The 63315-nt window shown below is 44.4% G+C and overlaps 2 protein-coding genes across 2 annotated transcripts; both read left to right on the top strand.

Moving 5' to 3' along the window:
- Positions 1 to 50559: 50559 nt before the first annotated feature.
- LOC310860894 (chitobiosyldiphosphodolichol beta-mannosyltransferase-like) lies at positions 50560 to 51891 on the top strand (the record flags this gene model as incomplete). The annotated part of the gene is made up of 1 exon (XM_083768082.1): positions 50560 to 51891. One exon carries the CDS (start codon positions 50560 to 50562, stop codon positions 51889 to 51891), a length of 1332 nt encoding a protein of 443 aa, XP_083624208.1.
- A 569-nt stretch (positions 51892 to 52460) lies between these two features.
- LOC310860893 (serine palmitoyltransferase 1-like) lies at positions 52461 to 53843 on the top strand (the record flags this gene model as incomplete). Its single annotated transcript, XM_083768081.1, has 1 exon — positions 52461 to 53843. One exon carries the CDS (start codon positions 52461 to 52463, stop codon positions 53841 to 53843), a length of 1383 nt encoding a protein of 460 aa, XP_083624207.1.
- Positions 53844 to 63315: the final 9472 nt, after the last annotated feature.

Genomic DNA, 63315 nt, shown 5'->3' with positions numbered 1-63315 from the left:
TGTTTTCATTGTATGGTCATAGGTTTTTAGAACCTTGCAGGTTCCTTTCTTCCTGTTTTGATTCAATTTCCCATAGTAGCGTCATTTGACTGGCAGATTTTAACTAAAAGCATTGGATCTACAAACGCACAGCACACAAGGCATCGCAAGTTTGTAGATCGGCGGGGAAAACTCCACACAGAAAGGCCCTTTCGCTAACCCCACCTACAGTATGGGTATATGGGCGCTGATGACACGGAGGAAAGAACACGCCCCCAGTGCCCACAGCATTTCCGGTGGGAATCGAACCTGGGACCTTCTTTAGCTGTGTGAGGCGACAGCGCTATGGACTGCTCCACCGTGCGGTCCGTGCCCACGTTCATGTGAATTCTTGAGTGTATCTGCCTGAACTAAAATGTATTCGCAAGTTGCACACCATTGGGACCATTGGGACACACACACACACACACACACACACACACACACACACACACACACACACACACACTCTCTCTCTCTCTCTCTCTCTCTCTACTGGTTCACTGCAAAGTGCAGACGTAGCCTCCCCATAAAACAGATGTCTTAAATCCTCTGTCAGTTTGTTTGGCAGAATTATGTCATCACATCTTGGAGTGTGAAATTGTCTGAGATAATTGACGACCTTGTTGTGTTCATTTGCAGCTCATTCTTATGCTACACACACCATGTACTGTATCTGGAATTATGGATCTATTTAGAGTTAACCCCTTAACCCACTCTAGACGTTTTAAGCATTTTGTTATACTTTAGCTTTTGAAAAATAGCTACGAGCTTGTAGATCTCCAATTTTTGACAAATCATGAAAGTGTGGCGCAAATCTTTGAATATATATTCTTTCAGAGCGAACGTTTTAAACTCAAATATTTGCTTCTGGGGGGTCCCTCCCTGGAACAACATATTTTCAGATGGGGGTCCGCAGCCAAATACAGATTCTGGGGGTCTTTGTCATCAAAAATGTTGAGCACCACTGACATAGAAAAACAGGTTTTTCAGAAAACGGTTAGAATTTAGAAGACATTTTATAGAATCGAGCTCAGGTAAAAATGGGTTAAAAACCTCAATACTTAATTGTAAACGTGGCCTTTGGCTCTGTACTTCTCAGAGGAGATTTTTATACTTTTACTCCACTTCAGTTACTAGATTCCGATTGATATTACAAGACACACAGTAACTATAGTTCAGCCCTGTATGTACATGTTGGCCATTTGGAAAGCTACATTCTCACTTTTCAAACTGCAGCAATGCGTCACATTGTGAGCTTGTAAATCTGCTATTTTCAAACCCATTTTATACACATTCATTTTAAAACTTGTGAAATGGGACATTCTGCATAATGAGTACTTTCTACTTTTGTACTTTTGCTCAAGTACATTTTTAATTCCGGACTTTTTCATTTAACAGAGTATTTCTACATTGCAGTATTCACACTTTTACTTAAGTAAAACATGTGCATACATTTTCCACCACTGGGGTTCATGTGGTTAAATTATACTATGGATTTAACAGATTGCAGGTGAAAACCAGTGGAAGTCCCCTGTGGAAGATGACAAAATATTTGATTACTCAAGTTAAAGTTAAATTATAGTTTTTCTACACTCGATCAAAGTGCGTAGGATTTTACAACGATGAAAATGATGACAAAGCGGTATAGAAATAAATATATATGAACAGCAGATTATAGGGAAAAGGTTGGTATGGTGAATTAAATCCAAGGAAGATATAGTATTGATGTGTGATATAGGTGAAATAGATCTTTAATATGAAGTGGGGCTTCATAGACTAATGTTTAGTCATAGCTCTCAATGGTCAGGAGCTGTAATATCCTGATCCATCATCAGAGTGTACTACCAACACACTGCTATGGATGCCTCGTTCAAAACCCATCAGTCAGAAAAACCAAGCTTTGCTGTTTCGCTGCATATATCTAAATGCATTATACATCCACATTTAGTCATTTACTGTACTGTCAAACAAATGACCTCGCACTCGCACTCACACACAGGTTATGGACAAGCTAACACACAATACATGCATGCATAAAACACCTCATAATGTCATATGACCAAAACTGTTACTTTTCATGATACAAATAAAAGAAAAATAGCAAAAGTAGCAGATGTACAAGGTCAAAACGGGTAGAATTTGAGTATTCAGAACTTCAACATTTGATACTTTGATGTGGCACGTATCAAGTAGGGCATTCATTTACAAAACAAAATATCAATATAGAGATTAGAGGTTTCTGCCCGACAACTAAATAACTAAATACTATACACAGTACACACACACATACAACAGTATCCATTCTCACACTAACTAGGTCAATGCACCTTCTATTCTGCTGGGGGGGGGGGGGTGAGGAAGCGTGCCGTGCAGGGCTAGAAATGATGCCAAAATTAAAAGTAGAGACAGTATGGAAAGAATGAAGGAAGCGTGAAGCAGGGAAGGGACAAATGACAAACCAGAACAAAAGATGATTTGAATTGAATGAAACAAGGCCAAAGTGCCATTTAAAGGACCTATAACATAAAATTCAACTTTTTCAATTTAGTTTTTTCCCCGTGTATTTTCTATCCCCACAAATATGCCATTTTGAACAATCAGGATGTCTCATCATATAGGAGCTTTTATGGAAATTGCTCTCAGGAACAGCTCAACTGATTTAGTCGTATTTGTGATGTCATCAATGTCACCCTAATTTGTATAATTCCTCCCTCTCTTCAGTCTTCAGTTCCAAATTAGCATTTCCACTTTGTTTACAATGTCCACCATTGTTAATTTTCTAAGCTGACATGGAATGGAAACAAGCCTGGGTTTATCTAGCAACAGTATTATAATGACTCAAATATTAAATAAATATAATAATAATAAATAAATAATAAATAATAAAATAAATATTAAATAAGTTGCAGATCAGCACCCCCACCACCTCAGGACAATGTGGTACTGCAGCTAAAACTGCTTCAGAAGCAAAAAAGGAAATGCCATGGACTGGTTATATCAGGTGATTGTGGCTCAATCCATTAGAAATAAGTTTGAGGGACATGGACAATATGATATTAAATATAAAAAACCCAAAATTCTGTTTTGCTTAAAAGAAGAGAAGAGAAGGGAAGAGAAGAGAAGGTAAGGGTTGTGAGGGGACAGTGGTTTCATTAGTCAGATTGATTGATTAGATGAATGGCGAGGCTAACGACCTCTCTGCTCTTTAGCTAAATGCCATCTCTGGGCCTATCAGCACAAGACCCAAGAACAACACACTCATAAATTACACAGAGAGAGAGAGAGGAGAGAGGAGAGAGGAGAGAGGAGAGAGGAGAGAGAGAGAGAGAGAGAGAGAGAGAGAGAGAGAGAGAGAGAGAGAGAGAGGAATAGAATACAGTCTGCCTGGGGAGAGAGCTGTGGAACACAATAGAAATGTCTGATCACCTCGTCTGGTCGCAAAATATGTAAGCAATGCAACGGTGAGTCTGTTCTCCTATACGGCAGTGAGTGCTGGACCCTGAAGACAACCCTACAGAAGTCTATAGCAGCCAGGAGAATGAGACTAGCCTTTTGAGCTTGTAGGCTACTATTTTTACAATATATGTATCTGAGTGCTGTGGAACACAATATAAATGTCTGATCACCTCGTCTGGTCGCAAAATATGTAAGCAATTGTATGGTGATGTATTCTGATTGTCTCTCTCTCTCTGTGTGTGTGTGTGTGTGTGTGTGTGTGTGTAGGGATGTTGTGAAACTAGGCCCCTGAGCACATTAAACCTGTTCCTGATTTAATGCTGTCAATCTATGAATAATTCCCCCAGATCCTCAGCCCTTGAGCATGTGCATGTGCATGTGCATGTGCATGTGCATGTGCACGCACACGCACACGCACACACACACACACACACACACACACACACACACACACACACACACACACACACACACACACACACACACACACACACACACCTAATGTCATTCATGCATCTTGAGGGCTACATGGAAACTTAAAGGAGAATTCCATACTAAAAGGCTTTCTTACCTTTCTTTGTAGTTGTTACGTCCCCACCAAAGAGGTCCAGGTGTTATTTTGTGCAAAAGCTCCTTATTGGCTATTTCCCCTACCATAAGCCCTAAATGAATTGCATTGAATTGAATGGGAATTGAATGGGGCTATGGGGTGTTGTGCTAATTCGCTTATTTCCATTGCTCAAAATTATAATTTCTTTGTATATATCCTCTCTTCATAATGTAAATAATATCCCAAGCGGCACACTTTACTACTTATTTCGATGGAAATAAGCGAACTAGCATAACACCCCATAGCCCCATTCAATTCCCATTCAATGCAATGCAATTCATTGAGGGCTTATGGTAGGGAAAATACCTGGACCTCTTTGGTGGAGACGTAACAACTACAAAGAAAGGTAATTCTAGCATGTAGTTGTGAAATTAGAAAGGTTACCTAATTATTCCACCAAAACACACACACACACACACACACACACATCACTCCTTAATAGTGCACATGTGTTGGGGAAAAAAACGGAACTGGGAAGGGGAGGTTTCCTCACGTTGTGATGATGTGTTCCTGAGGAGAGGCAGCATGCCACCAGGAAGGAACGCTGGGGTTTGCTACACATCAAATGATGGGAATGTACATCATATAATAATTCAGAAACGGGTCCCCTGGTCGCAGCGAACGTATTTCCTGTAGGCGGGAGACGACATCTGTGGTGTAAACTTGCAGTTCTTCATTGAATGGTAGAGTGACTGATGTTAGTCTGCTCAAACGTTACTCTTTTACCTGCTTTTTACTAACATTAACTTTACAAAGATGCCCAGAACATCGGGATGAACCTGTGAATGTTGTATGAAGACAAAGTTTGGGTATTGGGTAAGACTGACTCTCAACCATTACTCACTGTATTTTTTGACATTCTGTTTTTCTCCAAAGTTGAATGTTGCCTCTACTGTTGGAGCAGCCATAAACTACACAGGTTCATCCCGATGTTCTGGGCATCACTAACGTTCTTTAACGTTTGATCAGACTAACATCATTAACGTTCTTTAAGGTTTGAGCAGACTAACATCATTAACGTTCTTTAAGGTTTGAGCAGACTAACATCAGTCACTCTACCGTTCAATGTAATAGAAGACCTGCGAGTTTACACCGCAGATATGTCGTCTCCGCCTACAGTTAATACGTTCCCGACCAGGGGACCCGTTTCTGAATTCCTATCTGGGAATTTAAACATTTCGATATTTCTTTTCTGTTTTTTTAATTAACGCCCTATACAGTATACTACAGCATCATACAAAAGCATCAAAAGCAGATCTGCGTACATTATGTGTGCCCTGTGCTGTGTACGTGTGCCCTGTGCCGCGTACATGTGTGTGCCCTGTGCTGTGTACAGCAGGGGTAGACAACCTTTGGCACTGGTGCCAACCTTGGCACATCATTCTACATTCCTGCACATCATTCTACATTCATTAAAACTCTGAACTCTGACTGGGGGAGGGAGATGGGAGGCCTATGCTCTGAGTCTAATGATCATTATAACAATGTGAAAGAATATTTAACAAGGGAAACGGTTATATTCGTGGACAATCAAAACATGTTGGAATTGTGGTGTGGCGTCATTAAAGTGACACACTGACTATCCAGAAACTAAAAACATGGCACTTTCTGTGCCATGCATGGGCCGTTTTAAAAGGCTGTTCTTGGCCATGCGGTTGTGAACACAAAGTGTGAGCAGCCTCTCTCAATTGTATTATAGGATTACGTAAGAAAGAGGCAGACATTGTGAAAATAGCCAATCTACAGGCTGAATGCCATGAGAAAACTGAAGTTATCACCTATAACATCCCATCAGAGCATCCACCTCTGACAACAACAGGAGGCACTGCTTTGAAGGAAGTCAAGGACTTCAAGTACCTGGGCTCATGGGTCAACTCAACCGAACAAGACCTGAAAGTGAGGAGGGCACTTGCATGGAGGGCCCTAAACGGCATGGAACTCCAACCTCCCCCGTCAAACCAAACTCAGCTTCTTCTATGCAACGGTGAGTCTGTTCTCCTATACGGCAGTGAGTGCTGGACCCTGAAGCCAACCCTGCAGAAGTCTCTCGATGGGTGCTACACCAGAATGCTGCGCGCAGCACTCAACATCAGTAAGAGCACACATGTTACCAACACAACTCTATATGACGGAATGCCAAGGGTGAGCTAGAAAATAGCAGCCAGGAGAATGAGACTAGCCTTTTGAGCTTGTAGGCTACTATTTTTACAATAATATGTACCTGTGGAACAGAGTCTAACGAAATGTAATGTCTACAATTCCAAGCTCAAGTTTATAAAGTATTGAAGGTTTAAGTCTTTAAATGTCTGACACATTTAACATGAATGCAGTGTGTACTGGTGGGTCTTCATCTGCTTCATCTCTCTCAGCTAAGGGGTCATTGGCCTGAAAAACATCCACTGATTTAGACATTTAGCAGATGGTCTTATCTGGTATGACAGACAATTTTCAAGGTCAGAGTTGTAAGTGCCATTATGACGTTAGTCTGCTCAAACGTTACTCTTTTACCTGCTTTTTACTAACATTAACTTTACAAAGATGCCCAGAACATCGGGATGAACCTGTGAATGTTGTATGAAGACAAAGTTTGGGTATTGGGTAAGACTGACTCTCAACCATTACTCACTGTATTTTTTGACATTCTGTTTTTCTCCAAAGTTGAATGTTGCCTCTACTGTTGGAGCAGCCATAAACTACACAGGTTCATCCCGATGTTCTGGGCATCACTAACGTTCTTTAACGTTTGATCAGACTAACATCATTAACGTTCTTTAAGGTTTGAGCAGACTAACATCAGTCACTCTACCGTTCAATGTAATAGAAGACCTGCGAGTTTACACCGCAGATATGTCGTCTCCGCCTACAGTTAATACGTTCCCGACCAGGGGACCCGTTTCTGAATTCCTATCTGGGAATTTAAACATTTCGATATTTCGTTTCTGTTTTTTTAATTAACGCCCTATACAGTATACTACAGCATCATACAAAAGCATCAAAAGCAGATCTGCGTACATTATGTGTGCCCTGTGCTGTGTACGTGTGCCCTGTGCCGCGTACATGTGTGTGCCCTGTGCTGTGTACAGCAGGGGTAGACAACCTTTGGCACTGGTGCCAACCTTGGCACATCATTCTACATTCCTGCACATCATTCTACATTCATTAAAACTCTGAACTCTGACTGGGGGAGGGAGATGGGAGGCCTATGCTCTGAGTCTAATGATCATTATAACAATGTGAAAGAATATTTAACAAGGGAAACGGTTATATTCGTGGACAATCAAAACATGTTGGAATTGTGGTGTGGCGTCATTAAAGTGACACACTGACTATCCAGAAACTAAAAACATGGCACTTTCTGTGCCATGCATGGGCCGTTTTAAAAGGCTGTTCTTGGCCATGCGGTTGTGAACACAAAGTGTGAGCAGCCTCTCTCAATTGTATTATAGGATTACGTAAGAAAGAGGCAGACATTGTGAAAATAGCCAATCTACAGGCTGAATGCCATGAGAAAACTGAAGTTATCACCTATAACATCCCATCAGAGCATCCACCTCTGACAACAACAGGAGGCACTGCTTTGAAGGAAGTCAAGGACTTCAAGTACCTGGGCTCATGGGTCAACTCAACCGAACAAGACCTGAAAGTGAGGAGGGCACTTGCATGGAGGGCCCTAAACGGCATGGAACTCCAACCTCCCCCGTCAAACCAAACTCAGCTTCTTCTATGCAACGGTGAGTCTGTTCTCCTATACGGCAGTGAGTGCTGGACCCTGAAGCCAACCCTGCAGAAGTCTCTCGATGGGTGCTACACCAGAATGCTGCGCGCAGCACTCAACATCAGTAAGAGCACACATGTTACCAACACAACTCTATATGACGGAATGCCAAGGGTGAGCTAGAAAATAGCAGCCAGGAGAATGAGACTAGCCTTTTGAGCTTGTAGGCTACTATTTTTACAATAATATGTACCTGTGGAACAGAGTCTAACGAAATGTAATGTCTACAATTCCAAGCTCAAGTTTATAAAGTATTGAAGGTTTAAGTCTTTAAATGTCTGACACATTTAACATGAATGCAGTGTGTACTGGTGGGTCTTCATCTGCTTCATCTCTCTCAGCTAAGGGGTCATTGGCCTGAAAAACATCCACTGATTTAGACATTTAGCAGATGGTCTTATCTGGTATGACAGACAATTTTCAAGGTCAGAGTTGTAAGTGCCATTATGAGATTGGGTACTGTATGTTTTAAAATCAACTAACAGGACAGCCAGTGAAAGATGAAAGGATAGTGTGCACTCATTTTCTGGTGCAGGCATCGGTCTTTTGGAATGAAAGAGAGGAGAGCGACTTTTTGCTGCATACGGATAGAACGCAATAATCTAGTCACGATGAAATTAAAGCAAGATAGTCTAGTCAATCAAAGTAAAAATAGGACCCAACCCAGGAGAAATTGCAATAGTAATGTTTCATAGTTTTTTTTATTGGTCCTAATTCCCTCCTGCATCATTAAATAGTACATATTTTTGGATTAAGTGGAACATACTTTTTTCCAAGGTAAAAAACAAAGGTGATATATTTTTAGAATGGTGCTGTCTGGTCTGCATGGGTAACATTCTGTTAATATTGATGGGTCTGGCCCAGGCCGTAGCGTAACGGTCTGGGCACCGGACTGGTAATCCAGTCGCAGTGTGCCGCGGGTTCGACTCCCGGACCCGACACGGCCTTTACTGCATGTCATCCCCCATCTCTCTCCCGTTTCCTGTCAGCCTACTGTCTGTCCCTTCAAAAATCAATAAAAGGCGTAAGCCGCAAAAACATATCTTAATAATAATAATAATAATATATATTGATGGGTCTATATCTCCCCACCCAACATATTTTAGGGTCAGTTACTTCTACAGAGGATATTTTAATGTCTTCTATTGTATTCAGACTCTTTGGAGTATAACATACAATTTTTTGTGCCAACTTTTCACGTACACATCTGTTGATGCACTGCTTCTATCGGTGTATCAACATCTATCGTCTATTGGGTGAAAACCTCATATGTCCAAAACAGTTACTTTTTAGGATTCAAAATTTAGAAAATATATCAAGAGTATCAGATCGACAACTTCAAAAGGTGTTGATTCGCGCTGCATTTTGTGACGCTGTAGTATTATCAAATAGGGAATTAATTTACAGGAGAAAGAAAACACAAAAAAGGTTCAAATATAAAACTATAATGCCTACTGTATATATACTGTACACGCGGGTATACATCGTTCCTTATAGACATATGCAAAATAAATTAGTTTAAAAGTATAAAAGTGTGCCTTGTTTAATGCTGATGTGATTCCACCCTTGTGGGTGGGAATGAGTATGCGGCAGGAATAGACGAGATGAAGCCGTTAAAGATCACTCCGAGACATTAATGGCCAACGACAGACCGACAGCTGAGAATCAACTGATGAGGGTGAGACGAGACATGACTATGGTGTACTGCCAGAATTAATTCCATGCTCCATTTCTGTCAGGGCCACTTTCGTCAAAATCGAATAGTGTCATTGCATATTAAAACAGTCATTCAACATCCAAGCATGCATTGCGTTGCGGTGGCATGGTTCTGTTGCATGCACCTGCGTGTAATGCCTTAGGTACAGTAGGTAGCAGTCCCTTCCCTCAGACAAGAACAAATTGTTTGTTGAAAAAGCCCTCGGCTATTATGAGTTATAACGATATCCACACATGGCTCTCTGATAACAAACTGTCGTTACACCTGGGAAAATGGAATCCATTCTTTCTGGGTCTAAAGTCAACCGCAGGAAGTAGAATGCTTCATGTGTCATGATTATCGTTATAGAACATTATGAGTATTTAGTTCAGATTCAGATACCTTTGTTTGCCATCGTGTATACACACATAGGAATTTGTCCTGACATTAACGTGTGTCGTGTGCGTTCAATTCTTTTTTCACATAAAAACCAAGACACAAGACAACACTGTGCAGGGAAAAACATAAATATAAAGTGCAGTTATGGTACATAGTGCATATTCATTTGCCCGTGTCAAAAGTGGCAGTTTCACTGTCACTGGGGGGCGGGGAAGGGGGGGAAGGGAGGGAATCCAGAGTCATTGAGCAGCTTGGCAGCTCAGGGGAAAAAACGTTGTCTATGGCGGGCTTTCGTAGCCTTCAGCAGTCGCAGGCTCCCGGAAGGGAGAAGGGTGAGGAGGCCGTGGCCAGGTTGGGAGGGGTCGGCCAGGATTCTTTTTGCCCTCCTCAGTGCCCTGTAGTCATGCAGGGACTTGAGGGAGGGCAGGGGACGGCCAATCTCCGCAGAGCGAATCACCCGCTGCAGCTTGGCGAGATCTTAATTGGCCATTGCAGCGGGGAGGGAACCAGGTGATGATGGAATGATTCCATCCTCATCAGTTCCTATAATTGTACAGTCTTATAAACAGATTATAATGCATTATAAGTAGACGGTATGCATTATGCATCAAGGCATCTGTTTTGGGTTCAAAGGAACAACATATAGACAATTACTGTGAGTAAATGTCTATAATGTTTAAACTCTTTAAAATGATTTAGACAGTGCATGACATGAAGCAGTTAGCGGATGCTCTTTCGGCTAAGGAGATTCTGTGTCAGAATGAGGTTGTTACTCTCCTGACCCTTGTCTCCCACTGCACCGACAAGCATTTACCATAAAGTGCCTCTCTGACTGACTGCTGAGGTAGCAGTTTTGCTGTGTGTGCATCGCGGGGAGCATAAATTCACTTTGAAACACTTATAGAATATAGGTTAGCTGCATGTGCTCAACTGCAATGAGCATCTCTCACAGCTTCACTCTCCTTATGTCAAGAAATTGGCCGACAAATATTCAGGACAAGTTGCTAATAAATTTAGCAGAGGAGATTGTCACTATACCACAAGGCCAGCTCAGTGGCCTTGTGGTTAGAGTGTCCGCCCTGAGACTGGGAGGTCGGGGTTCGATCCCCGGACGGGTCATACCAAAGACTCTAAATAATGGGACCCAGTGCCTCCCTGCTTGACACTCAGCATCAAGGGTTGGATTGGGGGAGGGAAGTGAGGACGCTGGCGTCGACTGTTCGCCACTTGCAATGGAAATTAATGGTCTCACTATTAGTAAGTAGACAACATCAGGAAGAAGCAGGATTCGAACTCCATTATTTTATTGTATATGTCGTCACACCAGAGAGAGACTAGTGTCTCTCTCCAGAGCTTCCCTCCGAACTCCCCACACACATCCCCAACACATCTTTTATACTCTCAGCAGTGTACAGAGTTTCAGGAGTAACAAGAGATGGTCATTCCTTAAATGGACTCTATTCTATAGTTAACTCACACAGTTTGAAATAGGTTCACATGAGTCGGCAGTCTCTAATGAGTTTGTCAGTGAGGAACAGGTGGTAATTAGAGTGTATCATCTACTAGTAGGCTACATTCAATGAATCAATACTATAGTGTTTATATGCATTTTTTCCACCACAGCTTCACCTCCCAATGTATGAATGAATGAACCAGCGTAAGCGTTTTGAGTAGGCACGTAGTGCATAGAAAAGCGCCATAAAAATGCTATTCATTATTATATTACTACTTCTATATTACTACTTCTATTACTACTTCTATAAAAAAAGAATCCTGAGATTTGTTATAAATATGCTGAATCCACCTCAACACTATGCCTACAGTACTGTAGTTTTACTGTTCTTACGTATCACTTAACACTAAAGACTTTAGTTAGCTGGAAAGATGAGCTATATTCTTGACCACATGGCCATCATTTCAAGGTAATAATATAGTCTCTAGATCTGTTGGGTGGAAACATCATATCTGCATGGGTTCAAATTCTAAAAGAGCAAAAGCAGCACATCAACAAGCTCAAAACGAGGCCCTGTGGATATCGCTGCTGTTGGGAAGAAACCATCTAACTCCAAAATGTTCATTTTGCAGGAAATTAAAATATAAATGTTTCAGGAAATTAAAATATAAATGTTTCAGGAAATTAAACAATCCTTCAAAAGTTGGTCTTGTGACTATATATTGTCAATTACTTCCATGAGAGGGTCCAATGGAGTTAAGAGGTTTTGTCCAAAGCGGTTTTTTACTACTTTTTTACTACAATTTTAACCATTGGTTCAATATTTTCGAAACAACACAGGTGTTCAATAGCACTGATTTATGCAACAAACAAAAAACCTCAAAACTGGAGTTAGGAGGTTTCCTCCTGACAGCAACGATATGCTACTTTTGAGCGACGCTGTAGTACGATCAAGTAGGGAGTATTTACGAACCAACACAAAAAAAGAATATGGAGACAAGAGGATTCTGCTTGACGGCAACAATAGATGTTTGGCAAGTTGGAAAAACATGATGGATTTGATGTGGCTGTTCAAAGTGAGGTTGCTGTCAATTAAAACACCAAGGTTTGCACGCTACGAAAGAAATACGATGAGAGCATGAACCAAGTTAGAAATCTGAGTGCTGAGTGAGGAGATGAGTGAGGAGATAGTGCCAATTAGAAGTATCTCAGCCGACTTTGGAGTGAGAGAGAGAGAGAGAGAGAGAGAGAGAGAGAGAGAGAGAGAGAGAGAGAGAGAGAGAGAGAGGACAGTGGATGCATGCTTGTTGTGAAAATTATGGATAGGGGAGAAGTGAAGTAATACAACTAATAGTATAATACATTTTCCAGTGTCTTGGTACTACTTCAACATTCATATTATTACTACTGTAATTGACCAGCCCTGACCCCGTTCCTTCCATCCAGACCATAGTGAAGGCATAGCCTTGCTTTATTTAACCAAACAACAGGACTTCTCTCTGGGGTGGCATTGCTGCACTTCAACTTCTCCCAGTGTGAAGTAATTGGTAGCTTGCCAAGCGTGCTGGGGAAGATACTTTGAAAGAATAGTTTTGCAAGCTACCACCAATTACCTCACCACTGGAATATGTTGTGTGTAAATGTATGTATAGCTGTGCGAGTGTGCATGTGTGTAGAGAGAGAGAGAGAGAGAGAGAGAGAGAGAGAGAGAGAGAGAGAGAGAGAGAGAGAGAGAGAGAGAGAGAGCGAGAGCGCATTGATTGCAGCTGCAGAAAATTTTTTCTGATTTATCTTGGACACAGGAGCAGAATGGGACCTTCGGTATCAACACAGTGCAGGAATACTCACTGCAAGAAAAATAATACCCTCTGCGGTGCACACAGATAGAGAGACAGAGACAGAGAGAGAGAGATAGAAAGAGAGAGACAAAGGAAGAGATGGAAATGGAAGATGAGAAAAAGGGCAAATGGGGTAAAGATGTGTGTGTGTGTGTGTGTGTGTGTGTGTGTGTGTGTGAGGGTGTGTGTGTGTGTGTGTGTGTGTGTGTGTGTGTGTGTGTGTGTGTGTGTGTGTGTGTGTGTGTGTGTGTGTGCGCGCGCGCGTGCGTGTGCGCGTGCACGTGTTGCGTGCGTGTGAAAGGCTGGAAAATGTAAGGACAATTTGGAAGGAGAGGGAGAAATGAGGAGGAGGAAGGAGGGAGAGTCCACACTCCTGCAGCCACGGTTGTAGACAAGATGAAAAATGCGCCTTTATTTAAGGGAGGAACACAGCTTCACCTATTTCACTGCTACATGCAACCTGTCTGACCCCGACAGAGAGAGAGAGAGAGAGAGAGAGAGAGAGAGAGAGAGGGAGATACAGAGAAAGAGAAAGAGATACAGAGAAAGCAACAGAGAGAAAGAGAGAGAGATAAGCAGGGAGAGAACGAGTGAAAATCTGAGGTGAAATTACAGAGCTTGTTTCTCTTAGTATATGACAACATCCTTTGCGGCTACACGTTGACCTTTCTATCCACTAATAGATAGAGAACAGCTTCTGCAGGAAGGTATAGGCCTATATTATTTATCTTTTCATGAGGAAAAAAACACTCTCAAAGTTTTCTTTCTCACAGTACAGCAAGAAGTATGATACAGTGAACACACAGCCTGGCCTCTCTGGGTAGCCAGTTAGTGGTCTCTGTCAGGTGGAAACCTCGGCAGTGGCTCATGCAGGGGGAGAGTATAGCCGATGGGAACCGTGAGGTTCTGCCTTGCATGTTTCCTCTGCCACCAGTGTGTGAATGGGTGAATTTAATGCACAATGTAAAGCGATTTGGATAAAAGCGCTATATATATAAATCCACCATTTATCATTATGGCCAAAACTTGTATAAAAAGTATCAAATTAAGTATAGCAGATCTACAAGCCTTGTGGATCTGCTACTTTTGATGCTTTTGTGTGATGCTGTAGTAGTTATAGGGCTGTTTATTTTATGGTGAGGCAGTGTGTCCACTCTCAGTTTGTATCATTTGTCTTGTCTTGGTGTCAGGGTGGTCAGGTGTTCTGCCATTGTGTACTCTCCATTTAGGTTCACATTGAATTACATTTTACTTTGTAAGTTAGTGGTTTTGTTCCAGTACGTATATATTTTTCTTTTTGTCTCAGGTAATGTACAGTGTATAGTTGGGCCACATCATAAGGCGTGATTTCAGAAATAACTAGGGGGTGCAAAAAAGGGCTCACTCAAGCCCCATTTAGAAAGTCAGACCAGTCAGAAGTGAGTGGTGCAACAGCACCCCCTATTGGTAGTTGGTACTCTAAACATAGTCACATTTGGTACTGTAAACATAGTCCCATAGGGACAAAGCTGTTCCTTCGAGTGGTTGCACCACTCAAAAACAAAAACATCCGATCATCCGTTTGCTTGTACAGTACAGTAGATCAGCTATTTTTACTATTTATTTTTTTGGTCACATGTCACAAGTAGAAGTTAGCAAAAACAAAATAGAAATATTGTAGGTTAAAATCAAGTGCTAGGCATTGCTCTAAATGACACGCCTGAGCCAGATGTGTGTGCACGTGCGTGCGTGCAGAGCTTCAGTATAGCAGCTGGAGGAGTTCTCTTATCTTTGTTCCACTCTGACACTGAAATGCTTTGTAGTGGTGGGAGAAGAGAGAGGGTGGGGGGGGGGGGGTCACTCGATTGGTGTGATGTTTGTAGAATTTGATGGCTCGCTTTAGAATTTTTATTATTAAAGTGTATATTGGCTAAGTTCTCTCTCTCCCTTTCATTCTCGGCTCAGCTGCGGTGTAGAGATGAATGAAGCTCGAACTGGACACCTACTGAAATGCCTGTCGGTGACTCTCTCTCTCTCTCTCGGCATGGAGATGGAGTGCCCAAACTGTGACAATTGTGTGAAAATTGAAAAAGGCACTCAAACTCTCCATTAGCACCTGTCCATCAACAACACGCCTACACATGTCTCTCACAACAAATCATAACAGGTCCACCTGCTAGTCATTAACAGTACAGGTGCAATCAACATCCCTGGAGGGTTCCTCATCCAGCTGTGAAATGGAGAAATGCTCACATCGGGGGGGAAACAAATAAGACTTCTAGAGTTTGCCTTTAACGCAGGCTTTGACATGCGGTAGACATGCAGGCAGGTCTACTATATACCCAGGGGTCCTTGGGAATAATTTTGCATTTTTTTGTAGCACAAATCTTCTCTTCTGGGGGTCCCCTGGCACAAAATAATTTTCAGATGGGGGTCCGTGGCCAAATTCCTATCAATTTGGGGGTCCTTGACACTATCCACGGTCTACTGTGGTGGTTCTCAACCTGTGGACCGGGGACCACTGACCAAGGACCTATTTGACTGTGGACCCACATTTGGAAAGGCTTTGTGCCAGGTACCCCCAGAAGAGTAGATTTACCATTTACCATTAAAATTATCCAAAATTATTAAAAATCTTGCAAACATTTTTTATGTTTTTTTCCAAAATGTGCGCGGCACGAAGTGGCACACTTTGAGCTTGTATGTCTGCTATTTTTGAATAGGCAAGTAAGACAACACACATAAATGCGTAAGGCAACATATTCAGTACATGCATAAAGATGTTAAAATCATTGTGATGCTACATTAACTATGCTTTGGACCCCCTGGATCGCCCTCAAGGACACCGGACCTTACTTTGAGAACCAATAGACTACATTAGCTACAACCCTAACCTTGCAATTTATTTTCTATAAGTACATAAACTCATTAGCTTTATAGTATACTGTACCTCAGGGGAATGTAACGCCCAAGCATACCGGTACACATGTGTCATTATATCTGACCTCAGGTCAGAACTAAGCAGTGTGTACAACTAAGCTAAATACCTCGAGACTGTCAAAACAAGACCAGCCGAGGTCAACATACCCAAGCCATAATTAGCATTCCGGGGCTGCTGTGTGCTTAATTTATAAGACGCTTACTTATTCATACACAAACTCACTGTCCAAAATGGAAATGGCTAACCTTGTGCTGGGGAGATCAGTCCAATCCCAGCAGTGGTTCAAGGTTGGGAGTCACGTCTTGCTTCCCTGCAGTTCATGGCGTTAGATCCAGATATATGCCTCTCCATCACCATCACTACAGCTTGCCACAGCACTATATCAAAGGACTACAGCAGCAGGCCTGCTAAACTGTCAACTCAGCCTCTCTCTCTTTCTCTCTCTCTCTCTCTCTCTCTCTCTCTCTCGCATTTATGAAACCGTGGCTCGATCCTCACTCTAACCGTCTAACGTGAACAAATGCACCTAATGTAGCCTATATCTCTCTCTTATTTCCATAATATAGATTTTTCTGTGAATTAATACACTATTTCGTAATACTACAGCGTCACACAGAAGTAGCAAAAACAGCAAACATACAAGCTCAAAACGCATTATTTTTGGACATAATTATGAGGGTTCCACCCGTGCGCACGCACGCATGCACACACGCACACACACACATTTATAACTGTTTTTGGTTTGTTTTTTACATTACAGCATGCAATCAGAAGGTATCAGAAAACAATAAGTTACAACAATTTACATAATATTGTGTGTTGTGTTTCTGTGTGTAATTTACAATTCAGGCGTTTTGCAGATCTATCACTTTGTATTGTCAAGAGACGGTGGGCTGTCAGATATCTCCGTCAGGGAATGTTGCCGTCAGACATGACAAGACGACAGCAGACACAGAATACAAATATATCGTTGCTGGCGGGCAGAAACCTCTTATGTCCTACTTGATCATAGTACAGCGTCACACTAAGGCATCGAAAGTAGCAGATCTGCTTGTAGATCTGCTGCTCGATATATTGTGCCTCTGCAAATGCACACAGACCTAAACTCATATCATAAATGTTGGATGTTGGATCATCTTGCTGACTCACTTATTATTATCCACCAGGCCGAAGGCATGGGGAGAGAGTATCTTTTGCACTCCATCCGTCCGTCCGTCCGTCCGTCCGTCCGTCCGTCCGTGTGTACGTGCGTCTGTGTACAGCTAATCTCCGACGATGCCAAACTTTACACACACACACTCCCTGGATGCCAACGATGAACCTCTGCCCCTATTTTTGCACACTGGCCTGTTATAGCGCCACCATGAGGCTGACTTTAGCAAAACACATTTCTTTATACTACTTGTACACATTTTATCCATATACGCAACTATATACACTATCTCTATAGTCATGTGATCAACACGGACCTGTCCGCTTCCCCATATTCCATCCCCATTTCCAAAACTCTGCAGATTTGTCTGTTTTGAACAAAATGCCTCAAATACTGAAGCGTGCGATTTCCCTGAAATTATGCCACTAGGCAGACTAGTGTCTATAACAGGCAAATTCATGTTCTTACCTATAATTGCACCGATCTGTGTACAACTTTCCAAGATAAAACCTTTTTCCACATCTGCCTGTTGTTGCGCCACCATGAGGCCAATTTCTGCAGAATTTAAACGCTTACTGTAAATCACTCAGGATTAAGAGGATTAAAATGCCTAAATTGCAAATTGTCAATTGCTATTATCCTGGTGGAGACCTGTGCCCCGAAGGTCACTTTTTCTAGTTTAATCTGCCATCGCTTTCACTGTGTGAATTCAAATAGCAGCAAATGATGTCACGGTACAGTATTTAGCCATTCTGGTGAATATGCATCTCAAGCAATTCTTAATTATGTACAGTACTTTGAGTCTCATACTAGTCTATATTAGTTCTAAAGTTTAGGCATTTGCATTGTGTATTACATATAGTAAATATGACTGCATCGCTAATCTCTCAAGACAGATTCTGCAAACAGCAGATTCTGTGTTGTTGTTAATAGGAATGAACACTGAAGCACCCGGAAGGATGTTGAAAAAGAAAGGGCCAAGGGGAGAGCCTAACCCAGTTCCTGTTTCTACAAAAGAAGGATGTTGAAAAAGAAAGGGCCAAGGGGAGAGCCTAACCGAGTTCCTGTTTCTACAAAAGAAGGATGTTGAAAAAGAAAGGGCCAAGGGGAGAGCCTAACCCAGTTCCTGTTTCTACAAAAGAAGGATGTTGAAAAAGAAAGGGCCAAGGGGAGAGCCTAACCGAGTTCCTGTTTCTACAAAAGAAGGATGTTGAAAAAGAAAGGGCCAAGGGGAGAGCCTAACCCAGTTCCTGTTTCTACAAAAGAAGGATGTTGAAAAAGAAAGGGCCAAGGGGAGAGCCTAACCGAGTTCCTGTTTCTACAAAAGAAGGATGTTGAAAAAGAAAGGGCCAAGGGGAGAGCCCAACCGAGTTCCGGTTTCTACAAAATAAAAGGTGGTGGTGCGCCCACTGCCGCCCAGATGCAAAAACAAATGGGGATTTATTTTTGTATATTTTTTAACAGCTTGGCAAAGCTGTCAATAAACTGACTGCTGCAACTATTCGTCACTTTCTCGTTACTTTCTCCCTATTGGCAAAAGGCCAGCCAATGAGGGCTAGCCAATGGTTTTCCCATTATGTTGGCATCACATTTATTGATTTATTTAATTTGTTATGCCTCTGTATCCCCTCTGTCCTGCTTCCATTGCCTAGCCGACATGAAAAGGCATTAAATGGCTGAAAGGAGCTGCAGTATAGTGAGTGCAGGGCCCTGATGGGGCCAGGCAGCATTCTCCAGTACAGTGACGTAGAGTCCGTGGGGGCCAGGAGGCCAGGAGGCCATGAGTCCTCGGCCCCCATGAGGATTTTCGGGGAATTTCTAAAATTCTAACACCTCTTGGACCGGGGGGAATTAAAAAACTTCAGTGCACTGTGCCTACACATGTTGCGACTGCAAGTCGCAACATGTGTAGGCACACCGCAACATGTGTAGGCACAATGCAAGGAATAAATGCATTCGCCATGTATCCGAAGGAAGTCTGATCCAATCATTTTTAGATTTCTCTTAATTCTCTTAATTCTGAGTTTAAGTTTTGTTGTGTTCAAGATCTGATTTTAGGCATTTTTAAGCCTCCAGGAAAATCCGTGTTGAGGTTCTTAATCCACTGTTTTTCATTAAAACGTCTTTGTCCTACTGTCCATTTGGGATTGTGTTGAAGTCCAGCGCATTTTAGAGCTTCAATGCCGTGAGCCATGAAATGTTGCACAAACCTTGTGGTTGTCTTTTTTCCATTGTTAATATTGTATCACTGTTGTCCCAGCCTTGTACCTATTGTTTTACCCGTTTCTCCGACATATTGTAAACCACATTTTTCACATGTGATTTAATAAGTAAATGCAGTTGCTGGTTCTGGCAGTTATTTGTTGTTTAATCTCTAAGTTCTATTTTTGACTAATTGTTTGGGTTTGAAGTATTCTGGTCCCTGGCGTGCTGGTGTGTTGATTTCTTGTGGTGTGCGTATAGCTTCTTTGTACACACTTCACAATGAAACCACCACCAGCTAAGAAGAGGTTCGTCCAGAGGAAGCTAGCGCCAGCGATGCCAGCCAGCCGCCACAGCTGAAACCTGCCGCCGACCCAGCGACAGAACTTGCCGCTACTACAACGGCTCGTTTAAGAGCCAACAATTCCTCTAAAAGTGCCAGCAGTAGCCAGCAGCCAGCAGCAGCCAGCATCGCCTGTGATGACTCTGAAGACACTGTCCTACACCGCCCTCCCCCATGCAGCTCAGAAAGATCCTTTTCAGGGCTGAAGAGACTATAAAAAGGATGCAGTAAAGAAATCGGACTTGTGTGTCATAGCCAACGACTTCGTCAACCGGTCAGCTGTAAGGAGAAACACTTTCCTCATGTACTGAATGGTATGTGAATAATTGATCATGCTGAAATGCTGAAACATCAGTGCGTCATGGGGGAGCGGGCACCCGTGACAATTATAAAAACATTCCGTCTCCACTCCAGTGCAGTATATAGTGAGAGTGCATGGCGCTGATTGGGCCCAGCCAGGCAGCATGCTCCAGTGGCCATGCAGCACTCAGACACCTGCTGCTCATTAACCAGAGCAGGGAGAGGTGACCACTTCAATCAGGATGTTAAGAGAGAGAAATTAAATGGACAGAGAGAGGATGTCAAGGAGGGGGAGAGACAGAGAGAGAGAGAGAGAGAGAGAGAGAGAGAGAGAGAGGACGAGTAGACAAGAAACGACTGGAGGAAGGAGAGGAGAAGGATAGAGGAGAAGAGGAGACTAGGCTTTTCTTTGCTCTATGTGAAAATCACTCACGTGTGTGTGTGTGTGTGTGTGTGTGTGTGTGTGTGTGTGTGTGTGTGTGCACAGTAACAGTAATAATGTATTCTCACCTATTAATATGTTTTGGATCACAGAGTTCATTGACATACCATAAATCCTCAAATAGTGACCTCTATTCAATAAAAAACTGTCCCTCTATTAATGACCGTTGAAAAAAGCAGTTACTGTATAAGCCGGTCTGCAAATACAAGTCTCCTTTTTTAAGTAACAAGGGTGTGGTTTATGACACCCCGTGACTCACCACTGTCTTTATACTGTACTTCTGTATATGGAACACATGGCGTCCCCCACGGACTCCCACACGGACTAGTGCGTGCGGACTACAAGGCTTGTAGATCTGCACTTTTCAGCTAAAAACTGGCATTGCTCCGGAACCGGAACGATGCTTTGTGTCGGTGCGTCACCGACACAAAGAAGCAATCCAACAGAAAGACAAACTTGATAATATCTTTCTAAAGAACCATGGTTTGTTGCAGTACGTGCATGTTCATTCGATCAAGGAAGTGGGAAGAAAATGAGACAACTGCATAAAGAAGATTATAAGAAAATTGACAGCCATTTAAATCAAATCACAGAGCCCTGATGTTGCCTCTCAGAAGAATTCAACATTGCGATGAAACACAGTTAAGGTAATGTTTCCTTGAACAACTTTATCAAGTGAAGTGGATTCATGAAGTTGTTCCGGGAAAAAGTACAGTATGTGTTCATATCATCAATGATGAATTGTGCTGAGCAACATTGGCTAAATGGACCATACTTTTACAGTATGTAAGATAAAAAAAAAAAAAAATCTGAGAGCAGGGAGTAATAGAAAAACAAACCTCCCGCCAGGGGAAATCTAGAAACAGAGGCAGAGCCTACAGGTGGATGCTGGGGTGGTGGAGGAGGGGTGTTGAAATGCAAGAATGGAGAGCAGCAGCACTGCTTTTAATCTTAGCAGAGGAGGAATGATTGAATTAAAAGTGGCATTTGCTTAGCCTGGGCACCATTTCATTTCGGTATATGATCCGGGCTGGAGCCGGATGATATGCTTACGTCATGTTGTAGGCAATGGTTTGCCTACAACAAACTGTTTGTTGCTTCCTGTTTGAATAAAAGCAATAAAAGCTCTCGTAAGCGAGAGCTTTTATCGAGAGGGAAAAGGAAGTTGTCGCCGCCTGTTCGTCCTGTCTGGCGACTACAAAACAATACTACAACATGACGTAACCACATCATCCGGCCCCAGCCCGGATCATACGGACTTTTGAAACAGAGACCAGGCTTTCCTCCGAGGCGGTGGAAAGCCTGGTGAGGCGAGGTTAGCATTTGCTACCCATTATTATGTTGCAATTACCTCTCACCATCAGGGGAGGGAGACAACGGACATAAAACATAATTTATAAGGACTGTAGCTTTAACATTTATTTTTTGTTTTGTTTAATCGTTTTTTCATTCCTCTGATATATAGTACACACACATACACTGTAACGTTGCGCATACTAACACTGACAATCACAAGAAGAAATGAAAAAGGCTTGTGAGACAGTGATTGTGCTGAGTATGTGATTACACAGCAGCCTCTCTCTGAAGGCACAAACGGCATCGACTTATTAGATTCATATTATTCTCAAACTAATATCATGGCCTGTCATTCATTCACAATGCATTTACTTAACCGCACTCTGACAAGCACGCACACACACAGACACACACACAGACAGAGAGAGAGAGAGAGAGAGAGAGAGAGAGAGATGGATAAACACACAGGTTCATATTTGGATATACAAACACAGATTTAATAATAGTACACGAGCAGAATGAGAGCCAGGCACACACACACACATGCACGAGCGAGCGAGCGTTCGCTCGCTCTCTTCCCCAGCCCGGCTGCGAGCCAACAGACACTCACATACACACAGACACAGACACACTAGGTGAATCGTCCTCTTCATCTGAAGTGGAAAGGAAGCCCATTGGCCAAATTAGATTCCACAATTTCCTGCCGGAGTTAAGCATCAATCTATGGCACCGTGCCGTGATTCGCCGTGACCTTGGCCTATCGCAGCGCAGTGTCTGGGCGCGCTCAGAGAGGCTCTTAATCAGACCTGGAGGACAAGGGGGCCTGTGATGTCATTACTCAGCCTTTATCTTTCTATGCACATCCCTCCCTCCCTACCTCTCTCTCTCTCTACTCTTCCTCTCTCTCCCTCTCTCCCTCTCTCCCTCTCTCCCTCTCTCCCTCTCTCTCTCTCTCTCTCTCTCTCTCTCTCTCTCTCTCTCTCTCTCTCTCTCTCTCTCTCTCTCTCTCTCTCTCTCTCTCTCTCTCTACTCTCCCTCCCTCATCTCCCTCCCTCTCTCCCTCCCTCCCTCCCTCCCTCCCTTCCTCCCTCTCTCCTCTCCCTCCCTCCCTCTCTCTCTCTACTCTCCCTCTCTCTCTCTCTACTCTCCCTCCCTCATCTCCCTCCCTCTCTCTCTGTCCTCGTCTTTTCCCAGAGTCCCTCTGAGCTTCACGGGCAACGAGGGGGACTCCGGCGGTTCAAATGGATGCTTATTTAACCTGACCTCTGTGTCTGATCTATGCTCATTGATCCAATTCTCTGTAGTCTGTGCGCCCCCATAATGCTGAGCAAACATAACCACAAGGGGTTGACCCACCAAAAAGTGACCCATTTCCCAGAGTATTTATTCTAATGCAGGTCAACAGGTGAACTCAGCAGTCGAGTCTAGATCCATGGCTTGCATTCAAACACTTGTTCCTCCCCGCGGTGCAGGGGGGCTCAAGTGGAAAGCTCATGGGGGTCACTAATATTCACTAGAACGGTAACGGTTCGCACTCCGGGGAGCACGAATGCACTCGGCATGCTTCATCGTCATGGCGATCTACCCTTTATATTATTATTATTTGTTTATTTTTAAGTATCTTTTTTGGCCTTTGGCCTAGAGCAGCGGTTCTCAAACCTTTTAGCTCGAGAACCAAAAGATAAATGTAATGTTTTCCCAGGACCCAACTGGTGAAGATAGCAGATCTACAAGCTCACAATGAGTCACTTCATGCCGCATTGAGAGCTTGAAGACCTACTATTTTCACTATTTATAAAAAATGATTAATTATATTTTATTCAAATATTTTTGAAATATATTGGAATTCATTTAATTGATGAAAAGTTTCTTTACTTTTTTAAATATTTTTAAATAATTAATAATAATAACACAAAAATGGCAATAGAAATCCCATGGCAATCTAGTAAGTCGTGTAGTTGTAGGCCATCTATTGTTTGGAACCAAAGTGTTGGATGGACCAGCATTGCCATCCTAATGCAATCCCACTGAGGCTGATGGGATTGCATTGGAATGGAGATAAATGAAAATGCATTAAAGCCCTGGCCTGATGGCAGCCAGCAGCACCCCAGACGGGGAGGAGAGAAGGTAATGGTCCTCCCCCTTTTCTACCTCTCTCACCTCACCTCACCCTGGCTACTAATCTCCCTGTGTACTTCATCTTAGCCTGTAGGAGCTGACCTGTTCTGACCATATTCCATGTTGATCTATAACCTCATCAAACCCTGTACACGCTCCATACTGTATAATATGGCCAGTACAGAATTCATTCCATATGTTGATCTGACCTAGCCTGCAGGCTTTGGCCAGACTCATAACGTGGATTCACTGACGTTTCCTCCCCGCGGAAGCGTCAGTGAATCCAGCGCCAGCGAGCGCCAGCGCTCGCCCAGCAGTCTGCCGTCACGCAGACGGATATGCGTGCCCTCAGGGCGTCTTAGTGTGCACATATGCTGGTGCACACATACTGTACATTATGTCGTGGACTGAATCCACAGAGACCAGCATGACTGCACAGATAACGGAGTTCCTTCAGTCAGAATATATCAGGAAAAAAAGCATTTACCTCCCTGTGGATAACAGTTACTCGAATGTGCATGCATGAATGCACACCACACACACACACACACACACACACACACACACACACACACACACACACACACACACACACACACACACACACACACACACACACACGACTTTATGTGCATTTGGTCCATTTGATGATTGAAAGAGATTTGTAAAACCAGATATATGAAAAGCCTGTGTCTTTGTTGGCAGACTGTGTACCGAGAATGTAATTGGATTTCTTTTCCTCCCTCGCGGATTTGCAGATGGAATTTCACTATACGGGGGAGGCGAGCGGAGAGTTATGAGCATCGCACAGCACCTGTATGCACATTCTGTGCACATGCAGACATTGTGTATACACTGAAACACACACACACACACACACACACACACACACAGACACACAGACACTTTCCCTCACCCCACAGAGTACACGGCTCGGCAAACAGTGTGATATTGCAAGTGGCAGTGTGTGGCTCCGTTCAAACAGAGAGAGAATATTACTGTGGCTGTTATACACCGCATTCATGTTATTGCTAACATCAGAGGCAATATTCAGAGTCAGTATTCTCCACCGTCTGCTTCCCCGTGGTAGTCTAGGAAGAACTACTGCAGAATCCACCTTGCGCTATACCCGTCGGCATGGTGCGTGTGTGTGTGTGTGTGTGTGTGTGTGTGTGTGTGTGTGTGTGTGTCTAAGAGAGAGAGATACAGAGAGAGAGAGAGACTGTGTGCAATCATGCAAACTGTGGCATTTGTTATTATAATGTGGGATTCTGCATTGTCACCAGCCATGTGGGTGGGTGTGAGTGCGTATACACGCATGCAAGTGATTACATGTATGTGTACAGTATGTGTGTGTGTGTGTGTGTGTGTGTGTGTGTGTGTGTGTGTGTGTGTGTGTGTGCCGAGTCATATAGGGGGCTGGATTAGATCTCGATTCTCAGTAGATCCATGACTCGGCATGATCTCACAGATATGTAGTGCGTGGCAAAACAGAAAAGAGAACAAGAGAATGACAGTGAGAGAGAGAAAGAAGAGCATCTTCAGGCTATTCATTCTTCATCCACTCCTGCACACACACACACACACACCCCCAGGGCAAGGCCCATGGTCATGGTTAGCTCAGAGCAGAGGTAATGACTTGAGGATTTCTTCAGACATTTTAATTGCTTTTTTCCATTCAATGTTTCCTCCCGCTTCTCCTCACCAAACTGCCACAAATACGGTACACACACACGCACACGTTTGAGGTGCATCTCCACTATAGACTACATATAGAGACCTGACATGTCCCACCCTGAGTGAGCAATTGTGACTGGAAAAACTCCCCCTTTAGCTGGAAGAAATACCCTTTATGTGAGCTTGGTTTCAGCTCATAATGGCTCCTTTATCTTATTGTTACTACAGTAACAGTGCCAATGATTAAACATAATGGACTGAATGCACATAGTAATGTACACACATACATACACAGACAATGGATCACACCCACACTTGTGCACAGGCACGAAGACGAACATACTGACACTGTAGTGTAGTGCGTACTGTACAGATGTACAGTATACTGCAGTAAAACCCTGAGTGATGATTTCACTCAGCGAGCGTAGAAATGGAACCAAGAGTAAACCAAACAACCCTGCAGGATGTGACAGTGCATATAGGCTAGTTAGAGACAGACGTACACACACAGCATGACATTTCTGAGAGAGTGACTGCAACAGCTTCTTCTGCAGCTAGCAGCCTTGAGGCAGCGCCCAGCCCACTGTGATTGATACCTCTGATACCACCGCCAGTATACACTCATGCACGCACACACATTGCACACGCGCACACACACACACACACACACACACACACACACACACACACACACACACACACACACACACACACACACACACACACACACACACACACACACACACACACACACACACACACACACACACACACACACACACACACACACACACACACACACACGTCATTCTCTGGCAGAAACATACATCTCCCTCTTGTTTCTTGCTATCCATCTACAGCTTCCTCGCCTCTTCACATCAATATCAGTTTCTGGTAATATCCATCCATCCATCCATCCATCCATCAGCAACAGAATCTCTCTTTAATGCTCATGTTGTGACTTGTTTGTTTTTTGCCTCCACAGAGACTTTTTTTAATACTTGACACAGTTGAACTGGAACGTGGTGTCCAACGTACTGTACCAGTAATAACGTTTCATGAGTTAAACCTTGAATCTCTTTCTTTTTACACATTTATATCTTCGTTCAGTCATGCACCATGCCTCTAAACACCTACCTAGTCCCAGCCAAACCCAAGGCAGCCAATTCAACGCACGCACGCACACGCGCGCGCACACACACACACACACACACCTGCAGTTCATATAACACACCTGACGGCTTCTTGACTCGCCCCACTCCACTCGTCTGGCTCCGCTCCACTTTTCCGACACCCCTCCCGTCCGAAGGTCAAAAAGCCGGTCTTTCTCTTCCTCCTCACCTCCTTTCTGCCCCCTCTCACTTTCTCTCTTCTTCTGGGCAGAGAGTGAGAGTCACTGAGAGGAGAGAGAGAGAGAGAGAGAGAGAGAGAGAGAGAGAGGGAGAGAGAGAGGGAGATTGAGAGAGAGAATCCGTGCAGTGGCAGGAAATCCTCAGCTACAGCCAGGGAGAACCTGAAGAGACTTGTGATGATGGAGCTATGGGCTAAACAGGGCTGTGGATGGAGAGTGGGGTGGGGGGGGGACGGGTAGTACCAGCTGACTGAGCTGGAGCAATGCTGGGGGGAGGCTAGCGTAGCTATGCTACACACCGGTATCTAGCCTATAGATATGTGTGTGTGTGTGTGAGAGAGAGAGAGAGAGAGAGAGATGCAAGCTAACAGTACAGTGCTGCACAGCTCCGTGTCAGCAAGCCCTCTCTCTCGCAGCTACCACATTCCACCTAATAGCAGCATCCTCCTCTACTCTGCTCTCTCTCTCTCTCTCTCTCTCTCTCTCTCTCTCTCTCACGTACTGCCTGCCTTCTCCTCCATCATTATGGCTGTCTGGGGTGTAAGCTTGCACGAAGCTCGGTCCGCTTGGCGGATGAAAGATGTGGAGAGATATACCTTGTTGGGGTTCCACTAATCTCTCAAGAACAGATACCTGAGCCTCAAGAACAGATACCTGAGCCTTTATACCAACATCTATAACAACATCTTATAATAACAATGTGCATACACACAACTTTTTCACTGCTACACAAGTCTGACGTGTTAATTTATGTCATTACAACAACAACAAAAGTAAAATTAACACATTAAAACCGGGAAAGCATCCATGTCATTTTACATTTTAGCATTGGCTATTCAAAAATAGCAGCTGTACGAGCTCACAGGTAGCGCGTCACTTGAGCTGAGCTTGTACATCTTCTATTTTTGAACATTTTTAGAAAAAACTAATACATCTTCTCTTCTGGGAGAACCCTGGCACAAAACACAGTACAGATTTAGAAGGCATTTGTAGATTAATCACCCTCATGGTCCAGTAACAATGTAATTTGACCTCAATCTAATTGCAAAAAACCAAACTCAGCTGATTTTGCATCTTCAATATATCCTGAATAACAGAAAGAAAGTTGCCTGGAATTGTCTTATTGGAAAATGTTGAAAATGGCCTGTACAGTATGACCACCAGTATTGACATCCTATTATAAGGCAATATTTTCTAAATTTCCTTTTGCTTTAAGTAGCATGTGACATGTCAAACTAGGGGGTTTTCATGATGCTGAATCCATTCCAAGCACAAAAACACTCATTGGGCTAAATTTGGCCATAGCAACTCGCCCAAATGTGCTGACGTCAGCACGTCACACATTTTTGTGCAAAACTAATGCTTGGAATGGATTCAGCATCATGAAAACCCCCTAGTTTGACATGTCACATGCTACTTAAAGCAAAAGGAAATTTAGAAAATATTGCCTTATAGGATGTCAATACTGGTGGCCATACTGTACAGGCCATTTTCAACACTTTCCCCTCAGACAATTCCAGGCAACTTTTTTTCTGTTCAGGATATATTGAAGATGAAAAATCCGCTGGGTTTGGTTTTTTTGCAATTAGTTTGAGGTTGATCCTGTATTTTCCATAGATTTCCTGTACTATCAGTGTTACGGTTATGTTAAGCATGTTATAATTTAGCTATTGAAAAATAGCAGATCTACAAGCTCATAGCGCGGCACTCGGTGCCGCACTATGAGCTTGTAGATCTGCTATTTTGTAGATCTGCTATTTTTGAAAAATCTCAAATCTTTGAATATATAGTTGTTAGAACGTTATGCTTGGGAGACAGGGTTGTGTTTACAGAGTGAAAATTTTAACTCAAATTTTTGCTTCTGGGGAGGTCCCTGGAACAACATATTTTCAGATGCGAGTGGGTGGCCAATTACATATCATTTTCGGGGTCCTTGACATGAAATATTGAGCACCACTGATACAGAAAAGTGTCAGGATTTAGAAGACATTTTTAAAATTTCGATGTCGGACCTAACTGTGTCACACAGCACAGTAGGAGACAGGATTTGACTGTGTCACACAGCACAGTAGGAGACAGGATTTTACTGTGTCACACTAGGAGACAGACAGGAGCTGGTATTAGGGAGGACAGGGAGTGTCGCACTACGCAGATGACACTCCGTCGTCCATTTATCATTTAATGCATTCATTCCCCTTCCAAACCTAATGCCCTGACAAAGACGGGCTTATTCAGCCCTCCCTAACACGGAGATTAGCTCCAGACAGACTCCACACGCACTCAGGCGACATGCAGGAGTGGAAAAGGAATATAATATGAAGGCATAAACAGTCCGCAGAGAGCTCTCTGGGAGGAAATACTGAGAATGGACCATATTCACACGTCGGCCATTTTACGCTTATCATATGCATATGAAAAACAAAAAAGTGTTGTACCCTGCCCTATTTTTCTTCTTTCTAATTATTTGTTCGGATCAAAATATTGTGTTTGTTGTCATGATTTGTCACGATCCAAGTTGGCTTTGTTCGAGGCTTACAGATCTTTAAAGGTGTAGTGAAACGGAAATGGTGAACAACATGAAAATGGTGTTTCAACATGAAACACCGGTCTGAAGTTTCTGAACCAATCAGAGTGTCGCATCCCTTCAGGCGATAGGGACGGTAGCTATGCTATGCGCAACAGCATGGTGTGCAGTGTTTGTTTATAAATCATATGGTCGGCCAGCACAACCAGTTTACTGTTATGTGGCTTATTTCTACCCTATAATGTTTTCAGATACATATTTTACCGTGATGATTAAGTTGAAACCGAGTAATACACTGTCTGGATGTTATCTTGAATGGGAATAAAAACTGAGGATTTCTTCAATCAGTAGCAGCTGTGTTGGACGATTGCGCAGATATGGGGAATTAAACGGGTGAGCTTCATTTTTATTGGCTTTTATCGATGTGAATCTCTACACGTCATCACGCAGCACGTTTTCGTTTTAATAAATAAATAATACAATCGTTTTATGGACTTTTGATATAAAAACACACATAAATGAGAATTTTCCCATTTTTTTGGCATCCATTGTTAGGTATGCCCATATGATGACCACGGATATGGTCTAAAAGTGTGAAAAACGTCTTTTTCATTTCACTACACCTTTAAATAAATACTTTTTGAAATATCTATGGGATAAATGAATGGGGAATTATTTCCTGGGCCTGTCGTCGTCATGAAAGGGGGCCAGTCCAATGGCGGCTCTCCTACATAGACTTCTATTGAGAATGGGGACAACAAATATGGACAGGTCCTGGACCGGAAGAAGGCAGAAATGCATTGGACCCAGGCAGAGCCATAGAGTAAGACAGAGTTACACAAACTCCGTTCACTTCATGGGGCCAGTCCAATGGCGGCTCTTCTACATCTATTCGGGCTTCTATTGAGCATGGGGATAACCGGAAGTTTACAGAATGCATTGGAGTCTATGGGCTCGCGCGAGTACATGAACCACGTGAACAGGCTGTTTTCTGCCCCCTCAATATCACAACTGTTCTATTAGATGGCTCCTGACCCAGGCAACAGCCCAGCCGTAATGATCTTAAATCCCTTTATTTTAGATTGTTAATCGTACAACATAAATATTACAGAGACTTTAGTGGTTACTGTACAATACTTTAAAACAGTTGGCATGTTGCACACATGCCTAAAATTGCTCTTATTTGCGCCGCCCTCGTTGAAAACAATGTATTTCAAACTCCAGCTTGTCCCTCTCCAGGCTGCATGAAAAGCGCTCGGTTTCTGCCCCCTATTGTAACTTCTATTAGATGGCTCTGTCTGCAGTAGCCTACCTACCGTTCTGCTCAGCTCTTGTCCAGTGAAGCCTGTGTTACACACTTCAAGGAATGACTGAGTCCATATCAGTGTGGTCTGATGTTATGCTCATTTTACTGGACATCATGGAATGTACTGCAACAAGACAGTCAAACACACACAACATGAGTGAGACACATGTTCTGTCCAGGCAGCTTGTATCACATTCACCATACAGGATGCATTGTTTCTTCATTGACTGACTAACTGGACATAACAAAATACACTAACAGAAATAACATCACATTAACACACATTCAGTTTAAACAAAATAACAAAAATACATGACACCAAATAGTTCTGTTTCCACAATAGCATGTGAGTTAAATTATTATATCAATAACATCAGACAGTCACAGTAGTCCTCCTGCATGCAGTCACTATCACAGAATTAGCATTAGCTGCTAGCTAAGCTGCCAAACTGATAAGCAGGTAGTCTACACTACAGTACACTAAAACATTGTGGAGACACACGGCCACCTTTTCCACTATCAACATATATCCCCTGTTCATATGCTACTTTATATGTCTAAATTAACCCACTCTCTTATATCTCACCTGCAACAAGACAGTTAGACATACACAAAATGAGTGAGACACATGTCCAGTTTGTATCACATTCACGCAGCCATGTCAAACATACGGCCCGCGGGCCGGAACCGGGCCGCGAGATGATTAAATGTATGAGTCTGTCCAAAAAAAAGTAAGTCTCTAGCACATTCCTGTCAAAAGTTATGATTTTTTAAAGAAATATAAACGAAAATGCTAGTTCTAAGCTGCCCGCCCTAACTAGCTGTCAGTGTCAGCTGTGCTACGCATGCCCCACCTCTCTGATGCTGCGCGTCGAAAAGTAATAGACTTCTCCAGTACAAGGGTCTATAACCGAGGGAACATTCAGCTGACAAAGAAATTATCATATATCCCACCACTGCAGATTATACATATTATGTAATGACGTTATGAAAATAATAATAAATAATGGTTTTCATTAATTTTTTTCCCCTTTGGCTTTTGAAAAGAAAAATCACAATTAAGATTCTAAAAATAAATATTAGTATTAGTTATTGTTATTCACTCATATTTTTGGAATGTTCCATTGTTCATCACTTCAATAAAAAAGCAGGCCTGCATAAAACCAATTAAGGGTTGTGTAGCCATTTACAAATTTCTGCTGAGACAGTATTTGAAATTTAAATATTCTATTTTCAAATGGTTTATTGGGTTTATTGGCACAAATAGCATCTCTCATAGCAAATGGCTTCTAGGCTACAGGTATAATACCAATAATGAAAGTCAATAATGTAAGTAGCTACCGGTATTCTTATTACAAGTAAGACAATTGCAATAACAACAATTAGAATACTAATAGGGACACACGTATGCAGGCTATGTGTGTGTCTTAGTAATAATAATAATATAATAATAATACAATACAATAGAGCACCGAAGTCCTGACGTAACTCGCTCATCCCGACGATTCCCCTGGTTCGCGGAAGTAATTTCTCTATGGAGAATAACATGGGGTGATCTTAATATCGTCTACTATAAGCGTTGTGGTCCAAAAATAAACAAGCTGTCTCTGCGTTATTGTCAGGGAGGTGTCTCTGTATCGTTTGCAACAGTCAGTCACTCATATATGATACAGTCTGCTTCTAGCGAAAATGTAACTAATTCAGCAGCAGTAACATTAGCGTTTTCTCTCAGTCAGTTGATTCTTCATATCCATATGAGTGAAGCGGCCGGGGTGACATGTTTATTTTTCAAACACAGTTGTTATATGAGGCGATCTAAAATCGCCTCAATGGGGATTTCAATGCAACTAAACAAATACATGAACCTGGGGACTGACGCCCTCTACTGAAAGTGACGTCAGACTTCGGTGCTCTATACAATACAATACAATACAATACAAGATATGAAATACAGCGCCGTCGTTAGGTATACGCACATAACACACTGTGCAGGGCAACACGTTGCTGAGGGCAACACAATGATTCATGTGTTCCTCCTGCAACTTGCGTGCCTCCACCACAGTGCTCTGCTCAGACTCAGAGCTATAACTTGCCCCTCCCTCTCTAGTCTCTCTCCCGTCTGGTAGTAGCAGAGTCACGTGTACTGTGAATATTATTTTGTTTTGAAACAAAAGCGCCTCCCTGCCGGTTACAGGAGAAGGAAATAAAATGACGGAAACGTTTAGAGGCTCCCTAGCCTGAGCTAACATGTTAGGTTTCTGGTCTAGAGGGGCGGGTCGCGGCTCAGATTTGCGCACGCCCTGATTAGATCTCATCGATCTGTCCGTCACCCCCGGCCCCTCCTCTCCCCCCTAGTGCAGCGCTACGTCACATCATTTGGAGCGACGCCCACCCGGAAGGGTTGACTCCCACTTTTAGACCAGAGCGGCCAATGCGTTCCTCCAGGCTTTCAATTTTTGACCAACAAAAATGAAAGCCTGGTACCGAGGCTAGAGGCTCCCTATCACTTGCAAAGTTGCAGGTATGTTGATGTGGTCATTATTTTGCTAACATTGTGGGAAGTAGAAACGTACAGCAGTGGTGTTGATTTATATCAAATGAAGTCTGTACGGCTGAAGATAAATGAACACATAACAGCATGGTGTTGATTTGAAATCAACACCATGCTGTTAGTGTTTCATGTCAGAGTGTTTGTGTTGCGCCTCCGTGTGATTGAGTTGCTATCATGCACTGGTTCCCAAACACCGTTGGGTTGGGAGTGGGGACCCATTTGTGGATCATGGATCAATTGTTATAGGTCACGATTTGAGTAAAAAAAAAATATATATTTTCCTACATTTAGGATTTAAGATTTTGTTGTAGCATATATGTTGTATACATTTAAAAAAACAAACAAACAAATCTAAGAATTCATAGTGAAAATAGCTGATCTACAAGCTCTCAACGCGGTGCGAAGCAACACCTTGTGGAAATGTAGATCTGATATTTTCACTAGTTTGGGTCCCGGCCCGTGAAATCTCTCTTTTGGGTCTCGACCTGAAAGGTTTGGGAACCAAAGCACTGAGGTGCACCGTGCAGTAAGCGATCAAGCGGAAGCGGAGCCTCCTCGCCACTTCTTTACAGTCCCGCACATTTATCCTAATATAAAAAGAAAACATCTAAGTATATAGCTTGTTGCTTAGCAGAAAAGGAAATTTTAAAAAATAAGCTCTAAAGATATTTTAAAATATATTTTCGTGAACGGAAATGGCAGCTTCCGTTTACTCAGCTCATGGGGGCTGTATAGGTCCAGACTCTATATAGCATTCAGAGATTGTGGAATAGTTGTCTGGCTACACGAGACAGACTGGCCAACCCGACCCGTCAACTTCATTGTAGATCTGCTATTTTCGGCCTATGTTCCCAAAAAGATTTGGCGAACACCCTGTAGTAACTCTGTATTGAAGACCCCTGTAAATAGAGTATTCAATCAATCAATCAATCAATCAATCCGTCAGACAACAGGAGGATGTTTATTCACGACTTGCATGTCTCTTGAGTAGGCCAGTGCCCAAAGTGCACCAGTCTAGTCTACATGACAAATCATTATTCGGAGTCATGCCTTGTATCCGACTTGTGCCCAATGATGTTATGTGCATTTGTGTTATTTAACTATGATGTCATGTGTCTACTCCATCCCATCCACTCACCGAGCCCCATGTCCTTAATGAAAAAAGCAATACTGCCTTCAAAACCATCCTGAAACTGTGATTGAAGCCAGATTTGTAACCATTTTAGTGCATGCCACACACTTTTTCAATGCATAACCCTTTGTCAAGATCATGATGTAGGCTAATGTAGCCTACTCTACAGTAACATTCTCAGTGTTAGTTTCTCGATTTGTAACTGTGTGCAAAATGTAATCAAACGGGCCAATAAATTACGATAACATGCAGGATGTTACTGTGGCGTGTAGTGCTTGGTAAAGCCTCTCTCACAAAAAGGGAGAAATTGAGAGACAAACTCATAGTCCATAAACCAGCTCTTCAGATTTGCGTAAAACAGCTTAGAACAATTCTCCCCAATCATCATACTATAAACGAGCGAATGTCTGTCTGTCTGTCTGTCTGTCTGTCAGAAACAAACACTTATCTCCTCATTGCCTGCACCAATCGCTCCCACTTTTCACACAGGCATTGACCATAATAATATGGAGGTCTTAACGAAGCCATTTTTCCAATAAGATTAATAATGAATTTATTAGTGAATAAAAACCCGTTTATTTGTCCGTGGTCTATCTCCGACCGAGCCACACTATTAGCACACATCTCTCCATGCCAAAATAAATCTGCACGCTCCCACAATCCAGCTAGGCTACTTTTTACCGATGCAACTGTCGTATTTACTGTACAGATATTGTTTTTACATCACCCATTTATATGAAATTATAATCCAACCCAGGGCGCAGTACCCCCCGCGGCCACCAGGGGGGTACTGAACAACTCATCTCCCCGCAAATCACGTGTCACCAGTGTCACCAGTGAAATGCATGTTGGGACGGACACAGACCCACACTGTACATTTGGGAATACCTGTGCCACAGCCCATACTTTCTGTGCTGCATGTCAAACTGGGGTCTTTCATACTTTTCAAATGGGGGTCTGTGGGCTAATAAGTGTACATTTTACAGTCCTTGCCATGAAAACATTTCCCTACCATGCATTTATACAAATATTTTCATGTTATAGTGCTGTTTTTATTCACACAAAAAAGACACAAATATATTATAGCCTACAAGTTAAAATGAAGACCAATTAAATATATTTATGGGGGGCAATAGTCCATACACGGGTAAGGACTATGTATATTAATACAATAAACAAGCAAAAGGGCATTGCCTGACCATGGATCACACCAAAGGACCTGCAACATCACTGAGGAACACGTTCCACTTCAAATCATATTTATCCAACTGATTATTCATGTTAAAGGATAACCTCTCCAAAGCAGCCACAATACCAATTGTATCAATGGTATACTTGTGATTGTACTGCAGCATTTAACACATTACCCACACTGAACATCATTTGCTGTTCATATATTCAGAACGGGTAAGGACTAGTTAGTACAATGACCCATCCATCCCTCTGTCCATTCCCACCCACTCCCACCCATTCCCATCCATCCCTCTGTCCATTCCCACCCACTCCCACCCAATTCCTTCTGCATCTTTTGCAATGTGTCCCTCGTTTGCCTCCTCTCTCGTCTAAACCATTAAGACCGATTCTACATACCGTCTCTTTCAGGTGGAAACTTCATATGATCAAAACTGTTACTTTTCAGGAAAAAACTGCAAAAGTAGCATATTTACAAGTTTGAAACACGCCACAGGTTTCCAGCTTGTGGATCTTCCACTTTCAATGCTTTTGTATGACGCTGTATCAAGCATAGGGCGTTCATTTACGAAGAAACACAAAACGTTGGCCTACATCAACCCGAAATGCCTTCTAAATGGTTGCTACATAAATATCTAGCTAAAATCTAGCTCTGATCCATAGCTCTATAATGCCGTTGCATTAGAGCTATGGGACTTTCGACTTCCTGCCCTCGCATGAAATGCAGACCAGCCTCTCGACGGTAGCGGAAATAAAAATAACGTTTTCGCTACTCACCAATACAAAGACGGCCAAGACTTATTGGCCAGAAAATGATTTATTTTTTCACCGGAAGAAAAATACTTTTAGTTACACCTTTGCGCCCTCTACCGATATTGCCAAGAGACATATCATTAGGGCTATGGATCAGAGCTAGCTAAAAAAAATTATGGGCTAAACAAGGACGTTCAGTGCATCGCCGCTCCATCTCCACTTACTGTATGGCTGTTGCTATGGCCACGGTAATAAAGCAGATGGCGGCTGGCTGTCTTGGTGCCGACTGAGAGCACAGCGCAACGTGTGCTCATGCACTAATGTGCTCGCTTTAAAAGTACCAAATGCATAAAGAAACGCACATACACGCTCGCACATTAACATGGAAGACCAACCCCCCATCGTTCTTTGAAAGTTTGTGCATTGTCAGGCAATTAAAGTATAAAAGTAAGTATAAAAACATTTTCTATACTTCATTCAGCGGATCCATCCATATACTCCCCAGCCAGAATCCAAGCACCCACACGGGCATTGAAATGCTATTACGTGCCGTAAATTAGTTTCCTTCCGAAAGCTTCCCCCCTCCCCCCCTCCATCTACTTCCCGGTGATGAAGTTGTTACAGAGACACTTGAGCCGTGTATTGACAGCGGGTGGAGTGTAGATGTGGAAGCCAGATTGATAATTGAGTGTGTTAACTGTCATTTCGGTGGGGGAGGGGAGAGACAGATTATGGTGCGCGGATATAATCGGACGCGCGTGAACGCGCAAGGTGCGAGGACCTCCTCCTCTCGCCTCGTCTGCCATCACTCACTCATTAAGAGCATCAGAGCATGTTATTAAACACGCACGTGCACACGCTCACTAATGCATATCATTGAATAGATTTAATTATCAAGAGTTTCTACTGCTGAAATAGCGACAAGTGCAGAGTGCGTTCGACTTCCAAACAAAACGGCTCTTCGTCAGAACATTTCTAATTAGCGGAGGTGGGTGGGGGGATATTAACCTGGGTTTTCTCAAGTGTGCGTTCATTCTCAGGTAATTATATTTCCAGAGACATAGGCAGGCCTGTGCTTATCAGACGCGTCCCATCCTGAGGCAGATCAGATCAGACTGTAAAAGCTAATTAATTGCGGCTGCGAGGAGAGGAAGAGGAGGAGAAGAGAATTGCCGGGGTTGAGAGGATGAGGATTGAGAGTACGGAAAAGGGCAGAGGTTAACCCATGGAATTGGAGGGCCGGGGGTGGGAGACCTCCCACTGGTGTGTGTGTGTACGTGTGTGTGTGTGTCTGCCTGCATGTGTGCGTATGTAAGGCCTGCATAATTCAATACTATACGTCCATCTCTAGACAGAGACCCGCCCTTGGTAACTCCCCACCTGCCCCGCCTGCCTTTGATTGGTCAGAGCTCGTTGTTGTCAATGTCCAATAAATACAGGCTAATTGGCAATTCTAAATTAAAACGATATGTACCCCTGTGTATTGTCTGCAGTGCTAGCCTATGGATAATACCGTCATCAGTAATACACCAAAAATACTTATATTAACAAAGAAATAACATTAGGGGCTGTGCAACAACACTATGCCATTATAATTATAGTAATCTAACACTATTATACTAAAAAAGGATATAAAGATTACAGTACAATATCTTTCAAGTTTATTTTTATCAAACATCTGGTAGTGCTTGCCTATGTATATACTGTTGACTTTGACATCAAGACTCATAACACAAATAAAGAATTACATTAACCGGTGCTGCAGATCAAACAGGCGGCCAATCAGAGACAGGCGGGGCGTTACCAAGGGCGGGTCTCTGTCTAGAGACGGATGTATAGAGCGTCGCCCCCCGACGAGAGGCCCGGAATATAATTCCCCATTCATTTTCCCCATAGACATTTCAAAAAGTATTTATTTAAAGACATTTACGTTGCAGACAATATTTATTGTCCTAATTTGTCACGAGCCGAGTTGGCTTTGTCCACGGCGTAAACGTCTTTAAAAGAAATACTTTTTGAAAACTATGGGGAAAATGAATGGGGAATTCTCTTCGTCGTCATGAAAGGGGGCGGGACTGCGACGCTCTATAGTATTGAGTCATGCTTGTTTGTAGGCCTACATGTGTGCGTGTGAGTGAGAGAGAAACAGAAAATTAGATAGTTTGCTAACTCAGCCTGGGTTTTTCAACACGAGAAGGAACACTAAAGCCAAACATCTTAACCACCAACCTAAACGGGAATTCCCCCATTGACCCGGGGATATACTGTATGTATTAGGCTTTTAGTCTTCAGGCCGAGACTCTGAGTGGAGGCCAACATACTGTGTGAGACTCAGAGGTGTGTGTGTGTGTGTGTGTGTGTGTGTGTGTGTGTGTGTGTGTGTGTGCGTGGGTGCGTGCGTGGGTGCGTGTGTGCGTGCACACGTACATGTGCACACGTACATGTGCACACGTACATGTGCATGTGCAGATTGTGCGCACAGCATAATGCATGCTATTAAATTTAAGCCAGTGTCAGCAAGCAAGGTTTTGTCAGGGTCAGAGGTTAAATGTTCCTTCCTACCCGTCTCTGCTGATGAAGCGTCTGGCCTACAGTTCACATAAAGGCGCAGTACGCACTCAGCACAAACTCACTGGAGATAGGGACCTTTTAAAGAATGATAATTTGTCGTGTGATGGAGATGTGCCAGGAATAACTGATCGAATAAGCTCGCGTTGTGAGCTTTGGCAGAACAGCTATTTTCGACACGGGACACCGTCATGCGACAGAGATTCAGTGTAATGTTGCTGTCGGGCAGAAACCTCTTATCTCCATATTCCTTTTTTGTGTGTCTGTGTAAACGCCCTACTACGATCACACTACAGCGTCACACAAAAGCATCAAAAGTAGAACATCCGCAAGCTTTGAGCTTGCCGTTTTCGAAAAGTAACAGTTTTGGACATATGAGGTTTCCACCTGACAGAGACGATAAGGAGGGGGACAGGATTCGGCTGAGACTAATGCGTAAAAACAACATGCTGGGGCCGTCCTCGTCTAACCAAACACTTGTTTGATTGACAGACTGCCTTGGCGGTAGGCCACCCCAGCTTGGCGGAGACCTGAGGAACTCAGAGGAGCACACTTTTCTTTTTCTTTCCTCGGCTCGCAATTCCTATGAAGCCACCTGTGGTTCTAGACGCAGGGGAAAAATGAACCTCACTCACACACGCCACGCATAAACACATACCATAGATGAAAAGTACAGGTACGCACGCGCGCACACACACAGACTTCCATTAGCTGGTGGCAGACTCCCGGATGAATAAAACATAACAGCCTTCAGATTAGAGCAGCCATTGGCCGGCATTATTCATATTCACACATCATGATCTCGCACGCACGCACACACACACACGCACGCACGCACGCACGCACGCACGCACACACACACACACACACACACACACACACACACACACACACACACACACACACACACACACACACACACACACACACACACACACACACACACACACACACACACACACACACACACACACACACACACACACACGACAAATGAGAAGAGAGAGCAATCTCCCTCAGTCACATAGGTTTGATATAATCATAAAAAGTAATTGGTATACACAGTGTAGAATATTGCTGTTTGATTTGGGGATTCACACAGACTCCTTCCCTCCCCTGGCGTTCTCTGTCGCGGCGATCGCGAGCAACATTAAGGCGTGGTGTGTTAATAAAAAAGGAGCTTTTTTAAATCTCTTTCCTCTCAAGAAGATACTTCCAAATGATTTCCCCACGGACAAACATGTTACAGATATTTAGCCACCGATGCAACGATGCAGGGTAATGGGTGTACTGTGATCCACTTCCGTAGCTGTTGCGGCAGTGGTGGCCGAACGGTTTGCGGAGCGGTCTTGATATCGGAAGGTCGCTAGTTCGTATCCCCGGAACCGGCACGTTAAAATTACCACCGCTGAAGTGCCCTTGAGCAAGGCATCGAACCCCTACCATGAAATGTTCTATGAGCAGGGCATGGCTGTAAACAATTTCTTGAGCTTAGTCCAGTTACCCTGGGTAAATATAGTAGACAAGAGACTCCTGCCATGACCGGCTTTTTGCCGTGCCTTGCCTTGTCGCGTATATTCGCGCACACACACACACACACACACACACACACACACACACACACACACACACACACACAACATTACTGAGAGACTGTTTGTTTTAAAGAGTGAACAGAGTGATAAATCACAAATGTTAGTTGGGAGTAAATATTTGCATGTGCTAATTGGACTCATTAATGACACAGATATGAGAGAGAGAGAGAGAGAGAGAGAGACACACACACACACACACCGCACTGACCCCCTGCAACCAAAGAGGCTTTCAAGTAAATTGAGTTTGGGTTCAGGCTCCTGTTTATATTAATGAGTCCACTGTCGGTGGAGTTAGACCCACAGCTGTGTGTTATTACCTGCTGATAATGATAGTGCAGCACCAGCTGCACAGACAAACACACAGCAGCCAACTACTACTACTACAACCTGCACATGACTGTACCAAATATATACTTTGTCCATTTTAAACCACAGAATATTGGGCACAGGTCTAATAATAATCTGAAACCAATTGTTGGAGTTTGTTTTAACTTGGCTGCCGATAGTTGGAATCGATCATTTGTGATGAGAATTTTTTGAAACAACAAGTTTGCGGGAAGCGAACACAGCTGCAATAACAACAATTAGAATAAATTACGTACTTTTTTTTCTTTTTAGTTAGTACATTTTTTTACGTTTTCTACTGTGTGTGTGTGTGTGTGTGTGTGTGTGTGTGTGTGTGTGTGTGTGTGTGTGTGTGTGTGTGTGTGTGTGTGTGTGTGTGTGTGTGTGTGTGTGTGTACTACAGCTGCGGGCGGGTGGTGTCACAGCGGGACAGACAGACAGACACACAGACAGACATGATCTGCAGGGTCTCATAGTTAGTGCTCAGTGCGTTCGCAATTATACCAGTAAGACACCCTAAAGGGCAAGGTCGCGTGCACGCATCCGGCTAGGTGACAGCAGACTGCTGGGTGAACGCTGGCGCTTTGGCATGTGGGGTCAGATCAACATATGGTTTATGGAATTAATTCTGTACTGGCCATATATGGAGCGTGTCTTGAGTGTAGAGGGTTTGTTGCCCAGGTAGGGCCGGGCTTTAATGTCCAGGCCTGTTGAGAACTCTAGTTTTCGCTGGCTGCCGGCTGCCGGGCGTGTGGCTGCACTAATAACTTATTCTGTACTGGCCAGAGTGTGTTTTGAGTGTACAGGGTTTAATGTGGTCAGATCAACATAATGGAATGTCAGAACAGGTCAACTCCATATATGGAGCTCTAAGGGTGGCAGGGGGGCAGTGTCTTGAGTGTACAGGGTTTGATGAAGGCCCAGGTAGGGTCGGGCCTTAAATTTCGGGCCTGTTGTTGTCTAGTTTTTGCCGACTGCCGGGTGCGGCTGCACTAATAACTTTGGGACATCACGTGACAATGACATCACGTGATGTCACGAGGGGTGACTAACTGACCAACCAACCAACCAACCAACAAACCAACCAACCGACTGACTGGCGGGAAATGGACGTTTTCATAGTAAATGCGATCTGCGGTTGCAATAAAGATCTGTATATGCAAACTACATATCGTCTCTCTTGGGTGGAAAAGAAATAGCAAAAGTAGCAGATCAACAATCTCAAAATGCTTAGCGTTTCAAGCTTGTAGATCTGAATTTTTGCAGAACAAACAGGCAAAATCCAGTGTAAAACTAAATGAGGTCAAATTTTCCCACAGGTTAATTACTCAGTTAGGCCAACATGAGCCATTTTGCAAAAGCAACAGAAAGGCCCAAAGGGAGAATCGCATGTTCCAAATAATGTCCAAACTGTTACTTAACATAATCATTCACTTTCCGTCCTTGGGTCCAGCTCCGTCCATCCCTCGGTCCTTCTCTGTACTGTGTTTGTTCCCCTGTGCAGTCTCCCAGCTCTGCCTCAATTATAGAAGCCTCGAACACCTACACCTGTACCGGTATGTGCGACTGCGAGGCACCCTGGGAGTTACTTGTAGTTGGTGCTACAGTGGCCATTTTGGGTGTGGGAATGTAGCACCCACCTGTCCCCTAGGCACAATGTACAGGGTCGGTGTAGTGTGGTTATACAGTAGCCTACATGAAAATAACATCAAACAAACAAACAACCAACCGGCAGTACAATATTTAGTAGACTTCAACATAAACAGTTACAAACTGGTCATGACAAACCATCTTTCAAAATACATGGGAGACAGATAATGTGATCAGGCGTCGGGCAGCCATTTGTCACACTCTCCTGTGACGCCATGGGGTCAGCGAGTCCTTCATGGACTCTGACTTGACGCTGCGCAAAGAAGCTAAACCGACATGAGGCAGACAAGAGTGACATTCCCTCCTGCTGTGTTTGGCTGCGGTAATAGCTGCCTATAGCCCTGTGCTTTGACAGGCTACTGCACTCTATCCGCAGTCACAAACAGCATAGCAAGAATCCACCGGCTTTACTCAGCATGAGCAGTCAACATTCTTCATGTGTAGCGATTGTGATTGTTATACAGTCTATGGTGCAGACGAACCCTGTGGGTGTTGCATTGGACTGGCCCTGTCTCAATCTGTGCGTGCGTGCGTGCGTGCGTGTGTGTGTGTGCTGCAGGGTCTCAGTGGTCTGCTGGGTTTCTCTGAGTGTAGCTTCAGCCAGCTTTAATAATTCACCAGCCTCTTTTATCTTCCAGACAAACTGCAACGCATATGCTTTGCTCGACTCCAGTCAAATCATCACTGTTGGGTGGAGGCCTCATATTATGTCCTAGTCCAACACTGTTACTTCTATTTATTTTGTGAACTATAGTATTTTAGTTAATTAACACTTGCATGATCACCTACCACACAAGCTGATTTAAGGTAAAAAAATACCTTTCTTTCTTGCGATGTTATTGGCTACTGTCTCCAGACGCTTTGACGCCTCTCCGCCCCATGGGGTAGAGCCAATGGCCCGGTTTCCCAAAGGTTACATGGTGTAAGAGGAATGGTGTTGCACATGCTCAGATGCCCTCTATATGCCGCACACAGAAGCCTGTGAACATAGATATGCTGTGCATAGATGTGCCACGCAATGGTAACGCACGCAATGGTAAAGTAAAGTGAGCCTACTGTCAGCTGTCCAGCAGTCCAAATATTATAGTAAATTAAATTTCAGAATGGTAGACCTGAGGCCTACCATTGCGTGGCACATCTATGCACGGAATATCTATGTCTATGTTCACAGGCTTCTATGTGCGGCCTAGAGGGCATCTGAGCATGTGCAACAACATACCTCTTACACCATGTGTCCTTTGGGAAACCGGGCCATGGGCTTTTAACTTGAACAATGGGCTGTCTGGAAGTGTGAAGTGGGGGGGTGGGGGGGTGGTGGCAAGGGTCATTATGAACGAAAACGAATAGGCAGAGATGGTACTGTACACACACACACACACACACACACACACACACACACACACTGTGTGTGTCACACACACACACACACACGCGCGCGTGCGTGCATGCACATGGTTGAACCACTTACAATCACCCACAGCAGAGAACTTCTTGTCTTGGATGTATTCATGAGAAATGATGTGGTGGTGTGAGTCAAATAAACTATGAATGAAGCTGAATACCTGAATCATGCAGCATTCCACCTACCAACACAAACACACAACTAACAGAGGTGGACAGGGGATGATTCTTATAGCATGCACGCGCACACAGGCACAGGCACACACAGAGAGAGAGATTGAGAGAGAGAGAGAGAGAGAGACGTGACAGTGATCAATATTGAAAAGCCCACATTGTAAAACCCATGTCTAATTTCACAGATGCTGAACAAATTGTCCTCAGTCCAAAAGGCGAATGCTGTTGTGTTACAATTGGGGTGGAGTGTGTGTGTGTGTGTGTGTGTGTGTGTGTGTGTGTGTGTGTGTGTGTGTGTGTGTGTGTGTGTGTGTGTGTGTGTGTGTGTGTGTGTGTGTGTGTGCATGTGCGTGTGCGTGTGTGTGTGTGTGTGTGTGTGTTCTTATCTCAGATTCAGACAATGAGGGTAAGGCAGGGAGGCGTGACGAGTGCACAGATGCAGGGGGAATATCTATGTCTAGTGTCTCTAGGTGGTGACAGGGGCGGAGGAGGGACACGAAAAGCATAAAGGATTCTGGGTGGTTTTGGGTGGGTATAAAAAGGCTCAGGTAGATTGGCGTGGAGGGCGGAGAGTGGCGTGAAAGGCAGGATCAAGGTGTGTTCCTCCGCCACCTGAACGGGGACTGCATGCCCATAACTCCCAAGTCCTGTTAGTCCAAACATGCACTGCTCCCGTGCTTGCGGTTGTGTTTAGGGTTAGTACTTTCGGAACAATGAGCCTTCGGACTAATGACACGTCACGGCACCCTCCTGAACATCTGTTGTTCCAACTCCATTTAAACTATTAAACAGTCCCCTGCTCTAAAAGGAATATCACCAAACAAGTCCTTGCGGTCTTGTTTCCATTCAGGCCCTATGCAATCAATTCATAAACATGACGTGAAAAATAAGATGGTGCTAACCGGCGTACGTTCCACATCCTGCAAGCAAAGGCCTGATCGCCCCGGGTAGAATTATAGGGACCTCCAAGAGTGCTTCATCTGATGCGCTCAGGCTTATTATGGATCATACTGTAGATACAACTCGCAGGCAGCCAGTAGAGATCCGTCACTCTGACACATGACTTTCAGAACACAGTAACGGTTCGGTCTTTTGTACGAATGAGCCATTTCACATTAATATTCAGCTATGCATGGAATGGTGTCCAGGTCTGTCTCACATTATTGTCCTGCAACTGGTGGTTTGATATTGTAATTTGCCCGCTGCACAGGAGGCTCCTGTCTCAGTCGAGCTTCCTCATTGTGAATAAATAATGGTTTTGATTTGATCCTATAGTGGATACAAACATTTAATCACTTCACACAACAAGAGGGGCAATTCACAGCTGTGCAGATGTGAGTGAGACTGTTTGCATCTCGTCTCTGTCCATTGGAACCTCATATGTCCAAAAGAGTAACTTTTCAGGATTCAAAATTCATAAAAACAACAAGTAGCAGAAGTACAAGCTTGGAACACGTGCTTTGTGGCGTGTTTCGAGCTTGCAGATCTGCTACTTTTGATGCTTTTGTGAGACGCTGTAGTTAGTATGATCAAGTGGATTAGTAATTTACCAAAGATATGGAGATAAGAGGTTTCTAACAGTTCACAGCTGAATCCTCAGTGATGGAAGAAGTATACTCACATGTTTTTACTTACGGTCGGTAACTAAGGATTTACTTGAGTAAAAGTAGGAAGTATTGGCATCAAAATATATTCTGATGCCAATAAATAGCTATTTACAAGCTCAATGCATTGCATTGCACACGAGTAGGCGAGTAGCTATAGAAACTATAGTCCCAAGACTTTTGTGTTGTGTGCTGTTTAAAATTCTGACTAATAAAGTATTTAATCCATCAATCAAAACAAAAGTTTTCAAATAAGCTTAATGGAGTAAAAAGTACAATATCTACTCTGAGATGTAGTGGAGTATAATTAAAAGCACTCAAAAAGTGTAGGATATAGGCTATACTTATGAGTACGGTGCTGGAGTACGAGGTCTTAGTTACATTTACACCAATGGTTTTTAATGTGTACAAATATAAACATACAGCTTCATGCGTGTGTTCTTGGAGTAAAGGTCACACTAACTGTATGTGAATGTTGTTGAGAGCTTATTGTCCTACAGCTACCATATAATAAAGGACTCTATTTAATCCCAGCCACTTCAGGGGGTTCTCCTCAGTGGCTATATGATTGGGTCAGAGTTTAACCTTATTACAAACAACAGCTCCCCGATGGATACCCGCCCGGTCCTCTCACTTGGGAGAGAAAGCGTGTGTGTGTGTGTGTGTCTACGAACGTGCGTGTACAACAATCTACCTCCTCATAAATGGGCTGTCGAGAAAAATCTCTGTGTTCAACTTCTCACATAAAGAGGTAAGATGATGGAGAGAGACAGAGTGAGACTAAAACATTTTCATTTCAAGGACCCCCAAATCAATACGTATTTGGCCCAAGATCTGAAAGCGATCAGATCTGAAAACATGACCCCAAGGTGTATAGAGTGCCAAATGACAATTTGGACGGGCCAAAGGTTTCAGAGAACCGTAAAAACGTGAATATATGTGTCGGCCTGCAGGAATGAGAAAGACACAGACAACTGTCAGCTTCAGGTATTGGCGGAGCGCCACGACACAATTCTGCTGCCAAGCAAGTATAAATCCCTCATTGGCTAACCCGGCCCTAACCCTTAACTGATTGGTCGAGCTTTGTTGTGGCATAGCCAATTACTATCCCTATCTCTAACCCTAACCTAAACCTAACCGCAAGCATGGGAGCAGTGCATGTTCGGACTAACGGGACTTCGGATCTATGGGCAGTTTCCAATGGAACAACTTCAATCGTTTCTGGCATGCATGGAAACGATCTGTTTAGTAATTGTTTGCTTGAGTATCGAGACCACTATGATCTCTTCATTATTTATTGTGGGCTTGAGTAACATCATCATCGAGTAGAGAGCTTCTCCAGCCCACACAGGAACAGTATTTTCTATAGATTTACCACCCCTTTACTCTTTCCATTTCCTTTCATTTTTACCTGCACTGAAAAACACCCAGTCCTTACACAACCTCTCAGACTCCAGCTGAGACAAGAGAGGCTCTTGCAAGAAATCACACATTTATTTGACTTTAAACCAGCTACTAGCTATTCCTTTTGATTGGGTTACCCACCTACTACCAGCTCAGCTGGCAGTAGGCTGTCCACCCTGAGATTGTGAGGTCGGTCAAACGGGGCATACGCAAAGTAACCACAGTATACCACTAATCAACTTACAAATGACATATACATATATACGGCTGTTATGTTTCACTAATTGTGTTATCAATTGGACATTTGGTTTCATATCCCAAAGGATTATTTGATGTTGCTCCTCATCCGATTTGCTACGTAGCCTACCTCCAAAAACTAGGTACGTAGCAAATAGCTAAACCTAATAATTCAATATTTCAAACGTTCTTTCACAGAGAAGCTGATATTTGACAGTTTGTAGCGGTCGACAGGACTTGCACGCTCTGCTTGTAAGTAAGGTATGCTTCAAGGTACGTATATATTTTATAGAGGGGCTGATCATAAATTCGTAGAGGTCGGCAGTACTTGCACGCTCTGCTTGTGCTATGCTTGTGCAACGCGCATGTTAGCACCTCGACAGAGTGGACTTCTAGCTGCATAATTGCAATTATGAACAGATTACTGTGGCTACTCCGACAATAAATGCCTGGCAAAAAACTAAAATTTAAATACAACTGTGAGTGTGCGTCTCCTAAAATGAGTATAGTGCCAATAAAAGAACCAGGCAGGCACAAACCCACAAAAAAATAACAAAATTATCCATGACTCATTGGTTAGCTTGTTTAACACCACAGTGTATGTCCATGAAACATTAAAAAAAGAATTGAAAACGAACAAAAGAACATTCTTTATCAAACTCTCCGCCCACACAACCTGGCAACAGGGTGTTTGATTCAGTGAGTGGAAAGAACCTTTCTTAGCTCCTTCTAATGAAGTCCATAGCTTTCTCTGGGACACTGAAGGTACGTTGATCCTCAGCACGGCTGGGTATAGCATGTAAAACTAAATTTTAGTGTTGTTGTCATAAAGACGAGGCTTCAAGCTTTGTGTGAATCTTCCTTCTGGTCTGTGTCTCTCTGGAATAGTCTGGAAATATCATGACACGCATTCCTTCCCAGCAACTTGTCAAATGCATTCCCTGTCCTGTCTTGCCATGTCTGAGGAGCCTTGTTATGATTGTCCTGGGTCATTGGTGCGTCTTTCATTCAGGTCACAATGGCTGAGGGCCATCCACCGGGATAGATGGAAACATCTCATTCAGAAAGGCATTGTTTCCAGTCTTTCCCTCTGTATCTTAACGATGGACAGGTAACTTAGCCGTCTTTCTCCTCAAACTCATTCGGGCCAGGACTGAAGGAATGCTCTTCCAGAACCCTTTAAGATCACCCAAATCTTTCATTGTATACTTCTGTCGCAGAGACTGCGGTCGCTATTTTCCTCACCTCACCTGACATCTCCAGATCGTGCTGAATAACTGCTAGCATGCATAACGTCTGCAGACGGGGACTTAAGTCTAAGATGTACATGTGGTCATCAGGTGGGCAGAATCCTCCAAAGAGCATGATACGATCGTCCACCCTGCAACAGCACATTCTATACATTGGATGCGGGCCTTTCCCTCGGGGCCCGAGCTTCGTCCAGGAGAAGATTCCTGGCTTTGGATTGAATTTCCACAGATCGTTAAAGGTCTGTGTCCAGTTTTTTCCACCAAATATGAACAACTCTTCATTGTAAACAAAGACAGAATGACCGCAGCGTCCTTCTGGGATCTTGCGCTGTGAAGAAGGCGTGTGCAGCCACCGATCTGTCTTTGTGTCAAACACTCTGATGGTGTTGTAGTAGTCGCCTTGGTAGGAGTATTTCCCTCGGCCCCCGAATACAAACATCTTTGTCCCGATGATGGTGGCAGTGTGATATGATGAGACAGGCGGTGGATTGCCACTGGTGTTTATTAAAGCCCAGACCATTGTGCTGGTGTCCAGCTTGGAGAGGTCATTGGTGCATTTAGGGTTCCGGTGGAATTTGAACCCTCCATATATATACATTACCTTCCCCAAAACACAGGATGAGTGCTGGAACCTCCCCTCCGGAACAGTCCCCGAAACCCTGGGCTTGAACCATCGGTGGGTGTCGACGCCGAACGCATGCAGCACGTTGCAGTACCCTACCGGGCTGCATTCGCCGCCCCAGACGTAGATGACACCTTCTATCAGCACGGCGGTGTGGCCGTAGGACATGGAGGGACCGTCCGGGGGGCTCCCACTCGTCACAGTGGGAGACAACTTGGTCCAGTTTAAAGACACCGTGTTGAAGACGTGCACATCGATCTGAGCTCTGCTGTCATCCAGGACCCCTCCGAATGAGTACACCTTGTCACCGACTCCCACGGCGGTGTGTCCACTCCGCTTCGGCCCTCCTGTCGTGTGCATTGTCCAACGCATCATTACTCACGAGAGACCACGCCAAGCTGGAGAGACTCGATGTGCAGAAGAATGGAGCACTGATCGGCCCACTGCCCACTTATATGTCGGTCACACAGGCGTGACACAGGCGGCACGCAAAGGTTGGCCATTCCACAAAGCCCGATGGGGTTAGGTTGTTAAGTGACAGTGTGTTAAATTACAGTAAATTCACAGCATGATTTATATGAGACGGAGAGAACAATCAGAGGCAGTTAGATAGACTACAGCCCGTTGGGCAGTGGCCTACTTGGAGCAATGCAAGTTGGAAATGCATGCCCCACCCCAGGTATTAAGTATGTGTCCCTTTTATACCCATATATGGAGTTCTTTGTCAGGCTTGCCCAAATATGGAGTCTATGCAGACATCAGAATCAGAACAGGCCAGCTCCATATATGGACCCTGGGCAGGGGCCTTGTCTAGAGCCCGGGCAGAGGCCCTTTTGGGGCGGTTCTGGACAATCGCGGGTCTCGAGTTACGTGGATTATACACACACAGACAGAGACTTGGTGCATTTATAGATATAGATGTGTGAACACAAACACTATGATTTGATTGGCTGAGCACCCAATAGAGATGATTCCATTGGTTGAGCAAAGTACGTATTGAGGATAAAAAGTGAGGGCAAAAAAGTGAATACGTCAAAAGTGATTCGCTCAGTGATGTGATGTATGATGATGTATGATGATGTATTTGCCAAATGCAGGATTTTGCAGAAGGATTCTTATGGAAGTGGTCAGCGTCAACGTGGGCCTGCTTCATGGTGTCACTGACCCTTATCGCCGCGTGCGTCGGCCATTTCCTACAAGCGATGCTTCAGAAGCGGGACGTTCAGACGGAGCGGCAGGTGTGTGTCCTGGTCGTCGGGGACATCGGACGCAGTCCTCGCATGCAGTACCACGCCCTGTCTCTCAGCAGACACGGCTACCGCGTCACGTTCGTGGGGGGTTTGGGTACCAAACCGCACCAGGACGTTCTCCTGGACCGAAGAATAAGCATCGTCACCATTGAAGTGGACGGCCTTCGATGGGGACCCAGGCTCCTGAGGTACGCGACGAAGGTGGCGGTGCAGTCGGTGCAGATGCTGTACGTGCTGATGAAAATGGACCTTCCGTCTCACGTTCTCATGCAGAATCCTCCAGGCTTGCCCGGCCTTGCCGTGGTGCGCCTGGCGTGCGCCGTGCGCGGAAGCCAGTTCATCGTCGACTGGCACAACTACGGGCACAGCGTCCTGGCGCTCTCCCACGGACACAGACACCCGCTCGTCAGACTGGCGAAGCGGTACGAGCACCTCTTCGGCCCTCTGGCCGCCCGCCACCTGTGCGTCACCAATGCCATGAAGGAAGACCTGAGGAGGAACTGGGGGATAGAGGCTGCGACGCTGTATGACAAACCTCCTGCCATGTTCAGAGAGACTCCCATCCATCTTCGGCATCAGCTGTTCATGAAACTCTCCAAGACCTATCGTGAGTTCCAGCCCGGCGGTGTGGACTCTGTGGAAGAGAAGGTGGAGAGGACGGCCTTCACGTGTCAAGACCTTGCAGACGGCACCGTGACACTGAGCCCGGACCGACCGGCGCTGTTGCTCAGCAGCACCAGTTGGACGGCGGACGAAGATTTCTCCATCCTCCTGAAGGCCCTGGAAGAATACGACGGCTTCATTAGAAAAGGAACCTCTCTGCCGTCCCTGGTGTGCGTCATTACAGGGAAAGGCCCACAGAAGGGCTATTACAGGAAGCAGATAAGAGCTCTGGACATTGAGCACGTGAAAATCTTTACTCCCTGGCTGGAGGCGGAGGACTACCCGGTCCTGTTGGGGTCAGCCGACCTGGGCGTCTGTCTCCACAAGTCCTCCAGCGGTCTGGACTTGCCCATGAAGGTGGTGGACATGTTCGGCTGCTGCCTGCCCGTCTGCGCCGTCCACTTTGGCTGTTTGCACGAGCTGGTGGAAGATGAGAGGAACGGGCTGGTCTTCAGAGACTTCCGGGAACTGTCCGAGCATCTGAAGTCCCTCCTGTCTGACTTCCCCAGCACGGAGGGCCTACTGGGCCGGTTGAGGAGCAACCTCCGCACCAGCAGGGGGCCACGCTGGGACGATAACTGGGACAAGATCGTCCTGCCTCTGATCAGCACACGTCAGTAGACATCATGACCGCCATTCTGGACTGATGCTGGAACTGTATGTGAATGACCTAGCATAACTGTGAATCTATTATATCTTCACATCACAGGTTTATAATTATGTGAAATTAAACATAAACATTGAAAACACCAAATGACGTCTATGAACTTCAATGGCGGATGTTTTTAGACATCATTGGCAGTCAATGAGTTTTAACGACAACTACATTGAATTTAGGTTTCACTACACATTTCGGTAGGCACAGATCTCTGATCATCTGGACAACACGAGACAACGTACTGTTAAGTGTTAAATGAGATCGATCAAGTGAAATCAAGTTATTTCGTTTTAAAACACGGTTTGACATGTAAGGGGTGTAATCATGTTCTTTCAGAACACAGCTGTGCACATCGGCATTGTAGACGAGGTGTTTGTGTAATTTCTGTGACGTCAGACCATGGTCAGATCCGGTCAGATCTTCTGCACATAAGACTTAAGAACATCCCTAAATACAGCAGATGGCAGATGGGGCTTGTGGTTGTTGTTTCTTCAGTTTTCTCGGTTTACTTTTTGCCATCAAAGCGTATCTTATGGATGTTCTAGTTTCACTTCTCACAGTCTTGACGTGTAAACTTCGAGGGACACGCCAACTGACAGAGAAGGAGGAGAATGATCTCATTGAAGGATGGCGCCCCGAGCCCCTTGTACCCGTCGCGTTCAAAAACCAAGCCCATCTGAAGTACAACACTGTCACCGGCCCGCCTGGTCACACGATCACGATAAATGGAAAGGAGTGTGTTAACTTTGCGTCCTTCAACTTCCTGGGTCTCCTCGACAGCGAGCGAGTGAAGCAGAAGGCTCTGGCGTCCGTCCGGAAGTACGGCGTCGGCACCTGCGGTCCCAGAGGCTTCTACGGAACGTTCGACGTCCACCTGGAGCTGGAGAGGCGTTTGGCAGACTTCATGAGAACAGAAGAGGCCATCATCTACTCCTGTGGCTTTGCGACCATTGCTAGTGCAATACCCGCATACTCCAAGAGGGGTGACGTGGTCTTCGCAGACGAAGCAGTGTGCTTCTCCATACAGAAGGGACTGCAAGCCTCGCGCAGCTCCGTCAGATACTTCAAACACAACGACATGGACGACCTGGAGAGACTCTTGAAGGAACAGGAGGAGGAAGACTGGAGAAACCCTCGTAAGGCTGGAGCGACCAGGAGGTTCATCGTGGTGGAGGGTCTGTACGTGAACACAGCCGACGTGTGCCCTCTGCCGGACCTGGTGAGGTTGAAATACAAGTACAAAGTTCGCATCTTCCTGGAGGAGTCCATGTCCTTCGGCGTCTTGGGAGAGAGTGGCCGAGGCGTGACGGAGCACTTTGGCGTCGACGTGAACGACGTCGACCTCATCTGCGCCAACCTGGAGAACGCTGTGGCGTCCATCGGCGGCTTCTGCTGCGGCCGCCGGTTTGTCATCGACCACCAGCGTCTGTCGGGGCAGGGCTACTGCTTCTCCGCGTCACTGCCTCCCCTGCTGGCCGCCGCTGCCATAGAGGCCCTAGACGCCATGGAAGGAGACCCGGGCGTCTTCTCCGTCTTGAGGACAAAGTGCCAACGCTTCCATGAGGCGTTGCAGGGAATCCCGGGGCTGGCGGTCGTAGGAGCGGCCTTCGCTCCGGCGTTTCACCTGAGGCTAGAGAGAAGCTCGGGCTCCCGGGCCACTGACGTGAGGATGCTGAGCAGAGTGGTGGATTACTGCGTGGACAGACGAGTGGCTCTCTCCATCGCTCGCTATCTGGACAAAGAGGAGCACTGCCTCCCGCTGCCCAGCATCCGCGTGGCCGTCAGCGTCCGGCAGACGGACGAGGAGATGGACGCGGTAGCGGCCTGCATCCGAGAAGCAGCATCAGACGTCCTCGTGGGGTTCTCCCTGACGCTCAGCCACTTTTCCATGGACTTCTCCACTGTAACGGCTTAAAAGGTTAATAAATATTAATGTTGAATCCTTTTAGCTCTGCTCAAACACCCGACAGTGTATGAGTCTTGCCTGTATGGGGAGGAGGGTACAGAGCAGTAAAGAAATACATTGTATATCATTGTTTTTAGACCACCCTCGAAAAGCAGATGCTACATCTCTAGGGGTTTATTCCTCAAATAATTTAAATCGTCAAAAGAAAGGCAGAGGAGAGCCCATAGAGGTTATGACCAAGTGAGTGGCAAAGTGAGTCGTTTAACTTCAATAATATGCAATCATATCTTCTTTTTTTTGCCACTCAGTATCCGTTCCTGGCATAACGTCCGGGTATGATGATGCCTCTATAGCCCAGATCATTAAAGGCAAGGCAACATGATAACAAACAAAATCTGTCCATATCTGTACAATCTCCTCCCACGATGCGCACCACTCTCTGCAGTGATCTGCGTTCCGCGGCAGTACAGTTTCCAAACCAGGCGGTGGTTCCGCTTGACAGAACACTTTCATGCCCAAATATGGAGTGTTGTGATGTCAGAACAGGCCAGCTCCATATATGGGCCCTGTCTAGAGCCCAGGCAGAGGCCTTTTGTGGCGGTTCTGGACAACCGTGAATCGGACTCGACACCGGGCACTGCACTCATGTGAGGGTGTGGAATGCATGTGTCGAATTTGAAGTCGAAAATTCCCATTGACATTGAATGGGTCATTTTACGTCAGTGTCTGAGCAAATAGGCATAGGGTCTATTTTATGTCATGATGATGTACGATGATATATTATTTTTTATTTCCACAATTCATGTCATGTGACATTGTGACATTCAAACCTTTGCTAAAAACTGTTAATGTATCAATTAGCGCACTCAGAGTTAAATTGGACTTTATACCGAGTATAATCTGTAAATGACACCCCCCCCCCCCCCCCCCCACTGTTCCTCCTTCTGTTGTGTCCCAGCCCACCTCCATCCCTCCCACACGGCCTACTGTAAAGTTCAGCCAGTCAAAACACTCCGTACATTAACATGGCCGGTGACATTTGCAACATGACAGCGCACCATCGCACCTCGTACTCTCTGTGTGTGTGTGTGTGTGTGTGTGCGCGCATGCGTGCCTGCGTTCGTGCCTGCGTTCCGCGTGCTCTAGCTGTTTCCCTTGTTAAATGTGACATTTCTCTCGTTAGGGGGCTTGTGAGACCCCCTTGCCTCATTAAAGGTTATCTGTTAATTACCAGGATGGGGGGGGTCGGGTCACATTAAGGTGACACTGATTGTATGGACTTGACCTTTTCACTGCACTCCCACTGTTCTTGGCCTCGGCACACAGTGCATGATGCACATACAGTAGACACATGTAAGCATGCACACACACACACACGCACACGCACACACACACACACACACACACACAGCAGGCCACTTATCACTAGTCGTTTTGTCTCTAACCCCATGTAAAATCCACTCAAAACTGGGGGGCTGAACGTATCATTGCAGTGGTGTAATTGTACTGCATAATCCCCTCCTGCAGATACGACCCACGAAGCCTTGAATTCGTGGAGATGTTGGGGTTTTCGTCACATTCCTAAGCCAATCATGTGATGACCAGCTGAGTTTCCGGTATAGGCTGGACATCACATTATTGGCATTGGCAAAAACAAAAACAAATCTCCGTGAATGAAAACAGGATTTGTGTGGCGTGTCTAATTGATCGAAATTAAGTCGTGTTTTAGGTGAACTACTCCTTAAAGGAATCAGCGCAATAGCATTTCATACCTAGGACACACACAGATAAGGTCATAATAATTCTGCACCGAGCTGAATAGATGCTGCCTTGGGGGCGAACACATACGCCAGAAAATACACGCACACACGTGCGTGCGTAAGCAGCTTAAAAGAGCCATAAACTACCAGCCTTCGTCCACTGATGCAAGTCTCCTCTCCTCTTCTCTGCAGCAACACACACCGTTAAACACACACACACACACACACACACACACACACACACACACACACACACACACACACACACAATTTGTGGAGCACAAGCACAGCAGAGTAATAAATATGTAAATAACTCCGCGGCTCCGCACACACACAATATAGAAACCTGATAAGTGCACGCATATGGCTTCTCATTGCATTGTATTGCGGTGAATAGTGCTCTCCTGTGTCTGCGACTCTTCCGTGATCAGACCAGCCCTGCCCTTAGACACGACAAGGTCAGGAAGCATATCTGCACGGTGGCACAGTTGGTAGTGCTGTCGCCTCGCAGCTAGAAGGTCCTGGGTTCGATTCCCACTGGGGACGCTGTGGGCACTGGCGGCGTGTTCCCTCCTCCGCGTCATCAGTGCCCATACCCGAAGGCGGGGTTGGCGAAAGGGCCTTTCTGTGTGGAGTTTGCATGTTCTCCCCGTGTCCCCTAGGGTAGATACCCTCACAAAAACATGCAGTAATCCTGGTCTCTAAAACTACCTCCCCCTGGCCAGCCGGGGCGCCTGATGGAGGGGAAAGGAACTGGTCGGAATAACGTGTCCCTAACACGCGCTACGTCCGGCCGGGGAAACTCCCCTCTGTCAGGTGAAAAGAAGCAGCTTGGACTCCTCATGCATAGAAGGAGGCATGAGGTCAGTCCGCTGCCCCCCCAGGTTGGCAGAGGAAGTGTAGCGCCCAGGATTACATTAGATAATTGGTACTGGGTGAAAAGAAAACTGGGTTACAAAATCGTGGGATAAAAATTTAGATTAAAAAAAAGGAAGCATATCTACAGCTCCTTTAAAAAAAATATATATAAGTTAATTTATTTCCGTAATGTAATTCAAAAATTGAAACTTTCATATATTCTCAATTACCACCAGGAGATTTTAGAGTACTTTGTGCTTCAGTATGTCGACAAGCTTTATGGAGATGCCCACGACACGCAGCTCTACATTCCACTAAAACCTGGTACAGGAAATATGTCATGCCTTCTGGCTTGTCTCTCCGACATCAAGCACTGGATGACTCAGAATGTTAAGAGTCAAAATCTGAGATGATTTCATTGGGCCCTCCTATTCGGCCCTCCTATAACCCGTTGCCCCCACTTGCAACTTGGTACCCTTGCCACACATGTTACACAGGATGTACAACCCGTAATCTGGGGTGTGATCTTTTTACTCTGACATCTCTATTCACAGACAAGAAACAACAAGTTGTCCAATCCTATTACTCTCAGTTGAGGGAACATGGCGAAAAAAGGTCATTCATACACTCATATCATCACGCCTTGATTATTGCAACTCCCTCTACTCCCTCCCGCCTTAGCAAGAAAGTCACATCCCACCTTCAACAGATACAGAACTCTAGGCCTCTTTTACACGGCGACCATCTCCAGATAAAACGTCAAAGTTGCGTTCTCCTTTTCTTTTAGGCTTTACACGAGAACGCACGCTTTATGAAAACGCTATAACGTCGCTAGGTGGCGGTAACGGGCTGCCAAATAGTCACCCACATACAAGAAGAAGAACCCCTTCACGCAACCCAGAGCATGCAGGCAGAGCGTGCCACGGGATGGTTATATATTTTATAATACATTAGGCTACATAAACGCTGCTGCCGCGGCTGGCGCCTATCACAAGGCTTTTTATTTACATCATGGTTTTACATTCACCATCGCTGATGAGCAGCGCTTTTGATTCACCGTTTTGCCTGTTTACACGGAGAAGGGATAAAACGGCGTTCTCAAACATTTCCACTCTGGGAGGTGGTTTCACTTTGTTGCGTTTTCACCTCCTCAAAACACCGTTCTCGTCTAAATGGACCACAGCAAACGATACTTTATTTTGCCGTTTTCTTTGAACACCGTTCTCGTGTAAAGACCACCTGAGACTGCTCATTAGAAGAAACGGGACCGTATCACACCCAGACTAGCTGCTTTTCACTGGCAGCCTGTGAGCTCCAGCAGCTGGAGCGATTTCAAGTTTTTAGTTTTTACGTATTACTTATTATAAAGCCGCATAGACTGGCTCCTAGCTATATGTATTATTATAAAGCCGCATAGACTGGCTCCTAGCTATATTTCTGAGATGCTGATCCCTCATAAGCCTGAGCGCATTCTTAGATCCTCAGATAAGGCCCTCCTGGCAGTCCCTCTATCTCTTTTTTTTTACCCTCGGCGATCAGGCCTTTGTGGACGGGCTTTGGAAACTTGTAGATCTGCTCTTTTCAAGATTTATTTTCTAGATTTTATACATTTGAAAACTTGTGAAATGCATGATAAGCACTTTCTTCTTTTGGTACTTGAAGTACAATTTGATACCAATACTTTTCTACTTTTACTCAAGTACATTTTGAATGCAGGACTGCAGTATTGATACTTTCACTTAAGTAAAAAAGTGTGAGTACTTTTTCCAACACTGCTCGGGTTGAGTTGGGTTTACTGTAGAACGACACACAGCAGCCAGTTTGATTTGTGCTTCTAGCAAACAACAAAACAGGCTCCATGCCTCCCCGCCTCCATGTTAATGTAATCATATTACAAACTGGAGAAAGCTATTGTCATTTGGCTTCTGTAGAGAAGGGGTAATGGAAACTCTAGCAGGCTTTTATATAAGCAATGAGAAAATAAATGGTCTTGCGTAACAGCGGCAGCATGGTGTACAAAGCCTGTACAGTGTACACTGTATGGAGGGCCTAATTTCACGCAATCAACAAAGCCACTTTGTCAACCTTTTGCTCCATTTAAATCCTCTTTGAAAAGAAACCCGCAGGCCTCAGAGTCAAGAGTTGGACAAGCCTCACAGAAAGCTCATCATTTCATTTCACACTGAATGGAATTAGCCAGTGGACCAACCTCTCAAAGTGGCTCCAAAAGATTTGAGTTCTGCCCTGAAACGGCTGCACGTTGCATGGACTGTGACAATGACAACGTGTAAGTGTGTGTGTGTGTGTGTGTGTGTGTGTGTGCGTGAGTGCGTACTTGCGTGTGTGCGTGCGTGCGTGCGTGCGTACTTGCGTGCGTGCGTGCATGCCGGCCTGCATGTCTTGCGTGCACATGTGAGACGATGTGACAAAGAAAATAATTGAGAAAGAAAAAAGATGAAATGACAACAGAAATTCATGAAAGGTCAAGAGTAAAATGTCCTTTTACTTTCGTAATTTACCCGGCAATTTTCAAGCCACATATACCACATCCAAGCCAGCTGTGAGAGAGCAAGAGAGAATATGGGGATGGGCAAAAGAAGGAGAGATGACGACAATCTATCCATTTCCCTCTCTCTCTCTTTTCATTCTTTTCATCTTTTCATTATTCCTCTCCGCTTTATTTTTTTGCGGTGCTATTATAAATCATTGTCCAGACAAACAAAGAGGCCTGGCTGTATTTTGAGGGAGGTTGAGTTCATGGTGTTTTTTCGCTGTGTTTCCACACAGGCACTAAGAAAATAAATGGTCAGCACTGAGAATGCCCTGTTTTGTGCACGGTTCAGATGCGTTCTTGATTTGATGGGCGCGTCAGCAATATTTTGCTTAACAATGTACACGCAGGTGATATTTAACTGCCAAGCAAATATGACAGTTGTCTTCCAGGGGGGCGGATCTATGGGTGGGCCTGACCCTAGCAAGCAGCTCGGCATATAGCATGTATCTATAAATGCACCACGTCTCTGTGTACATACGTACGTAGGTCTATAATCCACATATGTCGAGAACCGTTCCCCCACCAATTTCAAATTTTACACACCCGCTCCACACCACCACAGGGAGTGCAGTGCCCGGTGCCAGACAATTGATTGATCTGCATAAACTCCATATTTGGGCATACCTGACAAAGGAATCCATATATGGGAATAAAAGGTACACAGACATAATAACTGGGTGGGTCATTAATTTCCAACTTGCATCTTTCCAAGTAGGCCAGTACCCAACGGACACCGCTCTAGTCACAATAATTTATATCTCTTTCTATTCAAAAATAGCAGCCATACAAGCTCATGGCATCACCTGGTGCCATGCTATTTCTGAAGAAATTGTAAACATCTCGTACCAGTTTGGGGGTCCTTGACATGACATTGTTTGAGAAGCCCTGATCCATGGGCTAGGCATGGCAGCATCACATTCAGGGCCATGACGTGGCCAGAATGCAGACATACATAACAAGACAGTCAGACAAATGTGTTTTTTTTTTTTTAAACCACTACCACCACCACCACCAAATGACAATTCCTTTGGGGATGCAGCAGACAGTAGAGAGGACAGGCTCCATGGGAGCCAGAGCTAAGCCTAAGATGTTTATTTTAAGTTCTACTTGCAGAAGTTTAAAATGTATTGGCAAGTGATGAGAGCGAGAGAGGGAGACAGAGAGACACAGAGAGACAGAGAGAGAGTGAGCTCTCTGGGATGTCCTTTGCCTCAGGAGGAGATGAAATAGGTTTTAATGGATCTTATGACAGGATTTGTATTATTTATGTTTTTACTCAGTTATCTGATGTCATTCCCTGCCAGGGTGTGAAGACGCCTGGTGCACACGCTGTGATTCGACCCAGCAATAAAGCCTTATTAAAGCTCACTGTCCCACCACACTCTCACTCAGAGAGGGAGGAGGAGGGGAGAGAGAGAGAGAGAGAGAGAGAGAGAGAGAGAGAGAGAGAGAGAGAGAGAGAGAGAGAGAGAGAGAGAGAGAGAGAGAGAGAGAGAGAGAGAGAGGAGTGGTTCTGCTGTGTGGTTCTGGCTAGAGTCCAGTAAGATCGAGGGCCCAAGGACTCAATGTTGCAGTTCTGATGAAGAGCAGCTCTCTCTCTCTCTCTAGATTTCAACATGATATTATAGAATATAGATCATGATTGCTGGCCTCCACAAGATAGATACTTATTTAGTAAATGACAACTTTACCCACACATCTACTCTTTTAACAAAGCATTATTTTAGCTATGCCCTCATAAGAATCATAACACTTGTACTGGTAATAGAAGTAACACCAAACAGTCAGTCACGACTGGACCATTGGCTAGTATCTCAAAATAAGAACATTGACAAGATGCGCTCTTTGCACTCAATACTACTATATGACAATACAAAAAGGTATACAGAAGCACATAAAGGGAGAAAAGTTAGCTTTTACAGAGAGATACTTCCTTGTCTACTGAAATACTTAATACTACAAGAAATAAGGCTCTGATCAGTCCAGCGGCTTATGAAATGACCCCCGGACAGACCCCTTTCTATAGACAGCTCTCCCTCATACAAAGCCACACTGTAAAGTGTAAACAAATGATCTCTCTGACACATGTAAATTATCCATCCATTGTCAATGGCATTTTCATTATCAAGGACCACACCACCAAATGAAGTTTAACGGATTTTATTAACAAAAAAATAAACTATAGCTGTTTATAGGAGGGGCTGCTCAAAAACTTCTCTTATGGGGGTCCTCAGCATTATCTTTTCAAAAGGGGTCTGTGGGCAATTTGGGGTCCTTGACATGAATAAGTTGAAGAACCACTGGTGTAGAGTCATGATAATCCATCCATCCATGCTGCTGCTGCACACACACACACACACACACACACACACACACACACACACACACACACACACACACACACACACACACACACACACACACACACACACACACACACACACACACACACACACACACACACACACACACACACACACACACACCCTTGAAAATACTGGCACTGGCACAAATCCTTTTCCTGGTCCAAATACATGTCAATTTAAGGGTCCTTGGCATGAAAAAGTTTGATAACCGCAGCCCTAATAGTCAGTCAGTCAGTCAGTCCCCCCCCCCCCCCTCCACACACACACAGAGTCTAAGCCAAGTACCTCTCCCACTGCACTTGTACATTTTCATTTCCCTATTCTCTCTCTCTCTCTCTCCCACACACCACTACACCAGCCACCTCTCCTTAGCTCCTCTACTTTTCTATGCCGCCTTTTACTCTTTCAGTGACAGTCGCCTCCCCCCCCCCCCCCCAGGGTGATCCATGGGTGCTGTTCCTTCCAGAACAGAAGTGCTGAGGCAGCACAAAGTCAGAATATTTACAGATCAGTCAGATGAGGTTGAGCTGGTCTGCTGCATGCACACACACACACACACACACACACACACACACACACACACACACACACACACACACACACACACACACACACACACACACACACACACACACACACACACACACACACACACACACACTTTACATAAATCTTCTCTTCTGAGGGTCCCTGGCACATAATATGTTCAGATGGGGGTCCACGGCCAAATCAACATCCGCTACCCACAAATGGGTCCCGAGCCACTGTTTGGGAACCAGTGGTCAGCCATTGCCAGTGTGCGACCCCGTCGTATATAGGACTATAGATCACAGTGGAAACATGACGCTAAAGTAGAGACGATGGGACCAATCTGAACCCAGCTGTCCAATCTGCCATCAGAACAATGGAAAGGTCAAGATGAATGAAACGCAGTAATTAAGAGAATCCATCACAATGACATGAGGTCACCAGAGTGTGGTCGGCGTTAATGCCAACGCAATATGTACTAATAACAGGTTTTGTTTTGTTACACAATGACGTTGGAGGAAGGGGACGACAGATACAATACTGTAAATAATCATCAACGGTGTTGGGAAATATTACTCAAGATATGTTACTTATTACATATTACTCCTTAAAAAAAGTTATATTATATTACTTGGAATCAAGTGTATTATATTATATTACTTTTGCCCCCCCACGCACAACAAAAGGGATCTGCTACTTTTGCCATTTTGGAATTTGAATGGTGAAAGGTAACCATTTTGGAGATATAAGGTTTCCACCCGACAGAGACGATGACATAAGACATACTGTAACAATCAATAATTTAGGTGGAGCCCCCTATAACCCCTTCAAGGACCCCTGAGGAACCCCAGACCCCATGTTGAGAACCAGTGCCATAAAAAGGACCATTCCAGTGTTGTGGCATGTTTAGCCTGCATTGACTGCATGCCCACTCACTGTCTATACATAAAGTACTTGAACTTGACAATACTTTCCAAAGCATACTGTAAATTATTGTTGTTTTCTTCTTTGGAGGAAGTTAGTGGATTCCATTAACCCATTTTGGGGGCGGAAACCCCTTTTGGTGTTAGCATTATGTTATGCTTTAGCTATTGAAAAATAGCAGATCTACAAGCTCATAGCTCATAGATCTGATATTTTTGAAAAATCGACTGACATAGAAAACTGTCATTTTCAAACAGACATTTTGAATCTGATCTCAGGTCAGAATGGGTTAAATTCCAGTAGTGTGGGAACTATGGGGCTTTGGGGATATAGGCACTGTAGGCCTACTGAGGTCATGCCATTGTTTGGGTAGTTTCATATGCACCATTGATGAAGCTCAAGGCATTGATGAGTATGAGCTTGAGGAGGTCTTTGCCTGTACTGTACTCAGACTCAGACATCGTGTCTTCAACGAGGTCTCCAAAGATTGC

This window comes from Protomyctophum parallelum, assembly GCF_964188405.1.
Source record: "Protomyctophum parallelum genome assembly, chromosome: 6".
Classification (NCBI taxonomy): Eukaryota; Metazoa; Chordata; class Actinopteri; order Myctophiformes; family Myctophidae; genus Protomyctophum; species Protomyctophum parallelum.
The sequence above is the reverse complement of the archived record's forward strand: the minus strand, read 5'-3'. Positions and strand labels throughout refer to the sequence as shown.